This window comes from Cajanus cajan, chromosome 9, assembly GCF_000230855.2.
Source record: "Cajanus cajan strain Asha chromosome 9, NIPB_CcT2T_4, whole genome shotgun sequence".
Classification (NCBI taxonomy): domain Eukaryota; kingdom Viridiplantae; phylum Streptophyta; class Magnoliopsida; order Fabales; family Fabaceae; genus Cajanus; species Cajanus cajan.
This window is the reverse complement of record NC_138525.1, coordinates 7,663,292-7,735,380: the sequence shown is the minus strand read 5'-3', so window position 1 is coordinate 7,735,380 and position 72,089 is coordinate 7,663,292. Positions and strand designations below refer to the sequence as shown.

At 34.8% G+C, this 72,089-nt stretch overlaps 5 protein-coding genes and 1 long non-coding RNA gene across 7 annotated transcripts; 1 reads left to right on the top strand and 5 right to left on the bottom strand.

The window, feature by feature from the left end:
* Positions 1-10,166: 10,166 nt before the first annotated feature.
* Positions 10,167-12,258, bottom strand: LOC109814050 (thaumatin-like protein). 2 transcript variants are annotated; one of them, XM_083063984.1, is made up of 4 exons: positions 11,883-12,258; positions 11,178-11,393; positions 10,580-10,882; positions 10,167-10,477 (listed from the first exon to the last, which is right to left on the bottom strand). In XM_083063984.1, the coding sequence occupies exons 1-4, from the start codon at positions 11,941-11,943 to the stop codon at positions 10,422-10,424; spliced, it is 636 nt and encodes a 211-aa protein (XP_082920110.1). In that variant the 5' UTR covers positions 11,944-12,258; the 3' UTR covers positions 10,167-10,421. The 2 variants fall into 2 exon arrangements, with proteins under 2 accessions (XP_082920110.1, XP_020233973.1); XM_020378384.3 differs by having other exon boundaries at positions 10,167-10,882; positions 11,883-12,223.
* A 13,142-nt stretch (positions 12,259-25,400) lies between these two features.
* Positions 25,401-27,135, bottom strand: LOC145951815 (uncharacterized). Its single transcript, XR_014429749.1, has 2 exons — positions 26,613-27,135; positions 25,401-25,559 (listed from the first exon to the last, which is right to left on the bottom strand). It is a non-coding gene; the product is annotated as an uncharacterized LOC145951815 (long non-coding RNA).
* Positions 27,136-31,571: 4,436 nt separating this feature from the next.
* LOC109814040 (L-type lectin-domain containing receptor kinase S.4) lies at positions 31,572-33,686 on the bottom strand. Its single transcript, XM_020378367.3, has one exon. The coding sequence runs from the start codon at positions 33,571-33,573 to the stop codon at positions 31,642-31,644; it is 1,932 nt and encodes a 643-aa protein (XP_020233956.1). The 5' UTR covers positions 33,574-33,686; the 3' UTR covers positions 31,572-31,641.
* A 7,532-nt stretch (positions 33,687-41,218) lies between these two features.
* On the bottom strand, positions 41,219-44,465 carry LOC109814041 (ribulose bisphosphate carboxylase/oxygenase activase, chloroplastic). Its single transcript, XM_020378368.3, has 7 exons — positions 44,305-44,465; positions 43,439-43,770; positions 43,204-43,309; positions 43,022-43,107; positions 42,321-42,793; positions 41,786-42,067; positions 41,219-41,488 (listed from the first exon to the last, which is right to left on the bottom strand). The coding sequence occupies exons 1-7, from the start codon at positions 44,347-44,349 to the stop codon at positions 41,373-41,375; spliced, it is 1,440 nt and encodes a 479-aa protein (XP_020233957.1). The 5' UTR covers positions 44,350-44,465; the 3' UTR covers positions 41,219-41,372.
* Positions 44,466-47,909: 3,444 nt separating this feature from the next.
* LOC109814031 (LOB domain-containing protein 33) lies at positions 47,910-50,962 on the top strand. The gene is made up of 2 exons (XM_083063996.1): positions 47,910-49,460; positions 49,915-50,962. The coding sequence occupies exons 1-2, from the start codon at positions 49,182-49,184 to the stop codon at positions 50,296-50,298; spliced, it is 663 nt and encodes a 220-aa protein (XP_082920122.1). The 5' UTR covers positions 47,910-49,181; the 3' UTR covers positions 50,299-50,962.
* A 13,344-nt stretch (positions 50,963-64,306) lies between these two features.
* On the bottom strand, positions 64,307-65,702 carry LOC109794091 (AT-hook motif nuclear-localized protein 20). Its single transcript, XM_020353557.3, has one exon. It carries the CDS (start codon positions 65,387-65,389, stop codon positions 64,553-64,555), a length of 837 nt encoding a protein of 278 aa, XP_020209146.1. The 5' UTR covers positions 65,390-65,702; the 3' UTR covers positions 64,307-64,552.
* Between the last annotated feature and the right edge of the window lie 6,387 nt (positions 65,703-72,089).

Genomic DNA, 72,089 nt, shown 5'->3' with positions numbered 1-72,089 from the left:
TTGAACCGGTCTTTTTCCCTCTTAAAAAATAGTGAAAAGAGGTTTTGGCCGGCAAGGTTTTTAACGAGGCATCCATTTATCAATAACAACACGATTCAATCACTCATGCTTTAATTAATTATTCAAGTCTTCCCTCCCGAGATATCTCTCGGCCAAGGATGTGGCTTTAATTAAATTATTCAAGTCTTCCCTCCCGAGATATCTCTCGGCCAAGGATGTGGCTTTAATTAAATTATTCAAGTCTTCCCTCCCGAGATATCTCTCGGCCAAGGATGTGGCTTTAATTATTCAAGTCTTCCCTCCCGAGATATCTCTCGGCCAAGGATGTGGCTTTAATTAATTATTCAAGTCTTCCCTCCCGAGATATCTCTCGGCCAAGGATGTGGCTTTAATTAAATTATTCCCTCCCGAGATATCTCTCGGCCAAGGATGTGGCTTTAATTAATTATTTAAGTCTTCCCTCCCGAGATATCTCTCGGCCAAGGATGTGGCTTTAATTAATTATTCAAGTCTTCCCTCCCGAGATATCTCTCGGCCAAGGATGTGGCTTTAATTAAATTATTCAAGTCTTCCTTCCCGAGATATCTCTCGACCAAGGAGACGGCTCACGCAAATTAAGTTGTTAATCACCACAAGAGTTCACGCCAGTTATAACATAAAGAACGGAGAAATTTCATTAAAAGAGAAGGGTACATTATCAATAGGCGCTATCGGCCCCATAATACAAAAAAAATTTAAGACACTACTTCTGCCTCCCCCTGAACTGGACCATCCTCAGGCGCAGCCTCCTCGTTCAGAGTCTCCTCTTCGTTCGGCCCAGCTGACCGAGCCGGAGCCTCCTCGTCGGCTTCCTGATCAGGTGGAATGGAGGTCATATCCACCAACTTCCCTTGGAAAAAATCTTTTGTCATGTCCAGGTGGAAGTCAGAAGGAAAGTCGCCGAAATAGCAAGCCTGCCGAGCAGCTTGAGCAAAACCGGCCTGATGCTGACTGAGAACCTTGGCGCGCGCCTTTTCCTGATAAGCACCAAAGGCAGCCTTTTCAGCATCCAGCTCCTTGCTCAGAGCTGTCACCTTATCAGTCTCGCCCTTCAGAGCAAGTTCGAGACGCTGTACCTTTAAGGCCAAGTCATCAGCGGTTCTTCCTTGGCGATCCATCTCAGCCTAGTACTTGCTACTAGCCGTCTGGGCATCGGTCAAAGCAGCCAATGTCTCTTGAAGAGACTTCTCCTGCTCAGCTAGCTGTTTGCGCAACTCGTCAGCCTCACCGTTCGGCTGCATGACAATACTCTGTGCCATGGCCACAGCGCGCACTTGGAACTCACAAAAGAAGCTCCATTTCTGCGCCGAACTCATTCGGCTCAGCAGCCCCTGGCCTACCTCGGAGGTCAGGTCTTGACTCAGGAAATCCTGAGCGTTAACATTGCAAGCCAAGAAACTTGGTGCCGACAAGCTTTCGGGAACAGGGGGGCTGGCCACTCGGCGCTGTTTTGCCCGGCGACTCTCCTCCTCGGCCCTAGAGTCAGGCCTTCTTTTTTCAGGTTGGGGCCGAGTGGTCTTCTTCGGCCGAGACGTGGGTCCGACCCCGCTACCTTGACCAGCTGGTTGATTCACGCGCGCGGCGGGCGCAGGCCTATTCGCGGTATTCAATGCAAGTTGGTTCCGAAGCAAGTTGCGGATATCCAAATCATCATGAGCCGCCATTATACCTGCACATCATTAGTCAAAATCAATGATAACACTTGAATTCAAACAAGTAGGAAAAATACCATACCGATTAATTCTTCGACCACATCGGCCGAATCAAACAATCGGACAAGAGGACGGCATGGTAAGGGCCGAGGCAACTTGTTTAAAAAATCAAGACTTCCTCTCTCCTCTGGGGACATGCGTGACTTGGAAACCGTGTCATACTTGCGCGGCTTCCGGGTCCAGTAGAAGGGAAATAGTGGATTTCCCTCAGCGTCAAAGAAATACTTATTCCCTGGTTCCGGCCGAATCATCACCTTCATAAATCCCACTTTAAATTTTTTGTAGGAGGTGGTGAAAGGTTGTAGTAGACAATCACTGTGGCGAATCAAAGACAGCCACTTGGCCTTCCTCGTCGTCCGAGAAGTATAGAAATGCAAAAATAGATGTGGAGTAGGAGAAAGACCGAGACCCAGACACAAATGCCTGAACCCTTGCATAGCGGCCCAGGTGTTCGGGTGAAGTTGACTCGGCGCCACATTCAAAAGCCGAAGTATACCCATGAAGTAATTGTCAAATGGGAGAGATATCTTCAAATCCCGGAACATATAATCATACACATAGAAAAAAGGTATTTAGAAGTCCCCTGACTCAAATAAACAAAATCCGGATTGGACACCCCGTCGCCTCGGCATGGTTGAAAGAAGATGGCAGAAGGCTCCTCATCTTCAGGAAAGTCCAAAAACTTCACGGCCGATACAAAATCCACCAGAGATTTTTTACTTGTATACCGAGAGTATACACTACCAACCTCACCGTGCACCCATGAATATCCTGGAGTTGATATCGGAGGGAACACTCTTGATGATTCTCCACCCCGACTAGGTTGCTCATCGGAACCTACAGCTGATGCCGAATCACTCCCACTTTGAGAATGACCGGACCCAGAAGCCGACTCCACGGAATTGTCCCCATTAGATGCCGAGGCCGATGGTGCATCCCGGTTCGGCGTCGCCCTTAACCTAGATTCCCCTTCGTCCCCAGAAGAGTCAATGTTAACAACACCCAAATTAGCCATTACGTACCTGATGGTTGAGCTTGACCTATCGTTGATAATACTCAAAACGCTTCCAAACAACTTCGGCTCGGAACAGCTAATGAATTCGCACGAAAGAACCCTCACATCCTTACCCTTATTTATAGGCGTCTCTGATGAGCACCTGAAACGACACCCCCTCGTGCATACCGTTGGATCATCTAGATCCAACGGTTCAGGATACGCGACTCTTCGCATGCGTCATTAATGACCAACGGTTATATCCCTTCGCTTCCCACCATAACTTCTCGCGTACGCCATCAAATACCCAACGGTTACAACCCTTCATATCCCACCATCAGTTGTAACCCTTAGCTTCTTCTTCACGACACCGACTGAAAAATCCTCTTTTTATTTCATTAACCTTTCGCGTCGCTTCGTTCCTCAAAGGCTGGGGGGCTTGTGTACCGGAGAGACCGTATCGGTCACGTGGGCCAACACGTGCCATTTCGTCAGACACCCATGCATAGCCACGTACAAGCATCACCATCAACGTCGGCTCGGCATGAGGCCGAGAACCGACATCAGTCTGGTTAATGCAAATATGGACCATCATCATTCATCGAGTCGGCTCGGTCAGGTACCGTTCCGACATAGAACATACCGGAAGTATACAGGCTGCCGTATACGGACTAGACGGTTCGGTCATTTGCCGTTCCGACTAGTATTGATTAGCCGGCTCGGCCTCTTGCCGAAGGGTTAAGCAAGTCATAACAAGTAATCACAATCAAGAAAGGTAAGTACATGATTAAAGCCTAAACGACCAATTAGTACCGTATTACCTAATTTGGTAAATATCTGAGAGGGCCCATCACGCTCAGGCCCATGTCAGATGCTATAAATAGGTCACACGTAACAAGGTATGTGACTGTTCATTCATTACCCTAGAAAATCGTGCCCACACTGACTTAAGCATCGGAGTATCTTTTGCAGGTACCTCCCCCTCCGAAGAATCCACCTAAAGCTCTCGTTCGGTCCTCATATTCCCCTGAAGATTACGAGTGTACCCTCAGGCAGGTACAGAAGTCATATCTATTTTAAGCTCATTGACTCATAACACAACACGACAAGAGAAACAATTCATTTTATTTATGTGCTAATTCCCCTAATGTGACAAAAACAAATTAACAACTACACACTACACACTTCTATTTATTAACAATAGCTGTCTCTATCTTAATTCATTGAAGCCAAGTCTATAGTTGAACATGCATAATTCATTTGTGAATTTCTGGGAGCATGAAAATTTCCTAACACAAGTGGGGGAATAAGAATTTTAAAATACACAACATTACAACTCCTTTAAACACACAAAAACGGAACTGCTAACTGCATTAATTGAGGAGCATACATATATCATGTATGAAAATTTGCTACCAAGACACTAGTACACTTTTTCAATAAGCTATTTATTAATAACTGAAATGTATTAAAAATTATAAAATGTTGTGTCTTATAATTTTATTTAATAAGCTTCACTCATGTTTTATATATTTTTTTTAATAAATTTTAACTAATAATAAAAAGTGTAATAGAAGTGTGATAGAAAATATATGGATAGTACTCCTCTGCCTTTATATCCTAAAATAAAATCAAAGATAATCTACTATGGAAAAAAAATAATTACGATGCTCTTTTTTCTTTGCCCTTGATTTTTACTTTTTTTTTTTTAGAATTTTAAAAAAAGATGGTAGCTTCAATCTCAGAATACTCAGTAGTTACTCCACCGTTAATTCATGTCTACATCACATTGTCTTTTGCAGAATCTTGTGGTGATCATGGATGTAGTTTAGTTGGGCGATATTGAGAAGCTGCCAAGAGGGAAAGGAAGGGATCTGAGTAATAATGGAGGTTAATTACTTTATGACTTCTGAGGTATTCATATCTTTGAATTAATTCTTCGGATCTTCGTTTTGAACAAAATTCTAAATTCTTGTAGCTGGCTACTATATGTGTGGTAACATGATCCATGTGGCTAAGGGTGGGTAAAAAAAACTGAATTGAACTGAATTGGTGGTGAACTGAACTGTACTATAAAAAGTTAAACTGTTTGTAAAAAAACTGAACTGAATTATAAAAATTGAACTATTTTTATAAAAGGATAAAAATTAAATGTGTCTAACATGTTATGTCTTAATGGATTAACTCGATAGTCTAATAACCAAATTTTTATATAAAAAAATTGTATCAATTTTGTCGAACCTAACAGATCAATTGAGCTATGTTGGACTACTTATTTTTAGGCTTAAAATTCACCGAGTTTGTTTGACTTAACTTTATATATTTTTTTCTTTGAAAAATTTAAATAAAATGGAAAATAAAGTAAAGTTGGCAAATGTGTCCTATTTTGATAGATCAATGAGTCAAAATTGTTCAATTCAAAATATCATAACAGTTCAGTACAGTTTAAATTGCAGTTCAGTTCAAGTTTTTATAATATAGTTAAGTTTAGTTCAATAACATAAAAAAATAGTTCAGTTCAGTTCGTCTGAACTAATATTTAATTTAGTTTAGTTCATGAGAACTACTTTTAAGTTCAGTATAGGTTTTATAAGTTCAGTTCATTTTGCCCACCCCTGACTTTGTCTCTTTCACTGCGCACTTTTGTTTGAAGCTCATTTCAGTATGCTTGCTTGGATGGACCTTGTACCATCTGTCAACTAATTAATTGATGGGTCGACTAATTAAGCTCTATTTTGGCAATCACTCACAAATAATCAATACCCTGTCTCTATACACTTTTATAGCAAATAAATGTCTTGCCAAACTTAATCATGTTGAATTTTCTCTCTCAATTATTTTTTTTTCATCCATAAAATTCAAATTCGAAATCTTACTTGTTTAGATTGAATCCACAACTATTTTAATCAATGACTTGTTAGTAAAAAAATATGCAACACTTAATCAAAATAATCGGTGATGAATTAGTGTGTTAAAAAATAGTCTTAGAAAATGTTGTAACATTTTTTTTTAATATTTTTTTATGATAATATAGATGTATATATCACAACAATTAAATAAATTATAATATTTTTATGCCTATAATAACACACGTTATTACCTTTGAAACACTATTTTTTTCTTCTAATTTAATATTTATCTCTTATATTAATTTCATGCTAATTTTATATGTTACATTAATTACATTCATGTCGGGTGTGCCATTTTTTTTAATTTGCCATATTTCATATCTGTTGTATCTTGTATATGATGCATGATCCATGCTGTATTCTTGGTTTCGGTATTCTTCATATTTCCCCTGCTTGGTCTTGGTACTTTGGAGGAAAAAATAAAGCTTGGCTGTCACTTTATCTTAGCGTTTGATGAGAAAGCTTCCAAACAGAAAGAATGGATATGATGCAGACAAAGGGACCAAGTTCGTACATGCCCTATTTAATTGTTTTGTGGAATAACCACTTTCACATTAACTAACATATTAATGCTTCTGCATTGTTGGCTAACTATTCAATTACTTTGCGCAGGTTGCGTGTCCAATGCAAATGCCGTGCAACAATGGAAATTGTACCACGTTTGTTGGCAGCACAATCTACTGTCTCCAAATTCTCATGATCATACGTCATTTGGAAACTGCATTTATTAAGCTGAATGCACTTAATTATACTATTTTTTTATATTTTTTTTTACATACCAAATTGAAAGTTGACGAAAGTTAGGTACTTTTAAATTTATTTTCATATCAAAATTAGAGTTTCATCTCACTGACCTACAAAATAAAAATGGACATCAAATATTGATAGTGAGGAACACTTAAAATTACATTTAATTTTGTCTGTTGAAAATGCCTTGATATCGTAAGTTATAAAGTTAATCAAGATTCACTTTCTGTATATTTTCTGCATGGATTTTATGGCTTAGGGACTATGAGTGAAGAGAATTGTGTGGATACATGACAAGCTGCAATTTTTGATCTAAGTAACAAAATGTTGGGTCAGGCCAGAAAGAGTGAGGAGATTGCCTCAACCCAACGTTATCTAAATGATGGTTACAAAACCAAACCAGTATTCTTAAATGTTAATGATAAGAAAAGGAAGTTAGTGGCTATGCAAATGTGTTGGCATTAGGAAAATTTAAATACAGGGACTTGTCATTCATTTTCCCTTTCAGAAAACGTTTCTGGTTTGGCCAGTGGTCCTTCCTAACATGTTGGAGTGTCATCATAAAAGTTAAGATGTTGGATAACAATTGTGGTCGTGCAAGGAGTAGCAATGCAATATTTTTGTATAATTAGGGCCCATATCGTTGCTGCCTCAGGTTTTCAAGTGCCCCAGAAGTGGACTATACATATAACCCGTCCCTAGCACTGAAATCTTTTGCTAAAGCTTCAATATCCTTATGCAAGTTGGACATTGATGCCTTAAAGTTCCAAGAGAGTGAACAAAGAAAGGCTTAAAACAAACCACTAAATATTTGCATGTGATTCATATTGTACTATTGTATCTGTCTGTGGCTTCAATGAGCCTTGAAACAGTTTCATGGATAAGATGGAAAAGAAATAGGATAGTACACTCATCCCACTTAACATCTAATCACATACATTCAATTCTTCAAATAACTTAGCATTTGAAGACACTGCAGGGACCAGTCGAAAGTAAGTTTGTCCTACCAGCTTTTCTCGAATGGTGGAATTTCCAAAATCCAATTTACGATATTCATGAATAGACTATAAGACAATTTACGATAACGAGCTTTCGTTATATCTTGGTGTTAAAGAAATAGCTTTTTTTTTTTTTTTTTTTTTTTCCGGAACAAGATGTTACAATCGCAACAGAACTGAAAAAGAAAAAAAACTATCAACTAATAACAAAAAAACAGGGAAGAAAACTTTTAATAGGCCCTTGTTGTATGCAAGCCCAATAAGACCAATAAGATGAATGCACACAACCAGCTTCAGAGTGGGACCACCACATAGAACTCCCCTGTGTTTCCACAATAACATTAAATTTTAGAGGTATTCATTGTTCAGGTTGATTTAAGTTTAGATGAATGAGTCAATTAAATTAAATTTAATTGATTTGAATTAAATTAAATTGATTTAAATTTCATATTGTTTTACTTGAATCGTTGATGGATATCAAATATCTAACGAATTTTTTTTAAGAAAATTAAATTAAATTTTTTTTCTCAAAATTTTAAAATTAATTAAATTAATATATTATAAAAATTAATTAAATTGATAGATTTGTAATTTAGTTTCTTTTGATTTTTTTTCTTAATTTACTTAAAGATTTTAAACGTTCTACGGTGTGTGAAAATGATACTTAATATATTATAATATAATTTTTTTTGTCTATTTAAGCTTTTCAAAAAAAAATGAAAGAAAAAATCTACATATTGTAATATAAAATCATTTTCAAAATGATAATTTTAACCGAGTAAAAAATGAAAGGCTAAATTACATTTTTTATATCTCTATTTTTATCAATTCACAATTTGAATCTCTCTATTTTAAAATAGAGATATTTAGTTCTTTTATTTTTAAAAATATAAAATTTTGATCCTACTGTCAATTTGATAATGTTAAATTTTGATGTTTAATAATCTATTAACATTTACATAACATAATATTTAATGTTATGAAATATACGAATAAAATTAAACAAAATAATATAAAAAAGATATTTATTTTTATAATTTTTTTCGAGTGATTGAAAATGAGAATCTTGTTTACTTATTTTTAAAAAAAATATATCATATTATTTAATATCACATTATTTAAGTATGAGTAAAATTAAAACTTATTAATCAGTGGATGTAAATTTGATAGAAGAATCAAATTTTTATTATTTTAAAATTAAAAAGACTAAATATTTTGATTTTAAAATAAAAAATCAGAATTACAATAAAAAATAAAATAACTAAAAGTATAATTTAATCAAAATAAAAAATAATAATATATACACTTGAGACCTACCCGTTGTTGATGGTCTTGTTTGAATATGCGCTGTTCTGGAGACAGAACAGAGAGTACAGTAAGCGATTGGATTCACAGGCAAACCAGACTGACTTACCACAGACTAGGGTGAGCAACGGGTGGGTTTGGTCGGGTTCGGGTGAAAAATGTCCAATCCGTTGTAAATCGACTTTGAAAAAATGTGACCCATATCTGACCGACTGAGCTTTCGATTTGAGGCGGTTCGGGTTGAAACGGATTCGGATTTAAGCGGGTGGGTATAATCGGGTTTAAATTTTTTTGTAGACCAATTTATCTTAACGAAGATGAAGCTTAAAACGATAAAAAATATTTTTAAAATAGTGTATAAAAATAGAATGAAGGTGACAATAGATGGTGTAAATAGATTCGTAGTTGAAACATTTACAAACTAAAGAAGCAAAAATAAAAGATAACAAAATTCATAGTTGTTACATGGAAAAGAAATATAAAAGATTACAAAACCATAAGAAATCACAGTCACACAAAATGTACTCAAAATGGAGATAAGAAGATGGAAAAGAAAGACAAATAAAGAAGCAAAAAGATAACTCTAAAAATGGACTAGTGTGTTGAGAAGTTGAATGAGGAAGGAGAAGACAAAATAAATATCTAAGTTATGAGAAAAAGGAAAAAAATAAGTTACAAATTGATGGCTATATTATACTTGAAATAAAGACTTTTAAATTTGGACCATTGTTGTTTAATTATACAAAAGTAATAAAAATTTAAACTTATCTCATTTTCGGTTGGATTCGGTTTTTAGCGGATTTAAAAATTCAAAACCGAACCGCCCAATATAACCCGTATAAAATCAAAATTTTAACCCGATTTACCCATAAGATCCGCCCGAACCCACCCAAAAGCAATATTTTTTTTTGGGTTTTTCGGGTTCGGTTCGGGTGTCGGTTTAATGCTCACCCCAACCAGACAGTAGGGCAGAGAATTTCGGAAGAAAGAAAAAAAATCCGAAAAATAGCCATGCAATTAAAGTAACAAAGTATTCATAATAACTTTGAAAGATGCCAAAGATCTGGCATCAACGTATTGTATTGTATGCCTAGAATAATGCATATTAAATGAAGAGTAATTTTGTTTTATAAATTAATTATGCAAAATTGAGTTACCATTAATTTTACTTTTTTAAAATAATATAAAGTTTATTATCTTTATTATTATCGTTAAAAATATCATGTTTACTCGCTATTAAATCCCCTATATTTTGAATTCTGCAAATCTCGTGATGTCCGATCTAAATGATAATGATATAAAAATTATTTATATATTCACGTATTGCTCCTATACAGTTTTTACGCACAACACTTTATCAAACCAAGAGAAATATCTCTTTTCCCCTTTATCGTTTTTTAAGGAATATTGTCGCCACAATTTGCAATTTAGCATGTAAGATAAAGTGTAAACAACCGTAGACTGTGAAAAAAAAAACTTAGTGGGCCAAAATGAGCTTCATTTAGTAATCCACAATAAACACAAGAGACTGAATTAACCATCTAATGATCACTAACAATTATAGAATACATAATGACAGCTCCAAATGATTCACTACCACTCCACTTTGGAAAATCAGCAGAAGAAGAAGAAGAAGAAAAGAGAATGAGGACAACAACATTAACAAGAAGAAATCAATAAAAAGGTCTCATCACATCACACTCTAGTGCTGGCGACATTAAGTTGGTGGACAGAATGTGATAACATAGCGAGGTGCTTTGCAAAGCTTAAGCCCTGAGGAATCATCATAAGCGTAGCTATAAGCCTGAGGGCAAAGGGTCTTAAAAAGACGAGCAAAGGCACTTGGCTTACAACTTTTGGGGGTGGAAAACTCACCAGTGCAACAATAGCTATCTGATTTTGCAGCCAAACAAGCACTCTTGCACCCCACCACCTTCCCTTGCTGCTTCACAACCAATGCTGAAGGACAACAAACGTTTAAGTTGGCCTCACAAGCTGCAACCCCACACCCTACCCCACCTCCCACAGGCTTCATCGACACTGGAAGGTTAAACCCATCAACCAGACTTACATCATAGAAATGCAACGCAGATTGAGAGGTCCCAAGTGTCATTTCCACAAGTGTGGCTGGTGGAACACCACCCATGCCCCCACACTTCATAAGCCCTCCACAATCACCTACAAAACATTACAAAATTAAGTACCAAATGTTATGGCAAAAAAATAAATTTTATTAGTAAGCAAGCAACACCTTTTACTTTATAAATAAGTTTTTTAAGATTAAAGTTATACTCAAGTTTATTTCATAAAATGATATCAGATTCTATTTTATATTTATTAAAATTGATCACCTGTTATATTATCTATAGATATGACTAATATTAATTCTCTAATGACAAAAGCTTTAATGATAATTCATTTTAAAAATTAAATATAAATTCTTTAATTTGTTATTAATTTATTTTTTATTTACCTGTTTGACATGAGCCTTTGCCGGTTTTGGGGTCAAAGCAACAGCCTTGTCTACCCCAGATCCTGCCTGACCATCCCTGAGGGACTTCCAAGACCACCTCTTGGCCGCTGCAAAGTTGGAAACCACCGTCATTCGGAGTTGGGTGCCCTGCACTGCCAAGGATTCCAGGCCACACACTCTCTTTGCAGTTGTTCACTAATATCAGCTGAGTCCCACCTGCAATTTATAACTCATATTTTAAACATAATTATAGAGTCTGTTTGGATAGTTAGAAACATTTTTTAGAGTATTTCTATAAAAAAAAAATAGAGTATTTTTTAATATATAAACTCTCAATAACACTTTTAAATATATACCCAAACAAGTTCTTAGACATTGTATAATAATGAATTTTAACAACTAAACAAAATTTGTATGATTTTTAAAGTGATTATTATTAAAATTCACACACTTATCACGTATCATAATTTCTGATTGATTAAGAATATAATTTTTCTTACATTATTAGTATTTAGTCATGATAATTTATGATTAAATACTAGTATATATAACCTTTGCGCTATAAAGTGCATTCTAATAAGTTGATAAATTACATGCTCTATGAATTCTGATGTCTGCCAAAGCTTATTGTAATTGTAGAGAGTTAAAGTGCTAGAGTGAGGAAACTACTGAGTTAAAGCTTGTGTGATGAAATTGAAGGAATACCTGTGAGATGGGTGAAGATGAGGATGAAGAGGAAAATGAAAGGGTGCATGGAAGTAGGCATATATTAGTTTAGAACGCTGAACCTCTTGGTGCTATCAGTGGGAGAGCCTCATGCAGAAGAAGAGTAGCTAGTGGGAGAGGGTCTATGAAGAGTAATTTACTTCTCATATGAACTTTGTATAGAACGGTGTTGTTTTAAAAATGGTTTGCTAAAGCAGAGACTACATGGCTCTTTCGACTGTTACCTTCTTTTCCTTCCTTTATTCATGCATGTTTCTAACTTTAATTTAACTTCATCAACCTCTTTTCCTCAAAGGACTTGCCAAAGGGAAACAAAAATAACTCACAATTTTATAGGAAAGATCATAGAGCATTTGCTACAATTTTCGCATTCGAGTTTGTGTTTCAAATGACATTAGTCCTTGTTGTCTTTTATTTTTAGTTCTTCAATTATTTTATCATATAAATATTGTCCTTACAATAAAATTTCTTCAGGTATTATTTTATTTGTATTTTATTATTAAATAGAAATAAACCGAAATGTGAATTTAAGTTTGTTATTGCGTATGATATGACGGGTTTTCAAAATTCGAACTTAAGGAGAAAACACTTGCCAATTATTTGCAAGTTTGATAATTTAATAGAAGAAACAGATTCATTCCAACATATTATTGGTTTAAAGAGGATGGAATTAATATTATTGAATTGAGAATTTGCATATTTGACGTAGGTAGAAAAAGCAAGATGCGGAGAAAACTTGTTCACTGGATAATGAGATTCGTGTGATTCAAATTGTGTTTGAATGTGATGTGATATAGCCTGTCCCTAATTATATATGTTGCTTTTCAATTGTTTTTTTTTTTTTTTGAATTGACAAAAAAAAAAAAGAAGAAGCCATTGCTCAAGCTCTAACGTATTTTTAAATTGAGAAAAGGAATCTAGTGAAAGAAACAGGTTTTTAAAGGAGAGGAATGTAAAAGAAGATGCAATAATCTTCAAACAATTTGGGATTACGTGAAAAGATAAGATTAAAGCTGGTAAAATGGGTTGTATCCGGTCTATGTAAATTTGAATTTGGATTTTAAATTTTGAGTCACAATTTTTTTAAGCCCGATGCGACGAGGTTCTGTATTAATTATAAATAATAGATGAAATTATCTTATAACACGTGTTTTGTTTTTTCATCAAAAATAACCTTGATTCTTATGTTTTGATGATTGATTAATATTATCCAAGTAAATGAATGTTAAAGTTAATTAAATTATATGGATTAACATAAATCAATAAATAAAATTATTTTAAAATCATTATTTATCAATTATTGTTATTTTAATGTATTTGCCAATGCATAAATACTACAATTTAGACTTTGTTTTAAGAATGATATATCATGTGAGTTTGGATCATTCAATTTTTTAAGCCGGTTAAAAGGTCCCTACTTTGTTCTAGTGAGTGTAAAATGTCTCCCCATTAAGACTTTTAAACAGAGGGTTAAAAAGAGTATAAATTACTATCACAAGACTTTCATATTTACCTCCATTAAATCTTCATGAACTTTAGATGAATTTAAGTATGCATTATTGATATATTCTTGATCAATATGTTGTAATTTTAGTTTTACATCCTGTATTATTTATCAGTAAATTTTAAGTTTTCTTACAACATTTTCCTACCGATCGATCCTTCTACTTTTTTATGATAAATATTAAATTTGTTTTTATTTTTTTATGACATTAAATTTTATTTTTAAATATAAAAATTTGAAGGAAAACTTAACATTATTCATTATTTGTATATACGAGTTATGTGTCACATTACCATAAATGTTAGGTAGTAGGCCATGATTGCAGGTGTAAGGATATGACCAAGTAATGGAATCATGCCTAGAAAGGCAAGAGGTGACATCTTGAAGAAACCAAGAGGAATGAGCTAGACATGAAGTTTTGGGCTAGTCAAGGTCCAATGGGCCCGATAGGCCTGGAAGGCCCAATTTAAGCTTCACATGGATCATCTCTTGATAAATCCATTTTTCTTATATTTTGTACATATTATATTAGTATAGGTTTCACATATTTTGGTCTTGTATTTTGGACCACATAGATTAACATTTTTTGGCCATAGGCTTATTGGGCCTAATTTTGGGCTTCATGGGCCTTTGGGCTTTTGGTACCCAATATTGGGCTCATTTTGTTTCTTTTATTATTTTCTAATGTTTGTATATGTTTGGCCATTGTATTTAGGCCATTAGCATAAGAATATTGAAGGAATACTAAAATAGAACAAGAAGCTAAAATCTAGGTTTCATTTAGTAGTCATTTGATATGCATTTGGATCACACGTTTCTTGCCAAGCATGACTGAACATGTGCAACTCCAAATACACTTTAAATGTCCCCTAAATGACATTTAGATGCATCGTAGCCCCATATTCACGGTCTAAGCACATGGAGCCTTGAATTTGAATTTAAATTTCCATTTGAAATTTGAATTTTTGGCTCTAATATTGGCTAGTGAAGTTGGTGCCACCTAGCTTGCTTCTAGGATTTATAAGTGCTTGTTCCTTCACTCTTTGTAAACACTTTGAGCATAATTGAGAATTCTTCTAAATACATTTCAGATTTCTCTCCCCAAAGTCACCTAGGTTCTTAGTTTAGCTTTAGGAATCCTTCACTTTCTAAAGCCAAACCGTGAGCCATCCTTTGCACTCCTAGGTTGAGTGCTTCCTTCTAAGATTTGGAACTCCAAATCTTGTCTTCTTCATTTCTTCATTTTGCTGGAATCAAGGTCTCAAAGGCAAGATCCATTGCGGATTCAAGCAAGGAAGATTATCTTCTCCATCTCACCTACTTGACTCCATCACCAAGGGGTCCCATTTATTTAAAACTAAACAATTATGCTATTATTTTTATTTTATTTTTAAAAATAAATTAAAATTGTCATCTTATATATATATATATATATTATATTTAAATACAAAGTAATACGATTATAATATTTTTTCATTTTTATTGTTAATTTTTTTTATGTATTACATTTATAAAAAGGTAAAATATATTTTTGATCCCTATAAATTTTTTAAGCTTGATTTTAGTCTCTCAATTTAATTGTTTTATTTTTGTCCTTTAAATTTAGAGATGTATTATTTTTTATCCTTAAAATTATTTATATGATATTTTATAATAAATGACAATATAAAAGTAAGTTGAATGAAAAATATAGCATATGATTTGTTAACATTATTATTTATTTAATGTAATAAAACATTATTTTTATTAAATATATTTTTTGTTTAATTATGATTTTTTTTGGAAAATTTTAATTACATCTCTAAATTAAAAATATTTGTAATTGAGTAATTCATCCTTTTTTTGTATTTTAGTTTTTAAGACTAGAGATATGTTACATTTTGTGAAATATAACATTTTAAGTCTTTATACATACACAATCACCTCAGATTATTATTTAACGTATAATTGTACATGTTTAAGTAGATTTACCTATAAAATTTTTCACAATCTCCTTAATCATAAGAATTTTAGAATAGTATAAATTTTTAACCAGTGCAGTTTAAAATCTATACATATAAATTATGACATTAAATAATAATCTTAAATGATTGTTTGAGTATGAGAAAATAAAAAATATTATGTCAAATTTAAATATCATGGATTATAAATAAATCTCTAATTATAGAGACTAAATTATAAAAAGATGGAAGACTAAATTACAATTTTATTTAATTTAAGACCTAATTAAAAATTTTCAAAAAAATTCATAAACCAAGTGATATAGTAAATCTTAATATAATCATATATACTTTTATGTTATAAATGTTTACATTTCAAATTATTTATATATAAAGGTTCATACTTATTATTTCGTCTAGGACCCATGAAATATCAGGATCAATCTAAATTTAGTGACATACAAAAAGTATTACTATAGATACAATATATGTATATATAAATTTATTTGATATATATCTACACATAATTTTAGAATTGATTTTAAATGAAGTAGAATTGATTTTAAATGAAGTTTAGCAACATATATTATATGTCATTATAGTTTATACCTATATTTTTTTTAGCAATATACCTATATTTTATATTTAGAGTACTTTAAACTTAACATATATTCAAAAAAATATATATATACTTTCTATGAACTTATATAAGCAGAAAAAGTACCTAAATTTATAAAAAAAAATTCTAAGTAACTTGACTTTATTAATTTAATGTTATCATTTAAAACATACTCCTTAAATTAAATGTAGTTACTATTTTTAATAAATATTAATTGTTATGGGTAGTTTAAAAAATGAAATTTATTTTTTTTATATGAAATCAATGAAATTAAATAAATTTTTCTAACTTCTTTAATATGTGTAAATTTAAGCATTTTTTATATTGGTATAAAAAAATATTTTTTTATATATGAATCTAGAAGAAATATTTCTTAAAAGTGTGGAAAACACCTTAAAAAAAATTATGGGCATGTAGGGAGTAAAGTGTTTACTCAAGTGGTACACCCGTGGGTCAAGAGTGGCTTGCAGTGAATTGAATATGGTCCCAAAATGAGAATAATGTAACATTTGACACGACAAACCAAATATATTAAAGTCAGCGTTACGCTTAGTGGATGAATATAACAGTAATACGTAGTTTAGGACCAACCATTTGCACGTGATTTACGAACATACAATGAATCATTTTGCATGCACACACTTATTCTTCTTCGCACTAATTACATGGGTATCGCTTTGAACCAATAATTTCAGTTTTAAGAGGTACTTATTATTCTTATTATTATGCTTAGTCTGCCTTACTATTTTAAAAAGAAAGTCGTATATATTAATGTATAATGTCATTTTCTTTTGGGTAGAAATTTCTCAAATTTTCTGAACTTTTAGAAAAGGTTATTTTCTACCTAATGGTATTTTCCCTAACAATGAAGAATTTAATTTTGAGCGACCATGAGAAATTTTGTCTTCAAGTACCGATCTGTCTGACATTGAATGCTTAGAGTTTCTGTAGCTCTGAAGCTAGCCTTCTCAAGTTTTATTCAGCATTCACAGCTAGCCACTTTAAATGTTAAACAACAAGGATTTGCTTAATCTGCCTTCTTATTATAATACATTTTTTTTTATAATACAACTCTAAAACAATCCAGCATTGTTACAATTTTAATTTTAATTTTAAAAAATAAAAATATAATATTTTAAAAATATGAAAAACTATTTTAACTATTTTTTCTTGAAAAATATTTGAATAAATATGAAATGGGAAAGTAAATAATTATATACTAATTCAAAATTCGATACAACGTATCTTGTTCATTAATGGATCTTTCATACTATTGAAATGGAAGAAGATTGACTTATACTTTAAAAGATGTGAACACTAAACATGAACAATAAGATCAAACTCTGATTTTTAATTAATTGAAAAATACAAATGTTAAATTATTTGAGTTAACAAATTTTGATAAAATTAATTAAGTTGAAATAAAAATTTTATGTTAAATGAAAAATATTATATCAATAATTTCATCAGCCTACCTAACAATTATGTTTGAATGCTAATGTATTGTGTAAGTCACACTCTATTTGGTGGAAGTGTAATAGGGGATGGATTAGAATGAATTTTTCTAAATGAAATTATGTTTGTATTTAGAGAATATTTGAGAAAAATTATGAGAAATTAGAAGTAAGTCCTACATTATTTTTTTTATATTCTTTCAATTGAGGGGATTTTAGTAAAATTTGAGAGACAAACGTGTAAAATTATTGAATTAACCTTGTAATTATTATTATACATTGTGTACTATACTCACCATATTCAATTATTTTTCAATGGTAATGGATTATGCAATTGACTATTTTTAATTATGTTTTATTAGACACTATCATATTTTCCTATGTTTCAATGGTAATGAATTTTGCAATTAACTATAAAATGTTAATGCATTATTTAAGTTACCATATTTGATTATATTTGAATGATAATGCATTATATGACATTATGTGACTAATATATATAAGACGATATAATCAATTATGTTAACTAGCATAATCAAATATGCTACTAAATTATATAAAAAAAAATTATAATCTAAATTATAATGTAATTGTAAAAAGATCAGTAAAATAGTAATTATTTATATTTGTTCTTACCGGAGATCGGTTGTGAGGGACGATTTGCTGGGTAAGATTGGTGAGCCTCTTTCGCTAGGTACGTCTACTGTTCCGGAGTGGGGGTAGTATCTGCAAAAGAGACTCTGATGCTAAAGTTAGTCTTTGTGGGTGTATGGGTCTCGTATATGTAATGCACGTACCTTAGTGTGAATTAGGGTTTATTTGGGCCTTGGGCCTGAGGTCGGTTATGATCCCTTCAGATAGTGGGCCTTTGTTTTGGTCGATGTCTTGTAGCGCTCATCCGATGTCGTTTAGCGCTTCAGTGCCGAGCTTAAGCTCGGTTCCGCGATACGGGTGGTACACTAGCCCCCCGAGCTTCGAAGACCGTGGGTCGAGGAGTTAATGCCGAGTTCAGTGAAGGGTCGCGACTCTTCGTTTATGCCTCTTAGGCAGAGTGCCATGTGTCATAAAGTGTCGTCTCGTTTTTCGAAACACATGGGCGGCGCGTAATGACGGTTTATAATGATGGGGTGCCTCTGCCATTATGACCCCCATTTAATGCCTGCCACATCTTGTCGTTTTGTGCCCGCGTGTCATTTTTGTTTTCGTTTAAAACATTTTGCCTCTCTCCCCCTTCGCGCACTTTGCATTTTCAACTCTTTGGCTTCTTCCTTACGCTTCATGCACTTCCGGCTTCCCCCATTTGGCTTCTTCTCCACACTAAGTCTCTCCTATGCATGTTTTTCTTCTCAAACTTTCACCGCCCTTACTCTTTCGTCTTCTCCGTCGCTCTAAGCGTCGCTCTCAGTGCCCCCGTTGAACTATCGTTGTTGCTGTTTTTGTTCTTCAAGGGTTGCTTGTAGCAGGTACCCCTCTTTGCCTTTGTTTTGTTTTCCCCTCTTTTCTAGTTTCTTCATTTTCAATGGCTGGTGAGGGAGAGAGTACCGTGCCTTCTGCGCCTACCAAAGGTAAGGGCAAGGCGCGCGGCCGGCGAAACGGTCGCTGCTGAAAAGAAGAGGGGTGGGAACAATCCCAAGGATTCTCACCCCACCATTTTTCGTCCCGGGGTATGAGTGGATCAGGGGGGATGTCGGGGAGTTCGAGAGTCAGTTTAGGGCGTTTGTTGATGTCAACGTTGTATGGAGATCCCTCAAAATTTGCAGCTCAAAAGTCTCCAAGCTCATCCGGGTTGAGCCTTGCCAGCCCGGTGAGCGTGTTTACATGGCGGGTACCCCCAATACCCCATTTTTTTTATATGTATGAGTGTTTCTTTAGGGATCTTGGTGTTTGCTTGCCATTCACCGAGTTTGAGTGTGCTTTCCTTTAGTTCGTCAATGTGGCTCCTTGCCAATTGCATCCCAATAGTTGGGGTTTTCTGAGGGTTTTTCAGGTTTTGTGCTCCGTCCTGGGAATGGGTGTGTCTCTGCCCATTTTTTTGCACTTTTACCAACTAAAGTTGAGCGAGCCCCCCCTAGGCTGGGTGTCTTTGAGTGGGACTAAGGCTGGGGGATTGTTCCAGATTTACTCTCAGTCTTACAAAAATTTTAAAAAAGAGTTCTTCCGGATCTGACCTGCGATTGTCCATCCGAGGGAGGAGGTGGTTTTCCATAGTGAAGGGGTGCCGAGGTTCCCTTTCTTTTGGCAGCGGAGCCCAGTCAAGTTTAATGGGTCGAGCTGTCTTCAACTATTGGAGTCAGACAAGGAAGACATCGTCAAATTGACCGAGCTTCCGCGTCCACTGGACAACAAGCTCATGCTGTCCCTTGCCAATTTGACTGATAAAGAAAGGGGTTTAGAGAGTGAGTACTTCATTGTCTTTTCTTTTTTCTTCTTTTCTGTTGCTTTTAGCGATGTTCTGATGTGTCGTGCTGTTTTATGCTTGCAGGCCTAATGGGGAAGAGTAAATGGCGTGAGTTGAAGGCAAAGTTCAACACAGAGGAGCTTGAGGTGCCCAAGCCTAGCCAGGAGGTGCCTGGGGACGAGGTGGTTGCCTCCTTGGAGACTCGTCGCAAGAGAAAAAGGGCATAGGAGGAGGTCGGTGGATCTTCGGCCTCTCTTGCTTTTGAGGAAGTGACATCGAGGGCCGCCGATGCCAATCCCATCGATCTGACTGAGAGTCCTCCGCCTGAGGGGTCGCCGAGAAGGCCCATGATGGAGGTTGCTGCGGAGCAACAGGTTTTTACTTTGCTTTGTGAGGTTTTTACTTTGCTTTTGTCGTGCCTTGATCTTACTTTATAACTTAGGAGTTTATTTTGACTATCTTGTAGGCGGCTCTGACGCCTTCCCCCGTAGAAGCATGCAGGGAAGGTCCAAGTTCTAAGGTGCCGAGGTCGGCTCTTTCCGCTGCTGTGCCTCCTCATTCAGGTGCTCCGCGGCTGAGGTGTATCGTGCAACGCTTCGATGTCAAGCGTCTGATGTCAAGGCTGAATCATGTGAGTATATCCCCGGACGTGACGTCGCTATGGAGCTCGAGCATGACTGTTGAGGAGTTTTTCAAGGAGGACCCGACCTTCGTTGCCGATAAGGCGATGATAGAGAAGGTCGGTCCAGTGGAAGGCCTAGACTCTACGGAGGTCTTTATGCAGAGGTCCATCGCTATAGTGGACCACTGGAGGCACAAGTGGCCAAAGCTTCAGGGCGAGCTGGAGAAGGCCAAGAAGAGTGAAGCTGAATTCGAGGCCCTAAGGAAGGATTTCTTGAAGACGCAGAAGTCTTTGGAGGTTGCTCTGAAGGCTAATGAAGCGTATGCCGCCCAAGTTGGCGACCTACAAGGGGTCGCCAGGTCTTGTAGGGGGGAGGCAGAAGCTGCTCGGGGTCGGGCGCGCTCGCTGGATGAGGAGAACAAGGTGATGAAGGCTGAGTTAAGTGAGGCTGCCGAGAAGCGTTTGTGTGACGAGGTGCTTCTCATTGGCCGGGAGGAGGAGGTTGCTTCATTGAAGACTGACGTTGACGAGTTGGTCTCTTCGAAGAAGGATTTGGAGGAAAAACTCTTGGAGACCGAGCGCAAACTCCTCGAGACCAAGCGTGTTGTCGTGGTTGAGCACAAGAGGGGGTTTGTCAAGGCAGTTCGCCAGGCTAGGCTGCTTGCGCCAGGGGTCGACCTCTCTACTATGCACATAGAGAAGGATGTGCGGGGTGGGCAGCTAGTGAATGAGGATGACTTGTCCGAGAGCACAAGTGATAACACTGCCTCCTAGGCCTCTTCCTTTGGTTTTCCCGTATTTATTTTGCAATTTTTGTGTATGAACTCTCTTGTTGAACTTCACCTGTGTTTGCACTTATTCAGCGCTGATTATTTTGCTATTGATTTTGCACTTTTTAATGTTTCTTGTTTTGACTCGAATCCGTTTTAAGGCTCAAATTTGACCTTTGATTTTATTTTGAGGCTCAAACTTGGCCTGTGAAGGTTCAAACTTGACCTTTGATTTTCTGAGGTTCGAACTCGACCCTTAATATAATATGCGCAAAGTTCTGAATATGTGACCTTGGTTTAAAATGAATCGTGCCAAGGTTCGAATTCGACCTTGGCTTGGTATAATTCGTGTCAAGGTTCAAATTCGACCTTGACTTAACATAATTCGTGCCAAGGTTTGAATTCGACCTCGCCTTAACATAATTCGTGCCAAGGTTCGAATTCGACCTTGGCTTAACATAATTCATGCTAAGGTTCGAATTCGACCTTGGCTTAACATAATTCGTGTCAAGGTTCGAATTCGACCTTGGCTTAATATAATTTGAGCCAAGGTTCGAATTCGACCTTGGCTTAACATAATTCATATCATAACGACGAAAAAATTGAGGGGATATGAGTAAAATGAGTTATTTTTACTAATGTTGTGGGTGTGCCTCGTTAAAAACCCTCTCAGCTAAAACCCATTTTTTTTGGGACAAAAAGACTAAGTAGGGAAAAGAGTGCGCAACCCGTTTGTACAATTCAGCTGAAGTAAAACTTGAGATGAGTGGCATTCCAAGTTCGCGGGATGGTCTTGCCGCTGAGCTCTTCTAGTCGGTATGTCCCGTTTTCTAAGTCTTCTATAACTCGGAATGGGCCATCCCAATTAGGTGCGAGTTTCCCTTTTGATGGGTCTCTTCTTGCTTCGCCTTGTAGTCTTCATACCAGGTCGCCTACTCAGAAAGAGCGAGGTCGGACTCGTGTGTTGTACCTTCTGAAGGCTCGAAGTTTGCAAGCTTCTTCGTGAATCTGAGCCTCCTCTTTGAGTTTGTCTATTAGGTTAAGGTTAACTGCCATTTCTTGAGCGTTTTGTTCACTATCAAAGGTGTGCCGCTGATGAGATGCCTCGCCGACCTCTATTGGAATCATGGCGTCGACTCCGTAAGTTAGCCTGTAAGGAGTTTCTTGAGTCGTGGACTAGGGGGTGCAATGATATGCCTAGAGAATGCTGGGGAGCTCATCAACCCACTGTCCCTTGGCGCTTCCTAGTCATTTTCTGAGTTCCCGGAGAATGACCTTATTTGCAGCTTCAGTTTGGCCGTTGGTTTGGGGATGTTCCACCGAGGTGGGGAGATGCTTGACACCGAGTTCTCGGATGAAGCCTTCGAAGCTCTGTGCGATGAAATGCCTGCCATTATCGGTGATGAGGGAATGTGAGATACCGAACCTGCAAATAATATTCTTCCAGGTGAACTTCTGCACATTCTCAATGGTGATTTTTGCAAGTGTACATGTCTCAATCCATTTGGTGAAGTAGTCGACTGCCACAAAGAGGAATTTGAGTTGACCTTTCGCGGGGAAAATGGTTCGAGGATGTCCATTCCCCACTGGGCAAAGGGCCACGGTGACATCATTTTGTGGAGGACTTCAGGCGGTTGCCGATGTGTGTTGTCAAACTATTGACATTCTTTGCACCTTTGCACATAATCTTGGCAATCTGACTTCAGTGTGGGCCAGTAGTATCTAGCCCGGAGCACCCTGGTCGCCATCGAGCATGCCCCGAAGTGCATACGGCATATTCCTCAGTGGATCTCCTCGACGACGTAGATGGCTTGGGACTTTGCTAGGCATTTCAACAGGGGAGTCGAGATACCGCGTTTGAACAGCTCGTCTCTGATGATGACAAACTTGGATGTCCTTACCCTCATCTTCCGAGCTTCATCTTTGTCTTCGGGTAGAGTTCCCTCCTTTAAATAGCTCCATATACTCATCATCCATCCTTGATCTTCATTATCATTGGTGTTGACAACTTTATCGTCTAGACTGGGAGAATTTAGAGTCTCTTGGTTGATGGTCTGATGTTGCCCGAGGCATTTTGTACTGACGAGCTTGGACAGAAGATCGGCTCTGACATTCTGCTCGGGGCACATGGTGTATGGTGAATTCATCAAAGGATGAGATCCGTTGGGATGCTGCCTGAAAGTACCTCTATAGTAGGGTGTCCTTGGTCTGGTATGCCCCACTAATTTGTTCTACCATGAGTTTTGAGTCACTGTTGCAACTCACCCTTTGCGCTTCGAGGTCGCGAACCAACCTCAGACCTGCTAGTAATGCTTCGTACTCTGCTTGGTTATTAGTGACTCTGAACCCGAATTTAAGAGATTGCTCTATGGTGACTTTGTTCGTGTCCTTCCAAAATAATACTTGCACCACCGCCTTTAGTGTTGGAAGATCCATCAACATGTAAAGTCCATACCTAATTTTTTTCTGCAGAGGTTGGGGTGAGTTTGGCCACAAAGTCGGCTAGGCATTGAGCCTTCAAGGGGCCTCGACTTTCATATCAAATGCTGAACTCGAATAGCTCTACGGACCACGCGATCATGCGCCCTGCAAGTTCTGGCTTTCTCAGTATTTGTTTGATTGGGTAGTCCATTTTGACGACTATTTGGTGGCTTTGAAAATAGGGCCGGAGGCGTCGGGCCGAGGTGACCAATGCTAAGGCCAACTTCTCAATCGTTTGGTATCATTTCTCTGTATCTTGAAGAACTCGGTTGATATAGTATATAGGGGTTTGGTTCTTGTCGCGCTCCTGCACCATCACCGCACTGATTGCACTCTCGCTGACTGCCAAGTACAGGAGGAGGTCGAAATGATGATCTGGGTTATGCATCTGTATGATGGCCTTGCATTTTTTTGGGTTGGCTTCAATACCCCTATGGGTGATCATGAAACCGAGGAACTTGCCCCCCTGGACTCCGAAGACAGACTTTTCAGGGTTCAAGCGCATGTTGTGCTTCCGTATTTGGTTAAATACTTCGGCTAGGTCGGCAACATGGGCATCGACTGATGTGGTCTTGACGACCATATCGTTTACGTAGACTTCCATGTTCCGTCCAATTTGCTGGTGGAAGACTTTGTCCATCAGCCTTTGATAAGTAGCCCCCGCGTTTTTTAGGCCAAATGGCATCACGCGGTAGCAAAAGTTGGCATGGTCGGTGATGAACGATGTGTGCACCTCGTCCGATGGGTACATCATGATCTGATTGTATCTAGAATAAGTGTCCAGAAAGCTAAGGAGGGCGTGACCAGATGCTCCATCAACCAATCTGTCAATGCTTGGTAAGGGGTAGGCATCTTTAGGGCAAGCCTTGTTCAGGTCGATTTAGTCGACGCACATACACCACTTCCCTGAGTTCTTTTTAACAAGCACCACATTCGCTAGCCACATGGTGTATCGGAGTTCACGGATGAACCCTGCCTTTATTAGCTTTTGTGTTTCAGCTATGATAGCCTCTCGTCTCTCACCGTCGACCTTCCATTTCCTCTGGGCCACCGGTTTTGCCTCTTTATGGATTTCCAATTTGTGACAGATAAGGTTAGGGTCTATACCTATCATGTCGGCGCTGGACCATGCAAAAAGGTCGGTGTTTTTGGAGATTTCGGCTTCAAGTTGTTGCCGTAACTCCGTGCTCAAATGTTGGCTTATCTTGGTGCATTGGCCGGGGAGCCTTCCGATTTGTAGGTCGGCAAGCTCGTCAATTGGACTTGGTCAGTTGTCATGGGATTTCGACCTCGGGTCCAGGTCAGTGATGTCCTCTTGAGTGATATGAGCGATAGTAGGGGGTCACGTCGGCGGCGCTCCTCTGATGGCGAAACCTTCAGGCTTTCAGCATAGCATTTCGAGCTAGTTTTTGGTGCCCTAACTGAGACGATCTTGCCGTTGCTCCCCAGAAATTTCATCGTCAGGTGCGGGGTAGATACCACAGCTCCAAGTTGGTTCAACGTCGGCCTGTCGATGATGATGTTATACGACGTGTTGGCCTCAACGAGGAGGTATCTGACCATGATCCTCCTTGAGTCAGGAGGGGTCCCGAAGGTTGTCAGCAGGTCTATGTGTAACCCCCTTTCCAGATCACATATACTAATTATAACTAATTATTTATATTATTATGAATAATATGTAGAAAAGATACTTAAAGAAATGAATTAAATTTATTCAATTAAAGTTTTATTCAATAAAAGTCACTAGATATTACAAACCATTTTATAACAACTTAGTAAAATAAAACCCCTCATCCTATGCTCTAGATTTTTGCATCTGACCTTTTAACTGCACATCCAATTTTTCTGCATTATGAGATCTCCAATATCTGGGTTTAAAAATATTTATGGGGTTAGACATTTAATTTCATTCACATCTCACACAAACAAATCAGACAAGTGCATAATAAGTTCATACAATTATTAATACACATACTAAATTGATAAGATTTTTCATTAATAATAGTCCAAATAATGCAATATGATTATGAGAATGAGATGCAGATTTTGACTGAAAATATACTTTTAAAAATCATTTTGACTCAATACTCCATGGAGATTTTCCCTTTTGAGTGTTTAGTGATTCGACAATGTCCCACTAAATGCGAACAAGTAGATAGTAGTCAGAGCGTTAGTGCACCCGAAAGACTACCACGACACAGAATCAATAAAGACTAGCCATCTATGGGATTGCCCATGCCTAAACACTCCCTAGACCAAAGGTCTATCTCCCAGACCAGAGGTCCCGTCTTACCCATTCTACTCAAACCCCGTTTACTATCTTCTGACATTGGTAGCATAAAACAAATACCTCAGTCAGACTTTCACAACTATATCAAGCTCTCTCTCACTTTATCCTTTTCTTTATCCATCTCGTACTGCCAACTGTCTTTGACAGTACCCACTATCACAATCAATCTCTCGCCACCAATGTCTTAGAAGTAAACATAAAGAAAAGAATTCACATAAAAAGTATCATTTCAAAATTACAAAACTCATTTTTTTTCTATCAAATATCCTTGGTACAAAATTCATTTCTCAAATATTTATTTTTTGAAATTCTTTTATTTTCCCCCGAAAAATCTTTTCACTAAAAAATGACATTATGCAATATACAATATGAGTCACTATTAATCTATCACTTCAAAAATTATTCTCAATCAAACTCTTCAAATACAATTCAAACAATTTCAATAGAAACATTCAGTCATAAACAATCAACCACTTCAAGATTCAACCTTAAAACATCAAATTTATCAAAAAGTACAATCAAAAACCATATCAACTAACCTAAGGTTCCATGCATCAAAACTTATAAGTAAAGATCAATACTTATTCTACAACTATATAGGCATGAATAAAATTAAACATCTAATGCATACCTATTTCTCCAAGCTTGATAGTTTTCTCCTAATTTTCTTGATTTTTTCTTCTCCTACTTCTTTTTCTTCCTCTTATCTTCTTCCTTTCTTCCCCTTTTCTTGAAATTTTAGTTGTTTACTCCTTGTTTTACTCCTTGGTTGTGGAAAAGATGGAGTATTTTTGGGTGTTTCTTTGGCATTGGTTTATGTCTAGTTGTTAAGGGTTGTTGGTGAGCTTTTTGGTGCAGTTTCTCCTATTTATACTAGTCTCCACCTCCATTCTCCAATCTTCTAGATTTGTAGATATTTCCTAAGATATTTTAATAACATAGTGATCAGGTGTCCATTTTGTAGATATTTATAGGACTTTCTAGAATTTTCTTGAATTATTTAAGTATCTTAATGATTAAGTTTCCAATTTATTTAATAATTTGGTGGAGATGTCCACTTTCTAGAATTTTGTAGAGTTATTTAGTTATCTTAATGATTAAGTTTTCAATTCATTTTAATCACATGGTGATTATGTGTCCCTTTTTTTTGTAGAAATTTATAGAACATCCTAGAATTTTATAGAATTATTTAAATATCTTAATGGTTAAGTATATAATCCATTCTAGATTTCTATTGTGTAGAATTTTATAGTACTTTCTTGAATTATTTGAATATCTTAATAGTTAAGTTTCCAACCCATTTAATTATTTGGTAATTAGATATCTACTTTGAAGAGTTTTGTAGAACTTTCTAGAACATTGTAAAATTACTAAAGTATCTTATAAATTAATTATAATTTTGAGAAACTAATATCATCATTAGAATCTTGACCATTAAAATTATAAACTTTTGTCTCTTGATCATCTCCTAATTATGTTAATTAATATTAAATAAATTAGAATTTGTTTGTGTCATAATTTAATTGGTTGAGACTTGTATTTTAATTTCACCTAACTATACATTTTTATTAATTATTACAAGTATACTATATTGATGATAAAATTATTTATAACCTTTTGAACATTTTTCCATAGTTTTCTAGCTTAAGGTTTTAGCAGAATAAATTTTTTTAGTTAAATCCTTAGAGAATTTCTATAAATTTTAATTTAGAGATTTTCTCTCTTAATTGTATTTATTCTTAATCTACACTTAATAAATTATTATTTAAATTACAGATTACTTAAATTTTCTTAAATTAAGTTTCTTAGATTTTACAGCATGCTCACAACGTTGTTCGAGAAATAGTCAAATTAGATAATAAAATATATGTTATTGAATTTAAAAAATCTTGTTAAATAATGCTACATAAATTTCATTCACAGTAACTTACATAATATTTAATATATAATAATTTACAGAAATTATATAGATAAATAGTTACAAAATTTAGGATGTTACACTAAGTATCCCCGAGTGTAGACTCGTTCTCCTGCAAAATCGACTAGGGGTTCTGTGTGTGGTTGAAGGAGGGAATGGGGGATATCTAACCTTAGGAATGTTGGCCAGTATAGGACGTCAGCCGAGCTTCCCTGGTAGATCAACGTCTTGTGGACCTCCCAGTTAGCTACTTCCACCGTGATGACCATGGGGTCGTCCTGGTTTGAACAAATGCTAGTGTAGTCGTCATCCGTGAAGGTGATGGGTGGCGTGTTGCGGTGCGGGGTCGAGGTGTCTTTTACATGCTGAGTTACTAGAGCCTCCCACTGTGAAGCCACCTGCAATTGTATTGATGACTCCACGTAAGGGAGTTGTTCCTGTATCATGCAGTGTTTTAAAACCTGGACCGACCCGGCCGGTCGGACCGGTTGGACCGGGAACCGGTGGTCCAGCCGGTCCGAATCTGAAGTTGGATCGGTTATGCAGTCGACCCGTTTCAAACCGGATTGAACCGGTCAATTTTCCGGTTCAACCGGCGAACCGGTGGGTCAAACCGGTTCAACCACTTTTTTTTTTTTATAATTTTTTTAAGGGACCATAAATCACAAAAATAATAATGAAAATTGAATCTCTTAATGAAAAAGCAAGGAGTCTTATTAAATATAACAATGACTACTTGTTCTAATATATTTGTTTACAATATATACAACTTAAATAACTTTTATAGTATATTATTAATTTTAAATTATGTATTTAATAATTCAATATCTATGTAAATATTACATATATTATTTTGTGATATTAATTGCAAGCATATTATATATGTACATATTATTTATATTTTTAATTTGTATTAATATACCGTTTAACATGTAATTTTTTTATGTATTTTTTTACAAAATAAAAATAAAAATAATTTTAAATAAGATAGAAAAATTTAAATTTAAAATAAGATATGAATTTATTAAAATTTATAAGTATAAATATATTTAATATGAATATTTTTTAATAAAAATAAATAAAAATCGAGTCATGCGGTTCAACCAGTGATCCACCGGTTCAACCTTTGACCCGCTGACCCAATACCTTAACCGGTTCGATGACCGGTCCAGTTTTTAAAACTATGGTATCATGACTTACCTCGGCCTGCACTGCTCCGCCGATGTTTTGCTGAGATCCGGAGGGTTGATCTATGCGAGTGCCGGAGCCTCGGCCTCGTCCACGTCCTCGTCCGTGGTAGCCTCCTTTGTGAGATTGCTATCGTTGGACGTATTGCCCGAGGTGCCCTCCTTGGATGAGTTCCTCGATGCGGTCCCTGAGTGTGCGGCATTCCTCGATTGTTTGACCATAGTTTCTATGATACCGACTCTGCACTACTGGGGTTGTGTCTAGGATGTCTACTCGGGGTGCGTTCAAGGGGTTGTAGAAGTCATACCTCCCTCCCTTGTTCACCCTAGCCTTCTTGAACTGGCTGTCATTGGTGACTTTTACCTTATCTTTGTGGCCATGGTCTGGCTTTCCCTGTGGTTTCCCACGAACTTGGTCACGAAAAGCAATGTGTTTTTCTATCTGATTGTACCCCGTAGCTCAGGCACGGAGTTCGTCCATGTGCGAGGGAGGTCGCCGACAAAGGCTGTCAACAAAGGGTCCTGACTTGAGCACCATGAGCATGGTGTGTAAGGCGACCTTGGGGTTTAAGTTGCGGATTTTGACGGAGATGCTAGCAAAACGCTCCATGAATGTCCTCAATGGTTCGTCGTCGCCCTGTCTGAGGCTGGCCAAGGCAGCAGACGTGATGTGATGTGGTCGACTCGTTGCGTACTATGTCGTGAATCGCCTCACCAGAGTGTCGAAGCTATCGACTGATCCCGCTGGCAATTGAGTATACTAGGCGAGTGTCGATCCCTTGAGCGAGGTCAGAAAAACCCTACACAGGATAGCATCATCGTTAGTGTATAGGTTTACCTGCATGACGTACAGATCAACGTGCTCATCTAGGTTGGTAGTGCCATCATAACGGTCAATGTTGAGAGGCTTCCATCCAAAAGGAAGGGGTGTCTCCATGATGTCGTCAACAAAAGGATGGCGGCGAATGCTCGTCCTGTGTCCTGGAGCCTGGGCGGGTGCACTGCTAACTTCATGGTCTGACTTGTACGTCGGTACGTGCGATCGATGTGCAGTAGACCTATCGGTCGCCGCCCTGGGTGCAGTCAGTGCCTGGGAAACCGAGTGCCCTTCTTCCTCGTTTTAATTACTCGGTTGAGGGGGCTGATCAAGGGGGCGCTGAGGGAGCTGGGCGCGGATGCACTCATTCTCAGCTTGTAGCGCCGCTAAGTCGGCTTCGTGTTGGGCGCGGATGTTCTCCAGGTCAGCGGCATGTCGTTGTCGAATTTGATCAACCTTCTCGATCAGCTGTCTCAATGTCGCTTCTCCTTCCATTCTTGTTGTGTGATCTTGTTCGTTTGTTGCTTATCTACTATGCCTTCGGGTGAAAACCATAAGCGTGGCCAATAAGAGATGTCTTGATCGGCCCCACGGTGGGCGCCAAATGTTCTTACCGGAGATCGGTTGTGAGGGACGATCTACTAGGCAAGATTGGTGAGCCTCATTCGCTGGGTACGTCGGCTATTCCGGAGTGGGGGTGGTACCTGCAAAGGAGACTCCAATGCTAAAGTTAGTCTTTGTGGGTGTATGGGTCTCGTATATGTAATGCACGTACCTTAGTGTGAATTAGGATTTATCTGGGCCTTGGGCCTGAGGTCGGTTATGATCCCTTCAGATAGTAGGCCTTTGTTTTGGTCGATGTCTTGTAACGCTCATCCGATATCGTTTAGCGCTTTAGTGCTGAGTTCAAGCTCGGTTCCGCAATACGAGTAGTACAATATTATTTATTTTTTATATAAAAATCTAACTAAAGTAAAATAAATTTTAAAATATTAATTTCTTTATATCTCTCGTTTAACCCACTCAATCAAATAATTATAATTTTCATTTTATCCCCTTAACTATTTTTTATTGAATCAATTATCACATTTTTTTAAAAAAAAATGTTTGCTGTATTCTTCTCCATAAAAGGAAGTGTCACACATTTAAATTGAATTGACCTATAACCCAAACTTTAATGTTAGAAAGTTAATTTTAGTTGAAACATACATCAAGATGGCGACATGATAGATTAGATTAAAAAATATAGTTACACGAGATTAATAAATCCAGTTTATGATTATCCCTAAGAGATCAACTTTGTTACTCAAAATGATGATGAGATATTATTATTTTGAGACTAAATTTTCATAATTTTATTTTTAATATTTGAGATTAAAATATATGTATATTTTATAAATTATTATTTTATTAATACGAGACTTATTTATATTTCACCAAAGCTTAATTACTTATAATCACTAAAACACCAATGCATCGTACCATCGTAGTCAGGTGTTGTCTCTGAGATAAATGCCACAGAAAAATTACGACACTGGTTGTGGGTGTGGCCGTGTGGGTCGACCTCTTGTTCCATAAATCATCAGAAATCTCAACCACCCAATTGCTTCACCTTCTTGGTCGGTCACCCCTATCATGCTACTCCATATAAAAAACATAACAAATAAATAAATAAAATTTAGAGTGACTAATGTATTTTTTAGATACGACAAATATACAAAATCCCTGGACCCTACTCCTAGTCACCGGAGAGTGAAAGCGAGGAAGCATCAACATCCTCTGGGGAACAAGACCACGTGCTAACCCTATCATAAAACGTCGTCGTACACGATTCATCGGGAAACCGCATCTCCCCCTCCAAGCACATCACCACCTGCCTCATACTGGGCCGCTCCTCTGGGCCGTCCTTGGAGCACAAGAGGCCCAATCGCAGCACCAACAAAGCCTGGCCCACATCAAACACGCCACCCAGGTTCCCATCCACAACCTCCCAAGCCCTCCCCACGCGCCACCGCTCCCGCACCCAATCCACCAGAATGAGCTCCTCCGGCAACGCCTTGGGCTCGAACGGCCTCCTCCCGCACGCCACCTCCAACAACAAAGCCCCAAACGCAAACACGTCGGAACTCGCCGTGGGCTTCCCCGTCCGCGTCAACTCCGGCGCCAAGTACCCCAACGTGCCGACCACGCGCGTGGTGTTGGGATTCTCCCCGTGTCCGTACATCTTGGCCAAACCGAAATCTCCGAGCCTCCCATTCATCTCACTGTCCAACAACACGTTCCCAGCTTTTATATCTCTGTGAATCACCGCTTGCTCCCATTCTTGATGCAAATAAACCAAACCCCAAGCCACGCCTTTTATAATCTTAAACCTCTCTTCCCAGCTTAAAATCTTCCGGGGTTGCTCGAATAAGTACTTATCCAAACTCCCATTCGGCATCAAGTCATACACCAGAAAAAGATCGCACCTTTTCCGACACCATCCTCGTAGTTGGACTATGTTCCTGTGACGTAACCGACCAATGGTCGCAATCTCCGACATGAATTGTCGCCACCCTTCCTTCGAATCTTGCGTGATTCTCTTCACCGCTACTTCTGTATTGGACTCCTGGAGAACCCCTTTGTAAACTCTTCCGAAGCCTCCGAATCCAATTAACTGTTTCTCTCTGAACCCCTTTGTCGCTTGTTTCAGCTCCTCGTACGAGAATCTATGAGGACCAACCTCAAGCTCCCACGGTTCAATAACATCGCCATTTCTCATCTTTCTCACAACATAAACCATTAACCCGGTTAGAACTATCATTACCAGGGTAGCACTAGAAACAATGACACCCAACACGGTGGCCTTTTTGTGATTATCATAACTCGGGAGCGATGGTAACTCTTCCAAACGAAGAGATTTGGCTTCTCCGTGGTTCATCTTAAAGCTCCAACCGAGGATGTAGTGTGAACTTGCAAGCAACCCCGTTGAAGCTGAAAAGCCGACGTACATGTTGTCGTGAAGAATGGGTGAGAGATCTAGGTGGCAAGACAAGATAGGTGAAGTGGGCTTGGACGAGGTTAAGGAAAGTCTAACATGGAATTGTTTCTCTGAGGAATTGTAATCCAGCCATGCTTGAATGACTTTACCAGACTTCAAGCTGAGGCTTTGCTTGGATGAGGCGTCGGTGGCGGGGACGGATTTGTTGGAGATGATGGTGTTGACGTTGACGCCGACGTGGTTGTTGTTGATGTCGTAAATCTCGTAGTCCAGGACGGTGTCGAACTCCACGGCGAAGAGGTGGTTGGAGGAGTTTCCGACGTCGTGGGGCTTGAAGAGGCCGAGGTACTGGCCGGAATAGGCGCCGGGGAGGTCCTTGCTGGGGGAAAGCGTGAAGGCGAAGCCGTGGCCACCGTGTTTGGGGTCGCGGTTTGTGATGGCGAAGGCGAAAGCCGTGGAGAATGAGAAAACGGCGCCGTCGCTGGAGTTTTTGAACTTGAGCGGAGTGGAGTAGAAGGCGTGGCCGAGTTGGTTGTTGGAGTTTGTGAGACGCAGGATGCCGTTTTGTTGGATTGATGCGACGCCGTTTGTGGTTATGTTGGTGGCGGCGGATTGAAAGCCTTGGAAGAGAAGCTCTTCGGATTTGGCCACGAGGAAGATGGAGCAGAGGAGAATGAGTGTTTTTGCCATAACTGTGTTGGAGCTGAACCAGAGTATTTTACGTTCAAAGTTTAAATATGTTTTACTATAATAATTCACCTTCTATTTAAATACATTATTTTGAATTGTAATGCTTAAATAATTTATAAAAAATAAATATTATATATGAAAGTTAAAATATTATTTATTTTAATACATTTTTTATATACTGAAACTCTGTATTATAATAAGAGAACGTTGGTGTGTGGGGTGGAATAGGAAAACGTGGTTCTTGGCTTTCACGTGAGCGCATAAATACGTACACGACTTAGGTTCAAACCACTCATGTCTGTCCGGTATGAAAGGAAGAAAAATTGGTGAAAACTGAAACTAAGGTAAATGAAAATAAAATAAATAGGTGATAATTGATAAATAAAATGAAAACAAAGATATTTCACGGAGAAGATATAAATAGGTAAATAAAAATGATAGAAATATAATAAAAATAACTAGTGGACTTTACATTTTTTTTACTTTTTTTATTTCTTTTTTAATCATATACATATTTCACTTTTTTTTCCCATTGAAAAGGGTAAATGATAATAACAAAAGTGTTTTTTAAATACCCAATTAATATGTTATACAACACTTAGTGAAAAAAGAAAAGAAAAAGGTATGATAAGTGATAAAAATAAGTGAGATAAAAAAAATGAGAAGTATTAATAGTGTTTATGAAAAGTAAATGTCTAGATTTCATTAAACTAATAATAATGGTAAGTTTAATTACATCTGTGTTTGGATTGATCACACACTATAACTTTGATTCTAACAAGAAGAACAAATTGGTAATATTTTTTTTATCAAAATTAAAGTTTAATTGTAAAAGTAAGTTCATTAAAAAATTCAATAATGGTATCTATGATTTAAGAAAGTGTGTGAAAGTAAAGAAAGTTGTAGAGAATAAAATAAGTAATAATTGAGGTAAAAAAAAATTAGGTTGGGAATTATATATAGAAGAAAATAAAGAAAAATTCTTTTCTTTATTTGGTTATATAGAAGAAAAAAAAACGTGTATACAAATGATATAAATATCTTAAATAAAGAATGAAATGTGATATAAATATTTAAATTTATCTCTTTGTACAAGAAAAAACTTGTTCCCCTCCTTTTTAGTACAAACCAAAAAATTGGATTGAACATAAACTTACGAGCAACTTTATCGGGTTTGTTCTTGAGTAACATTGTTTATGTAACCAAAAAAGCAAATACACTTAGCGTCCAATATGTTGTTTTCTCTGTTGGTCGTCATCTTCCTCCTACCCACCAGGACAACAAACCGTGTCATTACCTGCCTCTAAAATGCGTTTAAGGGAAACGAATTTTATTATAATAATAATAATGGATAAATTTCATATATCAAAATTTAAGAAATTAAATTTAAGTAATTATCAATTTAATCATGATTTTTAGTAGTTTGAAAGTAACTGAATTTGATTGAGAGAGTATTAATTAATTTATAAATTAAAATAAAATTAAAGAATTATTATTGAAATTTAAAGATAAATATTCTAGAGTTATGATTCACTGTTCTCAATACTCCCAAAAATAAAATTCATAAATTAATAAATAATGTCGACAATTATATTTCTAAAATTGTTAATAACCATATGGTTCTAAGAAACTAACAATTTTTATCTTAAGAAAAACTTAAATTGATTGTAAGAATTTTATTCAAAAAAATAAAGCATATACACGTATAAGTGAATTAATAAATTAATTTAATTAAAAATTATGAAAATATCTTGATCATGCAAATTTTTCAACAATTCAATTATTTTAAAGTTTTGTTTATTAAAAGAGTTTAATTATGTAACTTTCAATTAACTAATGAAAGAATAAAAAATATTAAAATAATACAACAATATTAACAAGAAGAAAATCATGAATTCATCATTGGGAGTTCTCGAGGAACAATTACATCATAATCCTAAATTGTGAGAACTAGTCACATATGTTGTAAGAACCAATTAAACAAAAAGAAAAAAAAATTAACCATGATAAGAAGAATCCTTCCATGAAGGTTTGGCCTTTAGCCTCTTATAGAACCTTAATAACGAATAAAGGAGAAAATAAATTATAAGAGAAATGAAAGTTAAAAACTAGAGAAAATTAGATAAAATTTAGATGATTTCAATGTATCTTAGACGTCCCTATTTGTACTCAATCATAGCAAATTGAAGCACGATATCATGCATCGCAACAAGCATGGTCATGCTTAGTATCTAGGGCTTGCTTCATTAATAAATAGGAGCATGGGTGTGCTTAAGCATGACTAGGGTTTGCTTGGTGTTCTAAAGGAAGCACAGTTGTGCATATTGATAAGTACACTCGTGCTTCATAGTATAATCATTTATGATTACATGCTTCATTTAAAGCATGATTGTGTAGAAATTAAGCACAGTCGTGCGTGTCTTCAACTATCAAAATTATTTTGTTTTATTCCTTAATTGCATTGATTTCATTCTTTTTATATTTTCCTTGTTTGATGCACACATTTAATAAAAAAAATATTTTCAAAAATTTAATATTAATCAAGACAAAACAATAATAAACATTAAATTATTATACATCATTTTGACAATTTAACTCTAACTCATGATCATTTTTACACACTAAACTTCGACAAACCCAATTTATCTCTAGGTCTAACATTTATGAGTAGGGAAAAATAGGGAATGATAATTTCTCACTATCATTCATCCAATTATTTTAAACAAATCTTTTACCATTGTCACTTAACAGTTACAACATCATAATATTTTTTTTAAGTCTATAGATATGATTCACACAATATTTCAAAACTAAAATCTAAATATTAATTTTTTATACTAATCAAACATACATCATCATAATATAATATGCAAATTAGAGTATCATCGTAAGATTCAACATTTCTAAAAAGGTGACATGTAAATTAATAAAAGTTTACTATGTTTAGTAGATAAGAATATAAAAAAAATATAATAATTTTTTTTTCATATTGTTATAACTTATAAATAAGTCAGAATAAAACTTTCCTACCTTCATCGGTGAAAATATAATTTTATGTAATAATTAGTTATAGACATATTATTATTCCTAAGAAAGTTGAATAATATTAAAAATATTTGTAAAAAAATCTCATCAATCTTATTTTTGAGAACCAAAATCTTTCAAAGTGATTTAATTATAAATGAATAAATGCTTGTTAAATAACCAGAATCTTTCAAAGTGTTTTAATTAGAAATGAACAAACGCTTGTTAAATTAAGCTACCAGCGGATTTAGTGTTGAAAGTTGAAATAATATATCTACAATATCTTATATTCGAATCGTATTAATTTCATTATAATCTTTCACACGAAGAAAAAAAAAATATATTACCTAAATTGTTTTTTTTAATTAAGTAGCTAAATTAATCATTAATAGTTATCAAAGTTAAAGATTAAATTTACTTTTCCATAATATTAGAGACAAAATTAATTCATAATAAATATTAAATACAAAATTGATATTTTCTAAATATATTTTGAACTTTATCTTTATGTATTAATTGTAAAAATCTAATGTTTTAATTTATTTTGCAGGAAAGATATCAAAAACATCGAGAGGAAGTCCTACAGTGTACAAGGGAAGGAACATCTACACAGGAGTCTCTTGCCTCAGTCAATGGAAATGAAATATATTTAGGTGTTGTAGGAGTTGAGAATGACAAAGGACATGTGTATGGACTATGGACTTGGTACTTTGAGAAAAAAGTTTAGTCAGTCAACACATGCTTAATATACTTTAAGTCAACCTCCAATGGTAGAGGCAATAGAGGGAATGCATCAAATAATTGACAAATTGAATGCTGAGCTTCTAGCAAAGGAAGATGAGAGGATGCTTGAGCAAAATATGGAACAATTAAAAAAAATCATGAGTTATAGATTTAGCACATGAGATAACAAAGTGAGCGTATGCATTAGCAAGATGAGAAGATGCAGTTAATCTTACGACACTTTTAGATTAACTCTCTTATGCCAGGGCCCAATATACTGACTACCACTCTAGATGATCCCAGACACCATGTTGAAGACGAGCAGGATGATCATGTTGATGATACACCGAAAGATTGTTGATTGAATGTGTATTTGTCTTTTATGATATCATATACTTGTTTTAGTTTTTACTATTAGTTATATGTTATATACTTCATTTTAGATGCTTTTAGTAAGTTGTGGTTTTGAAGAATTGTTTTGGTTTTTACTATTAGTAATATGTCATATACTTTTATTTTGGATATTTTATATTAGTTGTGGTTTAGAATACTTTATTTGAATTTTACTATTAGTTATTAGTTATGTCATTTTTATTTTGGATTCTTTTCATTAGTTGTGATTTTGAAGATTATATATGTTAATTAATTTTATTGTGATATTAGTACTATATATGCATTGTCAATTTTAGTACTATTGTTTATGACTATTAAATAAGTTTAGAGAAAATTAAAATAAATTTAGCGATCGATTCTTCTTCTCTAAAAATAAAACAAACTTAGTGACTGAATTTAGCGATCGACTCTTCTATCTCTAAAAATAAAACAAATTTAGCAATCAAATTTGGGACGGAATAAAACTTATAACGGTTGAATATGCGACAAAATATAACTCATCGTGACTAAAAAATGTGTCACTAATAATTTAGTGACGTGAATAACAATCAAATTTGCAACGCCTATAAATTTAATAAAAGAAAAAATAAATATTTAGTGATTGATTTAGAGACTAAACTGAAAATCGTATTTATTTAATTTATAAAAAAAAACATACTTAGCGACCGATTTAACGACATCTCATTTGGTCACCAATTTGGTCCTTATATACAACAGCGACTAAAATGATAACGACCATTTTGTGACCGAAATATTCGGTCTCTAAACAGTGACCGGTGATATTTTCATTGCGATCAAGTTTTTGCAACTACTTAAATTCGGTCGCTAATGTAAATAGCGACCGATTTGAGCAATTTAGCGGTTGATTTTGGTTATCACTAAATGACCTTTTTTTTGTAGTGAATTAGAACAAACTCTTGAAACACGATCATGCATCTCAACAAGCATGGTCATACTTAGTATCTAGGGCTTGCTTCATTAAATAGGAGCATAAGTGTGCTTAGGCATGACTAGGGTCTTCTTGATGTTCTAAGGAAGCACAATTGTGCATATTGATATGTACAGTCGTGCTTCATAGCATGACTATGCATAATGACATGCTTTATTTGAAGCGTGTTCGTGCAAAAACTAAGCATAATCATGCATGTCTTCAACCTTCAAAATTGTTTTGTTTTATTACTTAATTGTATTGATTTCATTCTTTTTATATTTTTCTTGTTTGATGTACACTTAATAAAAAAATATTTTCAAAATTTTAATATTAATTAAGACAAAACAATAATAAACATTAAATTATTATACATCATTTTGACAATTTAACACTAACTCATGATCCTTCTTACACACTAAAGTCAAACAAACCCAATTTCTCTCTAAGTCCAACATTTATGTGTAGGGGAAAATATTAGGGATGATAATTTCTCACTATCATTCACCCAATCATTTTAAACAAATCTTTTGCCATTGTCAAGCAACAATTACAATATCATAATATATATTTTTTTAATAAATAAATATAATTCACACAATATTTTAAAACTGAAATCTAAATATTAATCTATACTAATGAAACATGACTTGTACTAATCAAAGATACATCATCATAGTGTAATACGCAAATTAGAGTAACACCATAATTAAGATTCAACATTTCTAAAAAAAGGTGAAATGTAAATTAATAAAAATTTACTATGTTTAGTATATAAGAATAAAAAAAAAAACATATAACTTTTTTTGATATTGTTATAACTTATAAATAAGTGAGAATAAAACTTTCCTACCTTCATCGGTGAAAATATAAATTTATGTAATAACTAGTTATATACATTATTCTTAAGAAAGTTGAATAATATTAAAAATATTTATAAAAAATCTCATAAATATTATTTTTGAGAACAAAATCTTTCAAAGTGATTTAATTAGAAATGAATAAATGCTTGTTAAATAACCAGAATCTTTCAAATTGATTTAATTAGAAATGAACAAATGCATGTTAAATTAAGCTACCAACGGATTTAACGTTGAAAGTTGAAATAATATATCTACAATATCTTATCTTCGAATCGTATTAATTTCATTATAATCTTTCATACGAAGAAAAAAAGATATATTACCTAAATTGTTTTTTTAATTAAGTAGCTAAATTAATTAATAGTTATCAAAATTAAAGATTAAATTTACTTTTCCATAATATCAGAGACAAAATTAATTTATAATAAATATTAATTTTAAATACTAAATTGATATTTTACTTGTTTTAAAGGCAATAATGCTTTAAAGGCAATAATGCTATCTTAATTAAATATATGATTTTAATCCATCTTCCAATTATAATATTGATATAAAGTGTTTAAAATTAATATTTATTAAAAATTGTGAACGCATATAGAATAAATATTATTTTTTTAATAGAATCTATTTTATAATCAAGATTAAGTTTCAAACATTATATAATTTAGTTAAAAGACGCCGTCCACTATATATTATTTTTGATAATCAATGTTGGTAGATTTTTTTACATCTAGTCACTAATTAAAGCGTGTGTATATTGTATAGAGCTGAATGAATGGGTTTTAAATTGTGAATAAAGTCATCTCATCATTTGATGCGGCTTGAATACTTCAATTGCGTTAGGTGTCACGAATTATGTTAGCTCAAGAATAACCCCATTAAGAGAATTTTTCTCTTTTATTAATATGTAATTTTCTTTTGATTAATTCTATACTTATTTATTAAAGACACAATGTGCAATTCACTTTTATTCTATCCTATATTTCCTCCTCTGATAAAATTAGCACATACTGAATATATTTCAAATGAAGGGTGTTTTTGTCCAACTAGCGGATAATTTATATAGTTATAAGATTTAATTTATTTTTTTACTAAATAGTTTTAAGTTGCAAAGATATTTCATATTTGGAATATAGAAGTTGACAACAAAACTTAAAAAACAAAAGTATTTTGGTAAAAGTGGCGGAGGAGTGCAAAATGACATCAAATCATGTAAAATATTATAAGATAGCGGAAATAGCAATGAAAATCAAATACGTATTAGGTAATATTACGTATTAGTTAGAAACTTGTAAATTTAATTTTAAATGTTACATTAGGTCCATTAAAATGGGAATTTAATGACTATGCACTTGTAAAATCATTATTGTTTATGATTTTTAAGTAATTGTTGTAAAAGTTGATAATTTTATTATTATTGAGAAGAACTACTTTACCAAATTATTTTAATTTAATCAAACAAACTTTTAAGAATAAACCAAAAGCTAACCACAAACACACCCAAAATAATTTTATTTTATTTTTAAATAAAAGCCATTCGTGCACGTGATTTCTTCTTATACATAAACTGCTTTGCTAAGAAACTAAAATATGTGAGGATTTCCATATCTTTAGGGCAATGCATGCAAGATTAAAATGACTAGATAGTAGATAGGATAATATTAACATCGTGTCAAACAAAAAACAAAATGTAGAAAAGCAACAATGCACAGTCTAAAAGAAAAATGCATCAAGACTTATTAGTCTACATTGTAAAATGTAGACAATGTACCTCAAAATTATAAAGGATAACAATCCAGTATGAACAAGATAAATTATTTGAATCTCGCAAGTCTAAGCTTCTCCTGAAGTGGAGAATGATTAGGTTCTTAGAAACTGTATAGGCAGGTTCCATCATCACTTCTTGCAGTTGGGTCGAAGTTTTTGGCATTTGGATCAGTACAACCTTCAGGAACGGGAATATTTACTTGCTGGGCTGCTTTGCCTGCGCACAAAATGAAATAACCAAAGAATTTAGACCTAGTTTTATTTGATTGAAATATAATTTGTATGAGTTTATATTTGACAGTGTTCTTTTTTATTATATTTTGTCAAATTGTTAAAGGTTTAATGTAAAAACTTTTATTACATTATTAACATAGTTTAAGTGGGCAATACATTATTAGATTTTTAAAAATCTGATAAAAATTAAATGTGCATGGTGAGTGTTAAGTTGACTGAAAATTAAGCTATATGCAAACATCATAAATCAAAATCAAGTCCTGAGGATAAAAGATCAAACCGTAGAATGATCCACTCTTAATGGCATCTTGATTAGCATCACCAAGAGCAGCCTCGCTCAAGTACTTGTCTGCCAGCTGGACTCTCTTCACATTCTCTTGTTCTTGGACAAGCATGTTACCATACTCCAAGAGCTTAGCCAAAGTCATCTTGGGCTGGTCAAAGGTTGGAGGTCCTTCCTTTGAGTTCACAAGCTTCTTCCCAATCAAATCAACACCAACACCACTAATCCACTTCCTTACTTCATCATCGTATACTCTAGCCCTCAGTGCACCAAAGAAATCTGCAATCATAAATACCACAGCATTAGTCTTATTGTTTTGTTTCTATTTCCTTAAAAATTTCAATCATATCTGCTAGTAAACCCCCACCTTGTAATTATATCAATACAAAACTTAGATAAGTATTTTTGGTAATATTTTCTCATCAAAATTGGAATTTTACTTCCAATAATACATATTGACATTTAATAGTATCTTTTGTTACGGATATTATTGAGGTGAAAGCGAAGAATGACACTTATTAGCTTAACTTACCAATGGATTGGCCAGGGAAGGTGTCAACAAGCTTGACAATGTCATCACCAGGAACATTGTCACTGCGGAAAATTCCTTTGCAGACACCAATTCGGTCGTCCCTTGTAGGTGCCCAGTAGAACTTCTCCATACGTCCATCACGGATGAGAGGAGCATAGAGTGTTGAGAAATCGTTACCAGTGACAATGATGGGCACACGGGGGTTGTCTTCCTTGTTGTACATACCAGGGAGCTGAACATTTGTGGGGTTATCAGCGATGTTCATGAGGGTGGCATTCACCATCTGGTTGTTCACAGTGTATTGAGTGGTTCCACCAAGACGACCAGCTCCTGCGTCAAGATCATTGATGAAGAGACAGCACATCTTCCCCTTCTTGATTATGTCAGCAGCTTCACGGTACCTTTGCCTGATCAACTTTGCTGGCTCTCCTGCATTTCCACTTTCCAATTCTCCAGCACTCATCATGATAGGGCTATAAGCACAACAACATAAGAACTAGAAATTAATATATACCAGATAATACTCATTTTAATTTCTATGCAACGGTAGCAATGTCAACTAATCAAAACTCATTGTTGGCATGACTTTTAAAGTAATTATCGTAAAAATCAATGTATCTATCATATAGAGTTGCTAGTTCTGTAATGTGTATATATAAATGATGTGTTATGTAGTAGTAATATATGCAACATCTACTCACTTGATTCCCATCTTGGCAAAGACAAGCTCGCATTGGAAGGATTTTCCTTGACCTTTGCCTCCCCAGATACCAAGAATAAGAGGAATCTGTAAAAACAATGAGAATATTAAGTGTGTCCTATTTCATTAACTAAAGTCTCAAAGGACAATATTAGTGGGAATCATGTGTGCAATTTTACATGCCTTGATGTTGGGCAGGGTCATGAAGTTCTTGGTGATGTGAACAACAAGCTTGTCCATAAAAGCAGGAGCAATGTAAAATCCATCCATGTTGTTATCCAAGTTGTACCTGAAATACCACCATCATGACCAGGTTTAATTAGATCAAAAGGGACTTGACTTCACTCCTTTAACTCATGACAATAAAAGTGATAAGGAAACACTATCTGGCTTAGTGTCCCAAGTATGTGTCACTCACTGTTTAAGTCCCGTACTAAGGTACTCATAAGAGCTCATGATTGCATAGTGAGTTCCAGTTTCCATTGGAGCTTGGAAGAGGGAATCAACCATACCCTTCCCCCTTGTAATGTCTTGCTGGTCATCTGAAATATCATAGGCAAGACCCTTCCATCTGTCCTTATCAGTCTGCTGAGTCTCCTCAATCTCTTTGTCAGCAGCAACAATTTTGAAATTTCCAGAGGAAGAAACCTTGCTGCTAGGGACCCTTGAGGCAATAACCTTCTTCAAGCTGCTGCCAAAGAAGGCTGAACTGGGAACTGAAGCTCCAGCTCCAGAGCTATTTAAGCTCAGCTGCAATATTCACAGTATCTAATCTATCACAATGTTCAAACTAATTCTAAAACTTCACTCACTTGTCACAGTCTTCTTCCAATGTCCAAATCTGTTTTTATAATGACTCAACTATGAAATAACACCAGCCTTTGCTAATTTGGTATCATATATATTGATTATCACATTATATAACACATAATGAGTTTAGTATCAACATAAATGAGGAGTTAAAACTCCATAGATTTCTCTCTATATGTCTTATTCTTGAAATTTATGTTTATGGAAGTATACCAAACTCAGAGACTTTCTGACACGAAAAAACACACTTGTTAATTGTTATAGACATGTATATGAAATGAGAACTTGGAACTATTCTTAACTAGGATAAAGGTAGTGTCATAACTCATTATATATCTTTCAGAAATTTAAGCCATAATTTCCAACATAATTCTATTACCTTACATGTATTAATAACAATTTGAGGGTTTATATGTTGATAATTTAAGGACAAGAATAATTAATTAAAGTGCAAAGAGTAGAGAAACATCATACTGGGGCTCCGTTGACAGCTCCAACCGTGGAGACTGAGGCAGCCATTGCAGTGTTGTACTCGAAGTTGCAGTGGCAGAGCAAGCAAATAGAGTGCAAGTATTTTGAAGCTAGAAAAAATTACAATGGGGAAGGACTTATATTAGTGGTGCAATTGAGTGTACAGAAATGAATATCTTCAAGACTAGTTGTAGAATCCTTAATATCCACACGATGAAGATTAGCTTGGATGCCACGTGGCAACCATATAGTGACTGCAAGGTGGCACCTACCTATAGGCATAGATCCTGAGGTTGGAATTGAATTGAAGCCTTTTCCTGATCCATTACTTTTTAGGTGAATTTGTTACCACACGTAGCTTGTAGCATCCATCTCATCTGGTTCAAGCGTTGGCTAGTGTTCGTTTGACTAGAACAGAAGTGTTGACCAACAGTATCAATTGGTCAATTACATAAAAATCTGGGCTACCATTTAATTTGGATTTTTAGCACACTAACCCCACACATATGTAGTTTTTATGAAATAATGTCAAAAAATAATTGGGGGAATTGTATTAATAAAAACCATAATTAACGATATATTTTTTTAAATAATTATATTATTAATGTGAAATATTCGTCATTTATAATTAATTATTATAAAAAATATAGTTAATTATCTCTAATTAAATCTTTCCAATCAGTTATGTTTTTTTATATGCACTACTCAAATTTAAAACATCATTTAATAAGACCAAGTTTAATTGTATTAAAATAATATTTAATTAACAAAAATTATATCTAAAAAATGTAAATTATTTTTTAATTATTAATTTTAAAATATTACATAAATTATATCGATTTAAAAAATAACATTTAACTACTTGTGTGAAGATTGAGACGATGTGATGACCTCTCCATTCCCAATTCGAAAGGGAACCATTGGGCAATGGCCACAACGATGCACGCATGATGCCATATACGACACTCAGACACGCTTTCTATCATTTCATCAAGTTCCTCTCAAAATTGGGTTACCTTGTAGAATAATGTTTATCATCTCCCTTTATTTTCTTTTAATCTAATAAAAATATAGGTTAATAACTAAATACATTTTTCAAATTTCTCTCAAATTAGTTTGCTTCAGTTATGGATTGCAAATAAATAATTAAATAAGTATTCACTTATAATCAAACAATAGATAAGTAATAAGGTATTTATACATGTAGATATTTATACTTTAAAATTATTAAAAATATTTTTAATTATATTATGATTATAAGTGGGTTAGTTTGAACTGAGTTTATATGAATCTGTTATCCAACCAAGTTAAAATTCAAAAGTTTAAGTTGGATTGGATTTGTGTTTTTTTTTTTTTTTTAAATTACAAACAAGTTGTTGATTTGCTACATTGTCATTAACTCAAACAATCAACATTAATAAAAAAATAAAATTTAAAATAAATATGTTATATTGTTACAATGTTATAAAAATAAAATACAACATTCATTACTTAGCTCATACATTACAGGATTTTGATCAAGATCGAGTTAGGTTAGATCATATGTCAAAAAACACAAAATTCATTACTTAGTTCATACATTATAGGATTTTGATCAAGTTGGATTGAGGGTGACCTAAATACTAAAAAAATCTTATCTGAATTCATTAAGTCTGTTTGAGTCAATTTGATTAAAATATGTCTCGTGGTTAATAATGTCATAAAATTATTAAAATATCTAATGATAATTATAAGTATTCATATTTATAATTAACTATGAGTAGAGATAGCAAATCAATTCGCACCATAAATATATGCAAATAAAACTCGTGATGAATAAAAAAGGGTAACTTTAATAATTGCTTGCGAGTAACAAATATGAATATTTTTCCTAATTTCTTTTTAACGAAGTGAATATCATAATATTCATATCTATGTATACATATACATGTATCCATTAATTTTAAATTACATAACTAGTTTTACACACACATATACATATATATATACATACATATATATATATATATAAGGGGGTTATAATTACACCGGTGTAACTTTTACTAAATATTACACCGCTTAATAACTTTATATTAATTGTGAATTTTGTATATCCAGTCGTTAGATTGAAAGTTCATATCACTTTATACGTGTATATCAAATTTTGTTAAAATTGAACAACTTGAAGGCAATCAAAGTGTTCATATTTTAATGTATTTTGAAATAAATATATCACGTCAATTTTTTTTTTATAAAAATGAAGTATCAAATCATCTTGGATTAGTATAAAATTTTGTATATATGATCTAGTAGATATGAACTTTTAATCTAACGATTAGATTTACAAAATTCAAATTTAATATAAAGTTATTGAGCGGTGTAATACTTAGTAAAAGTTATACCGGTGTTATTAATATATAGATATAAAGGGAGTTATAATAACACTAGTGTAACTTTTACTAAGTATTACACCGTTCAATAACTTTATATTAAATGTGAATTTTGTAAATCCAACAGTTAGATTGAAAGTTCATATCTATTAGATCATATATATAAAATTTTATACTAATCCAAGATGATTTGATACTTCATTTTTATAAAACAAAATTGACGTAATATATTAATTTCAAAATACATTAAAATATGAACACTTTGATTACCTTCAAGTTGTTGTTCAATTTTAACAAAATTTGATATACACGTATAAAGTGATATGAATTTTCAATCTAACGGTTGGATTTACAAAATTCACAATTAATATAAAGTTATTGAGCGGTGTAATACTTAGTAAAAGTTACACCAGTGTAATTATAACCCCTCTCAACATATATCAAATTTTGTTAAAATTGAACAACAACCTGAAGGTAATCAAAGTGTTCATATTTTAGTGTATTTTGAAATAAATATATTATGTCAATTTTTTTTTATAAAAATGAAATATCAAATCATATTGGATTAATATAAAATTTTGTATATATGATCTAAGATATATGAACTTTCAATCTAACAGTTGGATTTACAAAATTCACATTTAATATAAAGTTATTGAGCGGTGTAATACTTAGTAAGTTACACCGGTGTAATTATAACCTCTTATATATATATATATATATATATATATATATATATATATATATATATATATATATATTTAAGTAAGGTGCTCTACTTTTGAATAGTCTTTTTTTTTATTGATATTTGACAAACAAGACTTGTGATACTGAAATGTTTTAATTTATTGAAATTTGTTTGGAGTTGTCAGATTTAAGTGTTTTATTTTTTAAATTGACGTATTTTGATTAGAGTCTGTTTGACCCTATTTATTTTAAGCTTAATTTTTACTTGTAAAAGTTGATTCAAACGTATTTGTATAAAATATCTTAAAAATAAGTAACTTATTATTTGTGAAGAAATAATAAATTAAATCATGAAGTTTTTGGAGAAACTAACTCAATAAGCTTAAATGAAACTTTTTTTTGTTAGTATCTTAACTCAAGCCACTCCGCTTGTTATTTGTATGCATTTTGTTTTATTTTGTTGCAAGTTTAAAAACACTTGTTCTATATTTTTAATGTATTCTAATTTTATTGAATTTTACATATAAGAATCAAATCAAAACTTACAATTTTAATTACCATTTAGGTTTTAAATATATTTAAAAAAATTAATAATGTTAGAGTTATTAGAATATTTAAATGATATAATTAAAAATGATTGTTTGTGAGGGTGGGGAGGATGAGTGGATAATTCCCAAGGTGACTATTATAACTTTTCTTGTATCTATCAAGAGAGGGTGAGAATGTAACTTGACAAAGAAGGTGGCACGCTTCAAGAGATAGCGACGATGATTGATGCATTATGCATATGATAGAGAAAGACAATTTCATCGTTAAACTCGAAAGCCCAAAGTTATTCATCCACCAATTCATAGCTCAAAAAAGTTCACAGTCTTGAAGTGACAGAAACCAGAAAGTTATGCAAGAGTTCATGCCATTGTCTCCCAACTCATTCTTCCACCTTTCTTAATTTCTCCCTATGTCAACCTTCCACCTTTAGCAAGAAACTATTACATGACTTAGAACTATAAATTAATTGTTTATATTTTCAAACAATTTCAACGTGTTTAGGCTATATTTCATGTAGAAATTTACTATAAGACTGGGAGCATAACATAACATGTAATAGTCTTGAACTACACTAATTTTTTCCTTCTAGCACAGCATTACAACAGCCACCAAAAGAACAGAGAAAAAGAGCTCGTATTATATTTTAATCTGTTTTAATTTCTTGGGTCTGAAAGAGTCAGAAAAAAGCCTCGAAGGAATAACAGGTAACAATGGATTGGTCTAACACACCTCAAACCATAGTTTAAGTGGCCAACAGCTAAACCTGAATTATGGTGAGGATTAAAATATGCATTCATAGAACAAGTGGCATACAAATGAGATATTAAATTGGTCGAATTAAAGGGCCATTAACAATATCCAGACAAAAGGCCGCAATGAGTCATGAACGCTATGCTAGAAACTAGATCACCTAAAGCATGCATTATAACTCAAACTCACAAATCCATTGTGTTAATTACTTTTTTACCAACCCCAAAAAATGATGATGATTGGATATTCAATCAGGGAAGAAACTTTACGAATAAAAGCCCTTTTGATGCATAAAAGAGGAAATTTTTTCCCTAATTGACAAGGACAATGTAGGCCACAGAAGAGACCCAAAAGAAGAACATACTTAATTTAAAGTAAACTCAAGTAAGAATCATGTCCCTTGGACACGGCAAAAGTAACTTAACCTCCCAGGTGATGGCTATAAAGGTTCGAATCTTAGACAAAATTATTGCAAGTCTTATACTACACAAATCATTAACATAAAATCAGTAAAAACTTGGGACAATGACAGGGCTTGGCTCATCATGTGGAGCATGCAAGTTCCTAAGGAGAAAATGCGCCACTGATTGTGTATTCGCTCCTTACTTCTCCTACGACCAAGCCTCAACCCATTTTGCAGCAGTGCACAAAATTTACGGTGCTAGTAACGTCTCCAGGCTATTGTCACATCTTCCAATCCAGAATAGAAGTGATGCTGCCATCACCATTTCTTATGAAGCCTTGGCTCGCATGCAGGATCCTATATATGGCTGTGTTGCTCATATCTATGCATTGCAGCAACAGGTTTCCCATGCTGTGACTCTAAACCTGCTTTTTCCCACCATAATTTAGAGATCTCAATTCCTTTCGGTAGAATTTTCACTTTTCATGCATTCAACAATTTGAAAGTATCAGATGAAGAATAAATGACTCATATTTTATATAGTATGAATTATCTTCTTCATCCAACAATTATGAATGCAAGGACTACTTATGTGTAAAAAAAATGTTAATAATACACCTTTTAACATAAACTTTTGAATATAAACTCTTTTGTTTGATTGAAATTTATTGAAAATCATGAGAATCATTAAATAAGGTATGAAACTCTCAAATTTTTGCAATATTCAATAAAATTCAGCTAATACAAGAGAGTGAGTTACTAGTATTTCTCGTATACAGAAAAGCAATGACTCTGAATCCGGTTTGATAATTTACATAATTTGTGTTTCATTTGTAACTCAAACTTTATGTGCAGGTTGCCAGCTTACAAGAGGAGATAGATACTCTTGGTAGTCTAATGACAAATTCCACAATCAGTGTTGTCAATTGTGACAGTGTCCAAGCACCAAAGAACTCAAACAACGGAACACAATATAATATTTTGCAGCATGATGCTACAAGGACACAATATTGTCAAAATAATAATCTGGCTAATTTTCTGTCACAAGAAGGAAGTGCCACAGTTTACCAAAGTTTTGACTCACAGATGGATATGGAGCTTCCTAGTGCACACGTGGAAGAACCTTCATTTGGTGATTCCTACTACAATAATCCGTTAGAACAGTTCCTATCTGGAATTGACCAAGAGGTCTTCATGAATCATCCATGGTTCAAGCATAATGCAGACATAAAGAACTAGGAATATTGAAAAAGATGTGACTAGACTTTACTTGGTGCAGGATGATTGCATGAAAATCAACTTTTGTGTCATATATTTTACAATATAATATGTAAGAGTGTCAGATTAATGCTACTCTCCCGCAATCATTTATACTAAAATAATCACAATTAAATGTTTAACAAATCAACGGACTAAAAAGTGTAAATCCAGATGTAAAATTTTGTAATTAAAATGATGGGAGAATCATTACTCAATAACTAATTGCACGTATCTGGTAAAGATTTTTTTTTTCTTTCCAAAAGCTCTCTCCAGAAACTTAAAGTAAGATACATAGTGCATATTTGGATATCCATTTGCACATTTACAAACTGAAATTCCTTCTTCCCAATACACTAAAATAGAAAGTTTAAGGTAAGTTTGGTGAGTTTAAACAATAAACCAAACACAGATAGTAGTATTATTTTAAACCAAACATGCACTGCGAGCAATTTTTCTTCATCTATCATTACTCAACAGCCTACTCAATACGCAGATAAACACTAAACCACAGGCATGCAGCTCTATGCAATTAATTTCAAACTAGGAAAGAATACTTGATAAATGAAGTTTCATTATCCGAGTATAGGAATCAAGTGAGAATTGGTTCAGTACCTAGATCAAATGGAACTTTTGGGTTCTATCGAGGAATTAAATAATTATACTATTTGCGACAAAGGCCTTTTGTTAGTGGATCTTTTTCTGCCTTTTTATCATTTGGTTGAACTATTAGATATCTTCATTTTAAACTTCAGACTTATAATTCCTACACGTAAAAACAAAGTTTTGGTCCTGTCAATGACGGATCCAAAACCCTGACAGTGGAATTATCATCATCTATAACATCTATAATTTATAACATTAATAAAGGGATGTATTATTTTAGTATCCACTTTTTTTAGGCTTCTTTTTTATCTTTATACTTTTAAATAATAAAAAATAATATTAAAAATTAATTATTCTTTAAGTTTGAATAATATACTAATTGATTTATTAAACATTAGTAATTTTTAAACATTTTTATCAAATAAAATATTGAAACAAAACGTATATCTATCCCTCTAATTTTCAAACTACTATCTTTTTTTTTTTATCAGCTAAGAGAAATTTGTATTAAGGAGGCACTAGGGGTGCCAAACCCAAATACAGAAATGTTGAGAAATAGAAAAAGTTACGGATAGTGTTATGCTACTCCACCCTGTTTACAAATTACAGAACTAGGATACACACTTGATACAAGAAATAGGATCCATAAGCCAATTAACATACAATAATTGATCTCTCTTCAAATCCACAGACAACCATTTCCAAGATCGATATTTAATGGCCTCCACAATTTCCATTATATCCAACACCCCATCATTAAAAATAATACGGTTCCTAAGAAGCCATAAACTCCATATAACAGAAATCCAAATAGTTGTGAATATCCTTCCCTGCTTCTTCACACATGCAAATCCATCCATACTTAGCAATAATTCATCCAAAGCATTAGGTAAGCACGCTGAAATACCAAGCCAACGAAGAACCAAATACCAGATTTTACATGAAATTCTGCAGTGTAAGAAAAGATGACAAACGTTCTCTGCCTCATTATTACATAAAGCGCAAAAAACATTACTAACAGGAATACCACGCCTTGCTAAACTTGCTCGAACTGGTAGTGAATTCAACAATAATTACCTTCCAAATGCATCGAAAACTTTGTTTTAAAATTGTCTCCAAAACATTCCCTGCAGAAAAAAAGGAATGCAGCCAAAAATATGCTGATTTTACAGTAAAAGCCTTTGATGGATCACATTTCCATAGCCACATATCGGGTATATTTGACTGCAACTCCACCCCACCAACTAATTCTACTAATTCATTTTCCCACTCTTTTTCCCGTTGAAGTATCAAACGTCTCCGCCACTGAAATTCCCACTGCCACCCTCCTTCCACAAACAGTCCATTTTCACCAACTGTTGATTGTTTTTTTTTCGCCAAAGAGTACAAACGAGGAAAAGTCTCACTCAAAATAACCCCGCCCACCCATCTATCATGCCAAAAACGCACCGAACCTCCATCTCCAACGACTCTCAAGAAGTTATTATCCAACCATGCATTCGCTTGTTGACACACAAGGGCCAAATCCTTCCACCAATCCGAAGCTTTTGGATGAACCACATGAGACCTCAAAAGAATAGACATACAACCATAACGTGCTGATAAAATTTGAGACCAAAGAGACTTAGGACTTTTCAAACCCCGCCACACCCATTTTCCCAATAAGCTTATATTAAACCATTCAATATTCTTCACCCCCAATCCTCCCTCCTTTGTAGGCTTGCAGACTTGATCCCACCTAACCCAACAAATTTTTGAACTCTCCTTCACACCATTCCAAAGGAATCTTCGTTGAATCTTTATAACCTCTTTAATAACCCCTGGAGGCATTCTCCAAAACGATAAGTAATGTAATGGAAGGCTGTTCAAAACAGAATTGATAAGTGTCACTCTACCCCCAATAGATACATACTTGTGCTTCCAAGACACTAGTTTATTTCTCAGAACCTCTATCAGTCGCTGCCACGCAGCCCTTCGTCTAGGTTTATCACCCACATACAACCCCAAATAACAAAATGGCAATGCACCCACCTTACAATTTAAGAAACTAGAGGCCATATGCATAAAATTATTATCCACATTCATCCCCATTAGACAACTCTTATGAAAGTTTATCTTCAACCCCGAAATCAATTCAAAACACCTCAGAACTGCCTTAATCGACCATAAATTCCTTTCTGTGGCTTCCCCTATTAACAAAGTATCATCTGCAAATTGGAGCAAGGAGATTTCTGGACCCTCCCCCACCTGTACCCCTTTAAATAAACCTTTTGATACTGCACTTCTCATCAATGCTCCTAAGCCCTCTGCAACAACAAGGAACAAAAAAGGTGATAATGGATCGCCTTGCTTTAGACCTCTCCCTATTGCTGCTTCCTTTGTAGGACTCCCATTAACAAGTATTGATAAATGTCCACCACATACACAAGCCTCCATCCATTTCACCCATTTCTCACCAAAACCCAACTTTCGTAACATATATATTAAGAACCTCCAATCAACTGAATCGTACGCTTTCTCAAAATCTACTTTCAACACAAAACATTTCCTCCTTACCTTTTTCACATAATCCACCACCTCATTAGCAATCAAAACACTATCAAACACATTCCTTCCCGGGACAAAGGCTGATTGTTGTTCATTAATAATCTCCTCCATGACCCCTTTCATCCTATTTGCAAGTAACTTTGAGATGATTTTATAAAGACAACCCAACAATGAAATTGGTCGAAATTCCCCTACCCCTTGAGGACTCTTAGTCTTAGGTATCAATGCTACGAAATAAGAGAGCAAGCCTTTGGGAATTGAAGCATTCATATGAAACTCCATTAGCATCTTCATGACATCATTCTGTACTAGATTCCAAAAAGTTTTAACAAAAGAAAAATTAAAACCGTCGGGCCCTGGGCTCTTTTCACCAACACACTCTGTAATCATACATGTGACTTCCTCCAAAGAAAATGCAGCTTCTAACCCAACCTTATTTTCTTCTGATAATATTGGCATCACAATTTTATCTATCGACGGTCTATTCCATTCCCTCGATGTAAAATGAACCCGAAAAAAATTCAAAATATAATTCTTAATCTCTTCAGCCTCCTCCATCCACCTCCCATCAACATGTAAAGTCAATATTTGATTACGACTCCTACGTCCACGTATACATGCATGAAAGTATTTGGAATTTAAATCTCCACAAGTCAACCATTTTTTCCTTGCCTTCTGAGCTAGTAACTGTTCCTTATGACTTCGTGCCTCCCATATAGATGCTACCAATTCTTTTTGTTTAATCCCTTCCTCTACTGTTAGTCCCTGTCTTTCATTTTTCTCATCTAATGCAACCAGTTCTGTTGTACAAACCTGAATATTAGAGTCCACATCTCCAAAAACATCTCTATTCCACACCTTCAAAGCTGACTTAACATTTGATAATTTTTGTTGCAACCTCAGCGCTGCCCAAGGCTTTTGTACCCCCTCCTCCCATGCTTTACTCACAACCTCCCTCAGATCCTTATGCTCCAACCAAATATTGTTAAATCGAAAAGGCTTATGACCCCAATTTTTTACGTTATGCTTAAGCAATAAAGCACAATGATCAGACACATCCCGTGGCATCACCTGTACTACAGCATTCCCCCACACATCGCACCAATCCTCCGATACCAGCACCCTGTCCAATCTACTCATAACTTGTCCATCACCACGCATCCACGTAAAACGTCTACCCACCAAGGGTAGATCAACTAGCTGCATCTCTACAATAAATTGATTAAATTCCATCATCTCTTGAGGATTCCCTGCACCTACACCTACTATCTTTCACTATCTCTCTTTCATTATTTTTATTTAATTTATAATTTTTTTTACTTTATGTAAATCTCTAACTTCTATGACATATAAAGGCGATAACTTGGTGTACACAATTTTTTTGACAATTTTATTCTTGTAATAACTACTAACTACTCTTCCACTATATTTCTTTCACCATTTTTTTAAGGAATTACTATTTTTATTTAATTTATATTTTTTTCTATCTTTTTATAAATCTTTAACTAATCAATATATAGACACGTAGTGTCTTTCTCCCACTAATTATATATATAAAGAATAAAATATAAATATAAAAAATAATCGTCAATAAATTCAATATGAAATTAGAGATATATAATATAATATTTTTAAATATATACTAATGATTTAATTAAAATGAAACATCCATCTATCTGACCTCACCACCACTAGATCTTATTATTTATATCATTAATAATGTATGAACCCATTGTAACTTTTGTTTCTCGGTGTCACATAGGATTTAGGAATTTTTTTCTAATTTTTTTAAGATAAAAAACTTTGTTTGATTTCTTAATTCTTTATGTGGGTTCCATTATGAACTCATTTTCCTCCTTTACTATGTAGCACCGAGTTCTTATAAATTTTTATATGAAATCTAATTCTACGATGCATGGTAGTCAGGTCACGTAATTCACTTCAATGATAAAAAAATAATATAAGAAACAGTTCTTATTTTAAGAATTCGCATAAGAACGTCTAAATGATGTGAAATACTATTAAAAATTTGATAATTACAAAAGGATTGACAATAGTGTGAAACTCCTACAAACTTTTTGATGAACCCAAAACTGCGAGAAAATGATGATTTGGATTTTTTTTTTCCGGTTTTCTACCATTAGCAACAATAACTAAAAATTATATTTTTCTAGTACAACGACTAAAACTTAAAATAGAAATATCCATAAGACTTCCTATATAGTTGGTTTAATACATTAATAGATTCATGATTTTTAATTTTTTTTAAATAAGTCCCTTGATTATAAAAAAAATGTAATTAAATTTGTATTTTTTATTTTTGTAATTAAGTCTATAGAATTAATATTAATATCATTTACAATAATTACAATAATTTAAAAATTAAGAACTCAATCACTACCTTCAAAAAAGAACTCAATCACAATTTATTTTTTTTCTACAGGTACTTATTTAAACAAACTCATAAAGTTCAAATGTTGGTGAATGTATTGTCTCTAAACAAAACTTAGAAATGAGAGCATGTCCTGAATCTCATTTCAAGATTTTTCTCTCGCGAATCATATACAATAAGAACACACATATACATATGCGCGCATATATATATATATATAAATATAATTTAAGGATGAAATTGTAATTTTAATATAATTGTCAACTGGTTAAACAAGATAAAATATTAAGTTATTTTACATATGGGCCAAAATAATTTTGGATTATCTAGCTTGACATGTTAGGTTAAATTAACATACTTTATTCTTTTTTTTCCATTGATTTATATATTTATATTGTATTAAGTAAATTTGATAACTTTTTCACTATTTAGTTTGGTCTATTTGTCCTGTTGTGTGATATCAAATTAATCATATTCTTTTTGGGTCTCGAAATACAGAGTATATCTCAACTCAATTTGATTTACCAAGTCATTGGTTAGGCTAATTTTGAAAGTTCTAATTTTCAAAAAGTTATATATAACTTTTTTTTTTTCTATATGTATTTTTTTTTGACAGCCAATATTTTATATGTAATTATTTAGAAAATGTTATTCTCTTCATTTAAAAAAAATAAAAATAATTGACACGCAAATTTTATATTTAATAACTTTTTAATTTTTTTTAATCAAGTCCCTAATCTTTTTCAATTTTCAGAATTAGGTGTTTGGTTATAAGTTAAGCATTTGTAAAGCTGTTATTAACTCTAAGAACCTGATTGTAAAAATTGAAAGATATTAGAAACTGAGTTACAAAATTGGATAGTTTGTGAATGTATTTAAAGAAAAAGGTTGTATACGGGTGGATTAACCTAAACAGTTTAACCTTATGAATCTGAATTTGCTATTCATTATTTCTCACGTGACTGAGGGCTGAGGCACCCAGGCAAGTGGCTTTGATTTTCACCGTAATACATGCGCATCCAAACATTCATATCCACGTCACTCTACCAAACACCGAAAAGAAAAACATTAATATCAACAAAGAGAATATAAAAAGTAAGTGCATGTATGCAGTATGCACTTTCTGAATGAGTGAACATTTTGTAATAAATGATATAATCCTTTTCAAAGACAGGCCATGTAGAGTTTGAGAAAAATAAGAGACCAGGTTTCATTTTGCTCCAGACAAGTATTTCATATATTGGATTCATTCTCAGCTTAGATTAGCAAAACCTGACACTATAAATCACATCCATAAAATTGTGGAATTCACTTGGTTGAGACAAATTGTAAAACCATGAACACATAGCCAACCAATGAATACTTTTTTGTTACCATAGCCCCACCTCTCATTACAAAACAGTAATTAAGCATGGCCTTCAACCAATGATATATATTATTGTAATTAGTTGACTGAATATTGTATACCCATTAAATTTGATATTTATTTTCCTTATACAACTTTCAAAAAGTGTTAGTTAAAATTTCCTGTTGTAAATGTTATTTATGTTAAAGCAAAAAAAAATATTAAAAAATTTATAAAGAAAACCAAGTCTTATTTTGAATATAAATTATTAATAAATTCGTTTATTAATTAATTATCAATTATAAAAACATCAACTAATTGATTAATAAAAAAGGAAAAGGAATAAATGTTAGCATAATCCGCTTGAAATAACATTATTAAAAGGGTTAATTAGGACACAAATGAAAAGTAATGTCCAATACTTGATCACACACATTCATTTAATTTCATTAATCTCATTAGTTTTGATTTAAAAAAAATATAAATTAAATGTTTAAAATATAAAAAAAAAAGTTGAATTTAATTTTATTTTTTAAAGATAAATTTAAATTTTATTTTACCTACTTAATATTTTCTTTTGTTAACTAGTAGTTACTGTATTTTGGTAGCTTATTGCTTCTTATCCCCTATTCAGGATGAAGTTACCAACACGTAACACTTTCTGGCATTAAACAATAGTGTAAAAGAAATAAAATATAGAAATATAATAATCTCAAAAAAAAAAATGAAAAACAAAAACAAATTACAAACTGATATATATATATATATATATATATATATATATATATATATATATATATATATATATATATATAAAACTCTTCTTTTCTTTTGTTATATTTTTTTATTTTAAATACTCGATTTATTATTTGTCTTAATGATCATATTAAAGTAATTAAGTTTGGTTTTATGAATCATTTTTTATTTTAATTATTGTTTTCAAAACTGGAATGAAACATTCACTTTAATTGGTTTAGATGAAAACAAATGCGGTGATTGCTTTGTTAACTTTAAAAAATATATATATAGACTTATATTAGATTTTTTTTATTCATTAAAATTATTATAACAATAACATGATTCAAATTTAGGACTCTTTTTGCATACCACTTTAAAATTAATAATTAAAATAAATAAGATATTTACAAAAGGAAATCATTTTTTTTTAGAGGAAAGGAACTCATTTTTATTTTCTTATTGTTTTAATTTAGTTTAAAATGATTCTAAGATAAATAAAAAAAAGCATGTAAATATTAAACAATTTTACCAATTATTAATCAATTTGGTCCCTTAATTTTTAAAATATTCAATTTGATCCTTTATATTTAAAGTATTATATTTGATCATCTTTTTTTTTTTTTTGAATATTAACTTTCTATCTAATTTTTATTAATGTCATTGATATGAATTTGGATAAAAGGATAACATTATTTTTTTTTTCAAAATTAGAGAATCAAACTAAAGTATTAAAAAATTGAATTATGAAAATAAAAAAGAGGGGAAAACAATTTAGCCTCGAGTAAAATATCTAATAATTGAAAATTATTTTTAAAAAATAACAAAAGATTTAAATAAAACTATATGACAATAAATATGTAATAATTAAATAATAACTTTTTAAAATAATATATATTTTCCACCGATATTTTCTCCTTCTATTTGGTCTAAAATCTTAATCATTTCTTACCTTTTAGGTAAAAAAAATAGTAAAAAATTAAATTTGTAGAAACTTATTCAAAGTTCAAAGTTGAAACCATGTCTTCCATTTGGCACTATAATGATTATTTTTTTCTCTTAACTACCCATTCTCAGTCAACAATCGCTCTAAATTCAATTCAAAGGCAGCTATAGCACCATTCACGATTAACAAAATCTTCAGGGACTTCCCCCAAATGTGCATTTGCAAAGTGAGGTACAAACCAAACAAATGGTTTTGACTTATTAATCCAGAAAAAGTAAAAAATAAGTTATCCACAATAAGGGAACGTGGAAAAGTATACTTGAACTTCTCTTGAAAAATTAGATCCCACAATTTACATTTTCCACAAGCAACCAATCATATCACAAACCTTTCCTTTATGAAAGATGGTAGGAGGCTGCAAGCGGAAAATTAGGTATAGTTTCACGAGAGATGGATTTGAAAATTTGCAACCCTAAACTAAGAACCAAAATATTGTATACATGTGTAGAAAAACTCAGCTTTTAAAATTATATCCTACTCACCAATGTAATAAAGCACTCAATTAATTATAAATAAATAAATACCCTTTACCAAAATTCACAATAAAATTACCCTTAATATAAAATATTTTGCACAATAATGTATATAAATAAATACCCTTTATCATTGAGCGTTTTGTTAAAATATATAAATTCATAATACTAAATATCACATTTTTATTATTATTTGTTGGGATTCATCCCAAGTCCCACATCTGTAAAATGAAGGAACATTGGCTAGTTTATAAGGGTGTCCACCATTCCATATAGTATGAGGCCTTTTGGGAAGGAGCCCAAAAACAAAACCGTTTGGTTCGGCTGGGTTTGATGCGGGAAGACCCTCAGTGTTGTGTCTCGCGATGGAGATCCGAACTTGGTGCCTTGTGTCGAAAGTCTTCCTAATATTGTGGTGTTCAGACGGCGTGTCCCGTAGAGTTAACGGCCGTACAAGATGGTGATGGATTATCGCTTGAGGGGAGGAGGTCACGAGACATGTGATCCAAACCGTGCGGGCCTAGCCCAAAGCGGACAATATCATACTATGGTGGAGCAACAAGGGTGCCTTTTGGGAAGGAGCCCAAAAACAAAACCGTGCGGGCCTAGCCCAAAGCGGACAATATCATACTATGGTGGAGCAACAAGTGGACTATCGGGACTAACATTATTAAAAAAAACTGTTTTTTTCATTCCTTAATTATGCGATGTTGGAATTAGAATTATCCCCGACAACCACCTTTGGCAAACAAGTAACTGGTTTTCAACTTTTGTGCTTTATTGGAACACACTATTTATAATTGGCATCAAGATTTGTAAGCAAGTTAACCTCTTTATTCTCCGCCATCACAGTCCATAATCAGACAAACGATAGAAACATAAATCACATGTAGCATACACAATAAGCAGTAATTTGATAGAGACAAAAGACGCAATTAAAACATATGAGCCAAGTCAAAGAAGGTGTGCATGCACAGAAACAAACAACCACTAGGGAAGTATGTTGAACCACAAATGTATCATACTACTAATACTCTAATAGTTAATAATAACAAAATGTTAACAAGTGCCTTTAGTATGCACTTGTTAAGAAATCAAAACTAGAAAATTTATATTTAAAAATGTATCTGTACATTCTTTTGTGTAATTTTATTTTAGTTTTTAATGAAATGTTTTTACATATTGATTCTTTAATGAGTGTACTAAGACTCTAGCTAATAACATGAGCATTTGTTTGACCAGCTTGCAACTTGCATGGAATCATTCAATAGTAAAACCATTGCCTCGCCGCACGCATCATGTTCCAATCTTAGCTATGCTGTATTATCAAGAGTATTATTCGATTTGCTTTAATAAATCTTCACAATTTTATTCTTCAAAATGTGTTTAAATAAATTCAGAAAGAAGAAAGTTAATTCACCAAATTGGGATCATTTTACAAACAATTTATGGAAACGGGGAGTTTTCAAACTATTTACCATAAAAGGACTCAACGTTTTCATACCATACTATTATGTCTGAAAATGAAAATTGGCATTCCGGAAAATGGTTTAAAAATAGCCCAATTTCAGTAAATTTAATTAGTTGTAAATTGACCAGCCCGTGTTTGGTCAATTTGCTGGAAGAAGAAGAAGAAGAAGAATATTTCATTATCATACGCAGAAGGTGAGAAAATGAAATATTATTCGAGACCCTAAATCAATAATAAATTCAGTTGGCATTAATTTTCGAAATGATGAATAGAATAGTCATATCTGCATTAAAGTCCTTGTAATCTTCTATCCCATACGGATAAGACTAAAAGATCACATATTTGATCACTGACGAAAAAAAGTCGTCGTCTAGCTAAGTTTCCATTTGGCTAAAATGTTCAACTCTAGAATTACCAAAAGAAAAGGTTCATCTCCGGTATCCTATGCTAAAATAATATATCATCATTTTAATTTCCCATCAAATAATTGTCCTAAAATAATTTCTTGTGTTCTTCAGGTGAACACAGGCAGGAAAATATTATAAATAAATAAATATAAACGAAACAAGTTTTGTTGTCCCCTTTTTAAGTGTTAGTTTTTATATGCATATAAAAAGAACATGAAAAAAAAAACGAGAAATAGAAATAGTTGTACTCAATGTCAAATAGTGTCAATTATTCTATATTCAAGTAGTAAAACAAGTCAAACATGCACAACACTTTGTAAGGTGAGGTGGGCATGCAATAAAGCAGTCTAAAATTTAAAATGAGCCATAAATATAGTGGAATGTATTTATAATACAAATTCTACGGACATTAATTTGGCGCCCACAGAAAAGACCAATATAAATTATTGACTGAAACTAACTTTTCTAGTCTGTTATTTCACTTATTTGTTGGAATGAATAACTTACCTGATTTTACCATATATATTATATACTATGCATTCGTGTCCATTTTTGGTGGAGAGAAAATTCTCCAATTTGGAGAAACGAAAATTCAAATGCCTTTGTGTGCAAAAAATCGTACTTCATCCTAAATCGATAAATTTTCTTAGTCAAGGAGTTACTCCAGTTATTCATTTTAAGATAGACACACGAAATGAATTCGGGTATCCTCCTAAAAGAAGATCATTCAAAGGGACAATGCATACATACATACTTTTATATATATATATATATATATATATATATATATATATATATATATATAATCGCATACTAGATTTATTATTATTATTATTATTATTATTATTATTATTATTATTATTATTATATATATCTAGTATGCGATTGCTAGTTATGTTAATACTTATTAGACAGATTAAAACTGCTATTTTACATTAGTAAATTCCCAATAATTAATCTAACAAAGTCATTACTAAGTAACATTAAATTAGATTCTTTAAGCTATATCTCAAATTTAAATCTGATAAACAAAAAATGTAACAATAGACGTAATTGAATGAAAAAATTCTTTAGTGATATCACAAAGTTCCTCGACCCAATTTGATAAAAAAAAAACACGTGTCGCACAAATCTTAGAGTCTTGTTTGAATGGATTTCTCAATGAAGGAAGAAAATAAAAAACAAAACATAAATCAAACTTGTTTAAAATTCAAATTCATTTGTGTACGTCATCTTTTCTATAGTTAGAAGATAGAATTTAAAAATTAAAAAAAATTATATAAAAAAAAAAAAAGTGAAAGAGCATAAATTTTGTAATATCCGTAAGTAATTAGCCAATTGACATGAGAAATGACTTCAAGAAAATTGATAATAAAAATTCAATTACTATTAATGCATTATGCATTATTTTCCGTATAATATCTATTTATTTGCAAATACAAAAGTTACATTAAGAGTTTAAGACATTATAAAGTAAAACTGAATGACTAGCACAAATCTTAAAGGAAAACAAAGTTAAATTTCTTGACAAGGGAAAAAAAAATGGGCAAAATTGTTCCGGTCAATGCAGGTGCTCCCCTTCTATTTTGGTACTGTGTTTAACAAATAAGCACAAAGATCCATAGAAAGCAAAATAAAGAACCCAACGAATATTTCTAGTTCCATCATTGCTTCATTATCCAAAACAAGTTATTTAGAGTGTTAAAATAATGACTGAATTGAATTAAATTTTATCTTTCGTATTTATTTTATCAAGACTCTTAATCGATTGATCCATGTTGGCTAAAAGCAAATGAAGATGAACTATCGTGATAAAAAGGCTAGTGATCTAAGAGCCCCTTCTGTTTACCACCCTCAATCTAATGCCGAATAAAAGATATAGCAGACACAATTATTCTGCTCCCTCCATCATTCATGCATATCAAAACCTAATTATCTCATTATGAAAATGATAAAAAGACGTTGCCTAGATGAGCCTCTTTCTTTTTTTCTATTTTATTTGTCGACAGCAAGATTACTCTTTATGCACAAAACAAGTGATGATAAAACCGAAGACCAAAAGAATTAAGGGTATTTAGAATCCAGTATTGCGTCCACACTCCACATGCCTTGGCTTCCAAATACATGCACCTAGACAACCCTTTCTGGCACTATTCTGATGAAGTGCAATAATGCTGACCAATTAAGCTCAACAAACGAGGTCCTAATTCATGGAGCAGATGAACCTACATACCACCCTACGGTGATAATTCGAGGTGGCCAACACTCAAAATTTCAGAGAAACAGCTCTCATGAAGACTCCCTGTGTGAGCTAATGTATAAACTGAAAAAGGGCCTATCCTTACACATTTACCATAGCATCTCCAATACAAACATCTTCATTTCAATTTTCAGTCCTTTATTGCCAGATAAGTTTTAATAACACTCATTAATTATCACTTTAATACTAAAACTCCACTCAACTTTGTCTTAATTTTAGTGAATATCTCCACTCACAAGAGAACTCTCAATAAGGTTATATACTTTATCTTATATCCCTAGTTGATTTCTCTAACTCAAACAACCAACTTAAACAAGTCCATTTTGCCAAGAAAACCAGCACATTTCGTGGCTTCACCACCCTTCCCTTTAAAAACCTAAATTTATGAGTTCCAAGTTTCAAGCAACAACAATTTCCACCTTTCCATCAAGTACAAAAAGCCGAACAACAGCGAGGCACGAAGTACAACACCATATACTATTACCATTTTACCCGAAAGAGAAAATGATCAGACCTAGTCTCCACTAACTTGACTTAATTTTTAGTAAGATACTGCCACCATCGTCCATCTCCGGTTACTCGGCTCATTTATTCACCAACATTAAATAGTAGTAGCAGGTGCAGTACAGCAAATCTCCCCCCAAATCTCAACTGAAGAAACAAAGCAAGTGCAAAAGAATACAAATCTCCATCATCCATTCATTCATTCAATTTCCAAATGTAGATTAGGCAGAGAAGCAACAACACAGACAAACAAACTATCACAAAGTTTAGCATTGAAATTAAAACAACATGCAACAAATATTCATCAAAACGTTCTAAGTTCAAAGTTCTAACCTCACCTGCCTTGCTACAAACCGTCAGATGAGACTGCAAATATATAACTCAGCAAGATCAACGGCAGAAAATTAAAAGCAACCCTCGGTTAGTTTCTTTTTAAAGGACTCTTGGTCTCGATTTCTAAATAATGTAATTAGACATTTGGAATAAAATTTCAATAAGAAGTTGGTGGAGGAGGACGAGGTGGAGGCACCCAGAAGACATCACCATTTTGAGGCACCAAATTGGGGTTCAAATTATACACCGGCATTGAAACCTGTTGTTGTTGTTCACCCTGAGAAGGAGGAGTTCCACCACCTTCATTCACCTCTTGCATGTCCTCTTCACCTTGTTCATCCTCCAAAGGCAACCTCTCATAGGTAGCATTTGCAAACGTCGCAGCCACCACCATGACCGGCCCCGCGGCCACCAGCGGCCCCACCACGCTGCCGCCGACGACCTGCCCCTGCCCGCCGGCCAGGTACACGGTGAGCCCGGTGGCCTCCGGCGGCGAGGGCGGCGGCAGGAACGCGCCGGAGAGCGAGAGGATCTCGAACCTCCCCTGGAGGTTGATGACCCCGCCTGGGGCCGTGGGCTGGCGGAGCGTGACGTTGGTGACGACGCCGCTGCCACTGAGGACGGAGACGCCGCGGTGGCGGCGCGTGGCGAAGGTGGCAATGCAGTCGGTGACGTCGCTGCCGGAGCTGATTTCGAGGATGTGGCTCCGCAGCGCGTTGGGGCTCTCTTTGGTAATGACCACCGGCGGCTTGGGCTTGTTTCTGGAGCCCGGAGGCCTGCCACGTGGGCGGCGACCGGCGCTGAGGTTGTGGTCGTCGAGGTCACGGTCGGTGGTGGTGTTGTTGTTGTCCTCGTCCTCAACAGCGTTAGCGTTAACGTTAACGTTGTTGGTGTTGGAGTTGCTGTTGCTGCTGTTGGTTGGAGTAGCGTTGTCTTGGTGAAGCGATGAGTTGGGTTCATTGGGCCTGTTGGCGGCCCACCAACGATTCGCCATGGTTGAAAAGCAAAAAAGTAATGAATGTTTTGAGATCTGTGTGTGGGTTTAATAAAAAAGCGTTTGTCTGAGCCTGAGGTGTGGCTACTGGCTAGTTGTTGTTAAGCGTTTTGTTTGGGACTTGGAAGAGGAAACGGGGGAATTGGGTGAGTGAGTGTGTGAATAAGTGTGAGAGTGAGTTCCTTGAATCGCTCTTCTCCCCGGGAAGCGCTTCAAGGTTTTCCACTTTCCAAACCCCCCTCTTTTGCAACTTCCCTTCCTACTACATATATTTCTTTTTCTATATATTTTTTCATTCAATTTTTAAGTAGAATAAGAAATATAAAACAATATGTAGGTTTATAATTATTATTTTTATCTATAATATCTTGTACAATTCATAAATGATGAGAACAAGGCCAATGACTCGAGCACCTCGTGGGGTGGGGAATGGGGATGACTGATGAGGGAAGGGATGACCAAAAGACTAAAATCTAGAGTGTGAACAAAGGCTTGCTGGGAGATTATCTTTTTTTTCTTCTTTTTAATCAAGGGAATAAAAATAAATAATTTAATTTGTTAAATATAATTGATATTATTTTTAAAATTTTATATTTTCAACTTTATCTTGATAATATATATTTACATTATGTTCAATACATACTTTATTAATAAAATATAAATATTATGGAGGTAAATTTTTTATTCAAATTAATAAATTATACCAATTTTATTATAAAGAATTCAAAACAACCTAAAATCCACGTGGAATTTCGGTATAATAAACACCCGTCAGTACAAGACTAAGAAGAAGAAAATGATTTAGAACAAGACTAAAATGAAAATGATTCAGAACAACTAGATTTACATATTTTTAAATTAATGGTGTACTGTCCAGGTTAAAATCCGATTAGGTTTTCTTCTCGGGTATTTCCCGACTATCGTATCAGGCCACAAGCCCTTTCGCCTTCTCGGCTCAGGGCTGGAAGGCAAGTGTGCCGTCCAGGTCGAAATCCGACCTGCACCTCTATTCGGCAGTGGGGCGACCATGCCTACTCGGCACTGTCGCCACCGGCCCGAAACGGGCTTTCGGCATTCGCGAAGGATGGTTGGACTCTTTTATTTGTTAAAAAATATGGATTGCTAGAATGACTTATTCTCAAACTGAGACCTCGTCAAACGAGCAATTTTATTAAAAGGCTCACCAATCCATGTTAATCCCAAGCGGGACCCTCCATGGATTAGCGGTTTTCATAAAAAGGAAGGGTTCATGGAGTCGCCACCAATGTTTTACTCAAAACATTGGAAAAAGAAGTTTAAGGCAATCGATTCAAAAATCGACTTCGGCCATTACAACCAGAGTCGGGTAAGGGAGTCGGTTACGCGTGGGGAAGGTGTTAGCACCCCACAGCACCCCTTTCGGGTTCCCTATGACAGATTATTTAAAAATAATAGTGCGAAATTACTAAATTACCCCTATTTATTCTAAGCAATTATAAATTAACTATCTACATGATGACAGTTTAAATATGTACACACAGAAAGCGGTAAAAGAAGGGACTTTAAAGAGATAAACCTTTGAAGCGTGCTTTCTTATATATCTTGACAGAAATTGGGAAGCGTTTTGGCGTTCCCTCCCTCTACAAGACCGCTCGCTCCCTCCTATAAAATTTTAACTATGGAAATCCGGAGGATTTCCCTTCGACTAGGTTCGAGACTCAAGCAAATGGCTCGTGACTCAAGAACTTCGTCGGATCAACTCTCCGAGTGATTTCTAGGCAGAGCACTGCTCAAAAAAACCCAGAATACTCAAGAAGAGGGTTAAAACTGTGTGTGAAAGTGTGAAATGACGTCCCATTGACGTCATATTTATAGGGAAGAGGCTCAATACGGTTTCTGGGGGTCAATACGGTCCGTATTGAAGTTTTTGAACTACAATACGGCCGTATTGAATTCAATACGGCCGTATTGAAGTTCAAAAACCTCAATACGGCCGTATTGAAGTTCAGTGCAGCCGTATTGAGTTCAATGCAGCCGTATTGAACTTCAATACGGCCGTATTGAGTTCAGTGCGGCCGTATTGTAGTTTAAAATGTTCAATACGGCCGTACTGAACTCTTGGGAGGCCGTATTGGGCTTCATTCCCTCCACTTTCTTATTTTTTTGCTACTCTAAGACCTCTAAACCTACAGATAATCATCCTAGGGTCTTCCAGGGTCTTCCAGGAGTCCTTCCGGCTGACTTTCCTTTAGTCTTCGAGAGTCTTCAAGCTTTATTTCCGACCCGGACAATTTTAGGGGTCTACAGCTGCCCCCCTTTACTTAGTCAAACGGCCTTTTAGTGTACCGGTTGATAAGTAAAGGAGTTGACCCAATTGTCCGGGGAATAAGGCCATCCTTCCGACTTGTAGTGTCTTCCGGTGGAAAATTGCTGAGTAGCCTCTCCAGGTTGAGTTTGCCCTCTCCAGGGTGAGTATTAGTCGTCGCCTCTCCAGGCTCATGCATACCTCCGTGTTCTTGACAACCTCGGGGTAGTGTGAGTTTTCCCTCTCCAGGGTATACCAACGTGTTCTTGACAACCTCGTGGTAGTTGCATACCTCCGTGTTCTTGACAACCTCGGGGTAGCGTGAGTTTTCCCTCTCCAGGCTATACCAACGTGTTCTTGACAACCTCGTGGTAGTTGCATACCTCCGTGTTCTTGACAACCTCGGGGTAGCGTGAGTTTTCCCTCTCCAGGGTATACCAACGTGTTCTTGACAACCTCGTGGTAGTTGCATACCTCCGTGTTCTTGACAACCTCGGGGTAGCGTGAGTTTTCCCTCTCCAGGGTATACCAACGTGTTCTTGACAACCTCGTGGTAGTTGCATACCTCCGTGTTCTTGACAACCTCGGGGTAGCGTGAGTTTTTCCTCTCCAGGGATTTGTGATAATTTTGTCTCCACAGTCCACGATGCTGCTTCGACGATTGTTTTTTATTTTTGTGCCACTGAGGGCTGGATAACGCAGGGATCCGTCTAGGGGATGTGCAGTTACTCATAGGTTCTTGTGTCCCAACTTTCCTTTGCATAGTTGGTGCCCATTGAGGAATTTCTGTTTCCCTGGGGTGTAGACACGAAGATGCTCTTTCTGAGATGAGCGGTGCCTTATGATTGGCTGACGTCCTTTCGACGATGGTGGAGTATCCCGGTTATCCTTATTCGGGTGACTCTTTTTGTTTTTCTGGTTTTGTCGCCTCTGTGTAGGCAGTTATCCGCTGGGGGATTTTGTCATTGATTGTGATTAGCCTCTTCTGTTAGGCAGATCATCTTGACGCTTGATGTTTGGCCAAGAGCCGGATTCCACTTGGGGAATGATTATTGATCTTTTGATTTTTTTTCTTTTTGTAGGAATGCCTCTTGAGTAGGCGACTGGGGATTTGGGGATCTTATGTATCCCAGAGTATTATTTAGAAAGCCTCTTCAGGCTTAGCTTCACTCTTCGTTTGAGTTGGAAAGCTATCTTCCACTGAGGAAGTCTAAGTCCTTTGACTTGGATATTTTGTTTGGATCATGCTTCCGTTGGGGAATTTTGCTGATCTCGCTTTGATAGCTTTCACTGGGGAATTTGGCCCGTGAGTGGAAGCTGAGATATCTCTGGGGAGTATTATTTCGGCGAGCCTCTCCAGGCTCAATTATTCTGAGAGAGTATTATTTCGGCAAGCCTCTCCAGGCTCAGTTATTCTGTGGGAGTATTGTTTCGGCAAGCCTCTCCAGGCTCAGTTATTCTGCATGAGTATTGTTTTTTGTTCAGCCCGAGAATGCGAGCTGAGACGTCTTTTGGAGAGTATTATTTCGGCAAGCCTCTCCAGGCTTAATTATTTTGTGGGAGTATTTTTCAGCAAGCCTCTCCAGGCTCAATTATTCTGTGGGAGTATTATTTCGGCAAGCCTCTCCAGGCTCAGTTATTCTGTGGGAGTATTGTTTCGGCAAGCCTCTCAAGGCTCAGTTATTCTGCATGATGAATTGGTTTTTTTTGTTCAGCCCAAGAATGCAAGCTGAGATGTCTTTTTGGAGAGTATTATTTTGGCAAGCCTCTCCAGGCTCAGTTATTCTGTATAATTTGTTGGATTTTCTGTATTTTGCCTTTTTGTTGATTTTGGCTTTTTCTGTGTTTTTGCCTTTTTTGTTGATTTTGGCTTTTTCTGTGTTTTTGCCTTTTTTGGTTGATTTCGGCTTTTTCTGTACAGAAATGTTTCTGAGGAGTATTATTTTGGCAAGCCTCTTCAGGCTCAGTTATTCTGAGAGAGTATTATTTCGGCGAGCCTCTCCAGGCTCAATTATTCTGTGAGAGTATTATTTCGGCGAGCCTCTCCAGGCTCAGTTATTCTGTATGGTGAGAGAGTATTGTTTCTGCAAGCCTCTCCAGGCTTAATTATTCTGAGGAAGTATTTTTTCAGCAAGCCTCTCCAGGCTCAATCATTCTGTACAAACTGAGGAGTATTGTTTGTATCCTTGCCTTTTTTCGTTTTCGGCTTTTGTTGACTGCTGTCATACACAAGCAATTTTCTATTTTTTCTATTTTATGCAATTGCCTCATGATGAGGTCTTTGAATGTGCAATTAATGTGCGTGATGCACAAAATGCAAGTTTAATTATTTTATTTTTGGAAAAAATGAATGGCTCCCCCTATCCTCTTCTTCTTGGAGGAATTTTGTCATTGATGTGAGGGAGGATTTCTGTTATTGCCAATACGGCCGTTATTCATTTCAGTATGCCCGTATTGAATTGAAAATTTGTTCATAACCCTAATTTTGGTACGGGCATACTGAACATGATACGGGCGTATTGTTTTTCTGAAGTTTATATATTTTTTTTGTTTTTTTCAATAAACAGAGAATAAGTGATCTTCCATTACACCTATCATCTGTATGCATGTATGCAGTATGATGCACCTAATTCTATTTGATTCACTTTTCAAAAGAATTAACCGATGCGTTTCTCTGTTTGGATTTTTGCCATTCCTCTTGACGGGCTGTGTGCTGCCGATTTCTGTAACCGAGGAATGATGCATGTTATATTGAGATTTGGTGTCATCAACCAAATGATTTTCCTTTCCTTTAGAAGATGTGTCAACCCTCCTGTTGACTACTATATCTCCATGTTTCCACTAGATTATTCAAAAATCGTTTGGGACAAGAGAGAAAAGAAGGAAAGGATATATTTTCAAAAGTTTGTGTTTTAGAAGGGATTATTTATTTTTTGAAAAATGGATTTTGTAAGAATGGCTTGGCCAATGGTAGGCTTAAGTGTTTAGGCTTGTTTGATTAAACACTTATGAAGTTAAGCACGTCTTGGTTATTAACATTTGTGATTTGATAACTTGGATAGCTTTTCTTGAGCCCCTTCGTTGAATTCAGTTGGTGGTACCATCATGGATTTATTCTGTTTTTCGATTGCCCTAACTTTTGCCTAAAACACCCATTTGTGGAGTTTTAGCGGGCTTTTGTTTTTGTTCATTATTTTGTAACCCTAATTTTTGCCCAGGTCACCCTTTTGTAGGATTCCTAGCGGGTCTTTTGCTCTTATTTTTGCGCAGTCCCCTTTTTTGGGTTTCCTGCCGAGCTTCTTTTATTTTTAGGATTTTTGTCCTGAATGGATTTCTTTTTATCCATGACGGCACTTATTGAGGCCAAGGAAAGGTGCTCCAAGTTGTCGTGCACACTTCCACACAAAATGATGTGGGTTTATTGATTATTAAGACGATTTTAACCTCACTTATGTTCATTCAAACAGGGTTAAATAATGCGGTCTAGAATTTTATTGCAAGCAAGAAAAGAAGCAATAAAGAATTAATAAAGAATGATTTTATTATAATCATAATGGAAACATGTGCCCTATCGAGGCTCGGGGGTCGGGCTGTCCCCGAGGAGTAATCTCTAATAGTCATCAGGTCTATACATCCCTATCGGAAGGAGAAAAACACTTGACGACGACGACCGGCCTTAACGCTTGTGAACTGGCCTTCCTAAAGATCTGGCTTAAAGAACGTCGAGAAGGATCTTGGTTTCTCTTCGTCCTTTGATCTTTATAAGGGTTGTATCCTAACCCTTGTTTCCCCGGATTATCCTTGATAATGGGTAGCTCCGGGATTCCTTGGGAGTCCTTGCCTAATCCTTGTCCTGGCAAGTATCCGTTCTTGGTGAGCATGGAGGCTACCTTCTTCATTTCTCGGGGAAACGTTTCGACATTGGCGATTTCCGATGCTTGGAAGGCGGTTTCTAAAGCTTCCTCCGCTGCATCCACGTAAGGTATGGTGGATGGTTTGCTGATGAGTATGTCATCTTCAGCTTGTACAGTCACCAGTTTGTCACCCACTATGAACTTGACTTTCTGGTGGAGCGTAGAGGGTACAGCTTTCGCATCATGAATCCAAGGTCGGCCGAGGAGACAGCTGTATGCGGGAGTAATGTCCATCACTTGGAATTCGACATTAAAGATAGTGGGTCCAATTTGGATTGGAAGATTGATCTCTCCCACCACTTCTCTTTTAGAACCATCGAAGGCTCGAACGATCATGTTGCTCGGGCGCATTTGGACTCCCTTGATTGCCAATTGCTTGAGCGTTCTTTTTGGCATCACATTCAAGGAAGATCCATTATCTACCAAGACTTTAGCGATGTGATACTCCTTGCACTTTACAGAGATGTGCAAGGGCTTGTTATGATTCGGTCCCCTAGCGGGG

Excerpts from the sequence above, each read along its gene's own strand:
- LOC109814050 (XM_020378384.3), bottom strand. The coding sequence starts at position 11,943 with ATGCCTACTTCCATGCACCCTTTCATTTTCCTCTTCATCCTCATCTTC. Across the intron at positions 11,394-11,882 it reads CATCTTCACCCATCTCACAG|GTGGGACTCAGCTGATATTA; the intron begins GTATTCCTTCAA and ends TATAAATTGCAG. Across the intron at positions 10,883-11,177 it reads CAAAGGCTCATGTCAAACAG|GTGATTGTGGAGGGCTTATG; the intron begins GTAAATAAAAAA and ends AATGTTTTGTAG.
- LOC109814040 (XM_020378367.3), bottom strand. The coding sequence starts at position 33,573 with ATGGCAAAAACACTCATTCTCCTCTGCTCCATCTTCCTCGTGGCCAAA.
- LOC109814041 (XM_020378368.3), bottom strand. The coding sequence starts at position 44,349 with ATGGCTGCCTCAGTCTCCACGGTTGGAGCTGTCAACGGAGCCCCA. Across the intron at positions 43,771-44,304 it reads GAGCTGTCAACGGAGCCCCA|CTGAGCTTAAATAGCTCTGG; the intron begins GTATGATGTTTC and ends TGAATATTGCAG. Across the intron at positions 43,108-43,203 it reads TGACCCTGCCCAACATCAAG|ATTCCTCTTATTCTTGGTAT; the intron begins GCATGTAAAATT and ends TTGTTTTTACAG.
- LOC109814031 (XM_083063996.1), top strand. The coding sequence starts at position 49,182 with ATGACAGGGCTTGGCTCATCATGTGGAGCATGCAAGTTCCTAAGGAGA. Across the intron at positions 49,461-49,914 it reads TCTATGCATTGCAGCAACAG|GTTGCCAGCTTACAAGAGGA; the intron begins GTTTCCCATGCT and ends CTTTATGTGCAG.
- LOC109794091 (XM_020353557.3), bottom strand. The coding sequence starts at position 65,389 with ATGGCGAATCGTTGGTGGGCCGCCAACAGGCCCAATGAACCCAACTCA.